At 43.1% G+C, this 67,269-nt stretch overlaps 1 protein-coding gene across 1 annotated transcript; it reads right to left on the bottom strand.

Annotated features, from left to right (window-relative positions):
• Window positions 1-10,654: 10,654 nt before the first annotated feature.
• On the bottom strand, window positions 10,655-35,514 carry MTPN (myotrophin). Its single transcript, XM_075275406.1, has 4 exons — window positions 35,293-35,514; window positions 23,191-23,304; window positions 22,053-22,136; window positions 10,655-14,138 (listed from the first exon to the last, which is right to left on the bottom strand). The coding sequence occupies exons 1-4, from the start codon at window positions 35,362-35,364 to the stop codon at window positions 14,052-14,054; spliced, it is 357 nt and encodes a 118-aa protein (XP_075131507.1). The 5' UTR covers window positions 35,365-35,514; the 3' UTR covers window positions 10,655-14,051.
• Window positions 35,515-67,269: the final 31,755 nt, after the last annotated feature.

Below are 67,269 nucleotides of genomic sequence, written 5' to 3'. Positions count from 1 at the left end.
GAATTTCTCCATCCAGTTACAGAGAGAACTGTGCAGCCCTACAGTCCCAGCTGCACAGTTCTCTCTAGTCCCACCCTGCAGGATGGAAACAGGAAGCTGGACCGTTAGAGTTTAGACTAATGTTACAACCAGGACAGCACTGGATCTCGGAGAGGTGAGTAACCACTGGACTCCGGAAAGGTAAACATTAACCCTTTTACTACTCCCTGTCTTACAGGTCATTGAGATTCCTTACAGTAAATCCTTTCCTGCCCTAGACCACTTAGGATACTGATATTGACCCCTTCACTTTCCTTGACCACCAGGGATTCTGACTTACACCTTTTCACAACCCTAGATCACAAGGCTGACACCAAGGCGTTTATACAGGTATACAGCTGCCATCGTCTACCTGGGATAATGCCATTAACCGCTTCACTCACCCGGTCCTCCAAGAATACTTAAATTGACCTCTCTGTTACCCTAGACCAGCAGGAATATTGATATTAACCTTTTTGTAACCCTGGAGATGCTGACATTTGGTTTACCGCCTTAGACCACAGACATACAGCTGTACTAGCTTACATTGATCTCTACACTGCCCTAGACCACTAGGAATACTAACATTGACCACTTCTTTGCCCTAGGCCACCGAGGTTAACATTGACATTAACCTCTTCACATCCCTACATCACCAGAAATGCTAACTGTAACACGCTTACTGTCATAGATCACCAGGCATACAACTATCCTAGCTCACCAGGGATGCTGCCTCTAACTCCTTCACTGACCCATGCCAACCTGCTTACGGGACCTTGACTACCTGGAATAATAAAGTAGACCTCTTCACTGCCCTAGACCATCAGGAACATTTATATATTATTAACCTTTTCACAACCCTAGATCATCAGAGATACTGACACTTAACACATTTACTGCCTTAGACCACCAGGTATACAGCTGTACTAGCCCACCAGGGATACTGCTATTAACCTTTTGATAACCATAGATCACCAGTGATCCTGACACTATTAGGTTTACTACCTTAGACCACCAGCCATAAAACTGTACTGTCCTAGCCCACCAGGGACACTGTCATTAACCCCTTCACTGCCCTAGACCACCAGGAACATTGAAATCCATTTCTTTACATCCTGGATTGCTACGATTCTAACGAGTTTACTTCCATTGATAGCTAGGTATAGAGACATTAACCTCCTTTACCACCCTAGATCACCAGGGACGCAAACACTGACACCTTTACTGCCCTAGACCACCAGGGATGCAGACAATAACCTTGATGCTGTTTAATAAGTTTTGCACATGGTATGCCATTGCTAGAATGAACAAACTGTTCACATCTAAGGCAGAGATAGATCTTTACCCTCCATCACCACCACCCAGCTTTCCCAGATCTCTGACATCTTCCTTCATATGCAAATATACAATGCAGTGCAATACTGCGGCATAACTAGGCCGATTTGCCATTCATGACTTGAGGCAGCAGAAACAGTACCCCCCCCTCCCAATTTAACAAATCTGCCATCATTATTTGCAGGCTGGGCAGCGCCACCTTGTGGGTGACTGTGATAGGCGCAGGTGTTATTACCAGGGAGAAAAGGAACACAAGACCCAATTTTCTAGCCATTAGGCATCTATTGTATCGAGGTCTCTGAGTGAAGCAAATACATTTTCCCTTTTTAGGAGGAGAAACGAAAACACATTTATCTTTACAAGCGCTTCCCCTGCAGCCGGCATACTAATAGGACTCCTTATTACGGCTCGCAGAATCATTGTATTGCGGTATTATTTATTTCGTACATCTTAATGCATTCGCCTTGTCACTAGCCCCCGTATCTGAGTGTCCGTAAATATATGTACATATGAAAGATGTGACTCCATTTCCTCCCCGGATGGAATGTTAAATAACGAGGCCTCGAAATCCGATAAGCGCGAGGACGCCATCTGCAAGTCGATAAACGAGAGAGACAGTTTTGACGGCGGTTTTGCAGGGCTGCGTCGCATTTTCTAATTTTCTTCCACTTTTCTAACAATAAACAATGCCGCCGGTGAGTTTTATCTGTCTGCGGGCGTAGGGCGGTGTTATGGATGTTACAGGGATGGGTTTACCTACTGCCCCGTGGAACGACGTTGTGCTGGATGATAAATCTGGCTCTGCTGCGTCTAGGGCTGGATTACGGCACGGGCAATAGAGCAATAACATCTGTTACTGTGACTGATCATATTGAGTACTGTATGGCGGTATTCTATGGGCAGTATATGTAGTATTATTTGGCTCTATAGGACGGTATTATCTGGGCAGTGTATAGTATCTTTTTTTGGCTGCACTTTATGATACTGTTATTTTGTGGTATAGGTATTATTTCTGCACTGCATTTGGCGGTATTCATAGTTCTGTATGATATATGTTTTGTGGCTTTAATGCTCTTTTGTATTTTTATGTGGTGGTATGTTTTACTGTAGTATGTGGGCACTATATGGTACTATTACTTGGCTATAAGTCTAATGTGGACATTTTACGGTCCTATTACTTGTTCCTTGATGGTGGCATTACACGGGCATTGTCTATGCATGGTCTATTACTTCAGCACTGTATGGGAAAATAAAGTTGACATTGTACGGTTTTACTACTTGGCACTTTATGGTGGTATTACGTGGACACTATATGATACTGTTGCTTGGCTCTGTATGGTGCTGTTATTTGAACAACATACGGTAGTGCTAGTGTTACTTGGCTCTCTTTGGTGGTATTATGTGGGTGCTGTACGATTCTATTACTTGAACTATATGGTACTATTAATGTATCATGAACATTGTACAACATTATTTTTTGACACTATATAGTACTACTATTACTTGGCTTTTTATTCTCGTAGGTTAACACTATACGGTACTATTACTTACCTCTTTATGATCGTATGTGGGCACTATAGAGTACTATTTGGCTCTTTATGATGGTATATTGGCATTATATAGCACTAATTTTACTTGGCTCTTTATGATAGTATGTGGGCACTATTACTTGGCTCTTTATGATGGTATGTGTTAAAAATTTCCAGTACTGTGCACTATATGGCAGTATAATGTAGACGTAATGCAGTAAACTTACTTGGCTCTTTAGGACGGTATTATTTAGGCACAATCTGCATGGTATTATGACAGAATTCTCTAATTTTGCAAAGTAACCGCCACAGACTTTCTTCCAGCCCGGACTCCATCAGTAGTCACCGGAGATAAATCGGGGGAAGTGTAAAATGACTTTCATTTTCAAATTCATTTCTTCATTCCCCTGGTATAAGAGAAGAAAAAAAAAAAGACTAAGATTCCAGAGATAAAGACGCGCGGTTATTACTACGGTGTAGGGTCTGGTCTATTGCCTCCATATATCACTGCCATTACAGCCTCTGCCCTACATACTACCGTTTAGACACGAGGCAGCTATCTTACATCTTGTTTAATAGGAAGAGGTCGGGGGGCCCCGCGTGGCCGACACCAGTGACCTCTCGTATTTTCCAACCTTGCAGAATTTGATAAGATCAGAACTTTATCTATATTACATACATTATACCGCTCTGGCTTTAATTTCCTATTGGTCCGAGCCGCCCGCCATCTTATTGTAGGGTATTTCTAGAATTGTCTCTCATTGTGTACTGGTTTATTGACCCACATTAGTGACTTACATCATCGATCAGCTGTAATCTATGTGATGATCTGGCTGCCAAGGGTTTCATTTCCCTGCAGCACCACCACTGGAGAAATCAAGTATTACACATTCCCAGTTTTACTAAAAATGACCCTTTAAGACATTCTCAAACTCCAGCTCTTTTTATCCTTTTATAGCCGCCCTTCCACTGATTCTGGCGCAGTTGGAATTTTTTCTCTAGCCCCCAGCGTTCCCGAGCAATCGGTGCAGTTAGTTTAGGCTAACTAGACTCCCTAATGTCCAGTGGGTGGAAAGGGGGCGTCGACACTGCCAGCCTCTGATTGGAGCAATGAGTCACACCCTCCTTCCTTCTACCTCGCACCACCCACTGGACATTAGGGAGTTTAGTTAGGATACCAGACACCAAAACTATCAGCGCTGATTTCTCAGGAACAGTAGGGGCTAGAGAAAAAATTCCAACTGTGCTGGAATCAGTGAAGCAGCGCCTATTAAAGGGTAAAACGACCTGGAAGTGGTGAAAGGTCTTCTTTAATTTGTGCAATCCATAGAGAGACCAGGCCCTCCAGAGTGAGACATATTTGGTGCCCCTCTGTCACTAATAGATGTCACTAATGGTTTTCTAAACCCGGTTGCGATAGTCCAGGCATCACCAAATGTAAACCTAGCCATACAGGATTCTAACCCCCATTTTATACCTGTCAGTATGAGTAGACGTCAGACAGGCTGTATACACAGCTCGTGATGTATCGTCTATGCTCCGCTTGTAATGGCTGCCAATTCTGTCATTTACTTAAGTGGTTAACGGGTGATCAATAGGGACTCCGCCTGTTCTCAGATGTGTTTCTGGCTCTTTGAGTCATTGATGAGATGTCAGTCAAGAGACCGTAAAAAGCCACGGTGTGCATCTCTGACAGGTGAGATCCATTGCATCTGAAGGCTCGAGCGGCGGGGTGGAAAGCAGATTCATTGTACACATCAGGCTCCTGCCGAGGTAAACGTTCACTATTAAAGCCATAGATGATTAGAATATTTCATTCTTGGCTACACAGTGGAACGTTAGAACTTACCGTGAGATTGTTGCTTAAGGAATAGAATGCTAGAGAGACAGTGAAGACTGACACTTGTAAGGGAATAGAAGGAGGGGTTAAGTATAACAATGCGGGGTTAATTTACTCATACAAGGCATACTTTAATTAACCCAATGACCACCAGGAAGGTTTTCATTAACCCTTTACATGCCACAAACGAACCCATTCATCATCCATGGCTACCAAGGTGGTCTCCATTAACTCCCTCACTATTCTAGATCATCAGGGACACTCACATTAACCCTTTCACTGCCCCAAAACTCAACAGATGACCCCGCGTTACACCCGACACCATACTAGAACACCAAGAATGTCAGTATTTGGTAGCACTATTTGTACACGGCAGGGTTATATGAAGATGCTTTACAGTACTATTATTCAGATACTGAATGGAGGTATTATATGGACTATGGGAACATCATGGGCATAGGCACTATATGGCAGTATAATCTGGATAGTTTATGGATGTACGTATTACATACTGACATGTAGTGTAAATTGAATATTATAAGTCCTGTAAGCACTATATGGTAGTATAACATTTGGATAGTGCTATGGTAGCACCATATGGTAGTATAATTTTGGACAATGTATAGCAGTATTATGTTGTAGTAACATATACTTCCTTACAGCATTTAAGTTATAGTAATATTTAGATATTAACAAGCGAGCACTATATGGTGGTATAATTTTAGACACAGTATGGAAGTTTTACATTATGGTGGTAGAATATAAGTACTGTAAAGAAGAGTTACATAGGTGCTGTATGTATAGAATTGGTGTTTGGGTATTAACATGTGAGCACTATATGGTAGTATAGTAGGATATTACCATGTGAGCACTATACGGTAGTATAATAGGGTATTAACATGTGAGCACTCTGTGGTAGTATAGTAGGATATTACCATGTGAGCACTATATGGTAGTATAGTAAGATATTACCATGTGAGCACTATATGGTAGTATAATAGGGTATTAACATGTGAGCACTCTGTGGTAGTATAATAATGGAATATTCTCATGTGAGCACTATATAGTGGTATAATTTTAGACACTATATGACAGATCTATTCAGTAGCCATTATGTTACATATGGCCATATGCACAGATGCAGCATTTCTAGGGATTTAAAGGGCCACACCCGCCATTCCCGCTAATTGCCCCAGACAGTTCCATTGTATCTTCTATGACTTCTTATGACTCATTGCGCTTATTTTGCCGTCGTCCCGTTCCTGCAGTGACATTAATCCCGCAGTCGGTCTCGCAGTGTTTGTGCACCCAGTATATTACACGGTAGCTTGCGGTAATAAAGGCGACGTACCACATACCGCTCCGCTCTTTCTCTGCTCCACTAAAACCATTAATCATTTTCACACAGCACCGGCAGCAATCTCCGGCTGGTCTCTTCCCGCGCTCCCCTGTGCCTCGCCGTAAGAATGAGCGCGGTGTTTGGTATGCACCCGACGTTGGCGCTCTCTCTCTCTCTCTCACGAGGCCGGGGAAGTGTTTCAGTGATCTGCTACCAGCCGACCACCGCGTACTGCCGGAGAAGAGGAACTCTACACGTTGTTTGCAGAACAAGACGAGGGGCCAAGGGATGAGGCGAACGTTACAGCGCGGCACATCTCCGGAATATCACTCCTCATTGATATGCCGCCTGCAGATGGCAAATCCCGCTATAATGTAACGCACAAGTAATCGGTCGCCCTAAATCCGGAGCTAGTCCTGGTCTACAACATAATCCGACATCTTTCTCCCTCCATTTTCACGACATATGAACAATTCTAGGATATCTTTTCTTAGAACATTGTTGTCCCTCTGTTGCTCCTCTTGGAAATATAGAGATAAATTGACAACCCTGTGTCACAAGTGGATGGGTCAATACACAAACCACAGTGATTGGACAGTATTATAGTGTGTGGCTATTGACAATGGGGATGGTAACGCTCTTTCCAGGGAGAGTACCAGAGGAATGACTATTTTCAGGAGGGATAACAGAGGAATATTCCATGTAGATTGTGTTTGGACTCAGCGCTGGGGTTGAGCCGATCTTGAGATTTCAGGATCGATTTTAAAATCCGATTTCCGATCATTTTCCAGCCGATCCCGATTTCCAGGAGGAATAAACAGATATATTAACTATTTGCAAGAAGAGCAACAGAGGAACACCTAACTCTCCAACCAGTGCTACAGTGTAGGGAGTCAACACTGTTTGGACAGTGTTAGCGTGTAGTGACATAACCCATGCACAAGTAACATAGCACCTCTAGTTCCAGGAGAAATGTCTATTTGCAGGAGGAATAACAGAGGGTTAGCTAATGCTATCCAAATATTACTGCTTGGATAGGGAGCCAGCTCTGTTTAAACACCATTAGAATTCCCATTGACAAGGGGAAAAGTAACGCTATTTCCAGGAGGAAAAACAGAAGCATTACTATTTCCAGGAGTAATAACAGAGGGATACCTAATACTATCCAAACAGTGACAGAGTACAAATCCTGCATTGCTTGGATAGTGTTGGAGGGATACATCCCGTTTACAAGAGGAATGTGATGAAAGAGAGAGATGACTATTTCCAGGAGGGATAACAGAGGAATATCATCCATCTATAATCAGAGCTGAGGGTCTGCTACAACTGTATCCAGTCTAGAGGAAAATTCAGCACTATTGTATTGTGGGACTACAACCCCCAGCATCCACATTTGGTCCATTTTTCGCACCGCAGGGCCCCACTCTATGCAATTGGATTCACTCTAACACTTGTGTCCGTACGCCGAAGAAAATGACAGCGCGTGAATAGCCCCCCCAACACAACAGACACGCAGCTATCCGCCCCGGGCCCCTTATCTCATCAGTCCTGGGAGTGGCGACTGCCCCTTTAACACCCAGATCTCCAGATACGCTGTCTATCCAAGCGACCGCAATTTACACCTTCTATTCAGGGACCCCGAGGTTTCGCCAGCGAGACGGACGCCTGACACGTCAATTGTATGTAGACAAATATGAAGAAAAAGGATTTTCACTGCGGGCTCGGCCAAGATAAAGGAAATCTCCGGATTCGCATCAATCCCGCAACACGGAAACAAAATGCAATTACCACGTTAGCGTTCTTCATGTCAGATTCCAGGAAATCCTCCGGAGGGGGGAGGGGAGATATATGGCGGGTTATACAGCTACGATAATCCTTATAGGGTAACAATGGGGCTTAAAGAGCCCTGTAACATAATACGGTATATACACCTACCTTGGATGTAGGTCCCTCCTGTGTTCCCTAAGACCTCCGCAGGTTCCTGTGGTCTCTGACAACAGTCCTGTCCATTGCTCAGTGCAGCCCACCTGGATCAAACTTATTCCTGCATACAGTATATACACCTCCATAATGTGTAGGCCCCTCCTGTGCTTTCTGGCGGCAGATCCTTGGTGCAGACCACCTGGATCAAACTTATTCCTGCGTACGGTATATACACCTCCATAATGTGTAGGCTCCTCTTGTACTGACTCTTGAATTCTGGAGTCCACAAGATCTCTGCAGGCTCCTGTGCTTTTCTGGCGGCAGATCCTTGGTGCAGACCCCCTGGATCAAAGCACATGGCAGATACATTGGCCTCGTATGACATAGTTCCCCCTCGTGCTCAGATCCGAAGCACGGACTATGCAAGACCTCTGCTGGTTCCTGTGGTATCTAGCAACAGATCCTTGAAGTCCTGTACATTGCTCGGTGCAGCCCACATGGATCAAACGTATTCCTGCGTACGGTATATACACCGCCATAATATGTAGGTCCCTCTTGTACTGACGTTTGAATTCTGGAGTCTACAAGATCTCTGCGGGCTCCTGTGCTTTTCTGGCGGCAGATCCTTGGTGCAGACCCCCTGGATCAAACTTTCTCCAGCACATGGCATATACATTAGCCTCGTATTACATATCCGAGGCACGGACTATGGAAGACCTCTGCTGGTTACTGTAGAATCTAGCAACAGATCCTTCAAGTCCTGTACATTGCTCGGTGCAGCCCACATGGATCAAACTTATTCCTGCGTACGGTATATACACCTGCATAATATGTAGGCCACTCTTGTACTCTGACTTTTGAGTTCTGGAGTCCACAAGATCTCCATGGGCTCCTGGGCTTTCTGGCAGCAGATAAGCGGCTTGGTGCAGACCACATGGATCAAATTTCCTCCATGACATCCCAGCATACAGTATATACCAGCCTAATATTATGTAGGTCCCTCTCATGGTCGGACCCAGAGCATGGACTACCCAAGACCTCTGCAGGCATCAGATCCTTTAAAAAGGGGTTGTCCAGGAAATTTAAATTGCCTTACCTGATCCGGTGGTGGATGATGGACTTAGGGGTTCCAGCTTAGTCACGACCACCTACTTGCTCTACCACCTCCTTCCTCAATCTGCTATGGGGGCACACTTTACTATAGTAATTATTTGTAAGATCAGGGACCAGTGGTCATCACGAGTTTGTCACACAGAGTTCATCATCTGCTGGATCAGGTAAGAAGTCAACTCACTGGACAACCCCTTTAAGTTGCTCGGAGCAGCCCACATGGATCAAATGTCTTCCAGTACATACCAACAATGAGAAATTGGATTTGTAGAATTTGGGAAAGTCACACTCTTGATCTCTTTCTCATGTTCCTCAAACCATTTCAAGTGGTTGGCACTAACCACTACCTACCAAGGACACCCAACAAGGCCGGCCATATTGGAGATCCCAGTCATCATCACATTTTGCCTTGATATGTAGGACATGTTTATCATGTTCTAAGGCTTCTTAAAGAGTCGATCTTTGACTTTCCACCTTGACCCCTAGAATCTACGATACAAGGAGCGTCTGTGCCATCCCGTAGCTCTACTGTCCCAAAACATGACTACAGCACCAAACCCACCTGTGCGAATCGACCCAAAGTCAAAGCCTTAGAACATTAAAAGTTCAGGGGGAAAAAAAAAAAATAAAAAAATAAATTATAATATATATATATGCGCCATCTAGGATCACAAAAACAGCGCCCCCAAGGTTGTGTGTGGTATTGCAGTTCAGTCTCATTCACAGCGGCCGAGCTGCAGTGCCAAACACAACCATCAACCAACAGGTGTGGAACGTTCTGGAAATAAAAGTGTTTTTTCTAATAATGGACTATCCCTCTAAATTGTTACCATAACCAAAATAGGAATCTGGTAAATTAAAAAATATCCAATGTGTAGAGGACAATATTCCAATCTTATAGGAGATATTTTTCTTTCAAAAACAGCACCAACGTTCCATAAGGCCAAGTCTGGTATTGCACTAAGGGTTACTCAAATCAATGAAGCCAAGCTGCAATCCGGGATATGACCACATGGACTTGAATGGCGCCATTCCAGCTTGTATATATGGAATTGGAATGCTTGTCAACCCTTTAACAAACCGCCAGGATGCAGCCATTGTACCCAAGTGGCAGAGCCCGGTATTGCAGCTCAGTTTCATGAGGTCGAGTTGCAATACTGGAAACAACCACATGCACAAGAGCGGCGCCATTTCAACTTGATTGTGAAAAATGAAATGAGGTCAAGCTGAAATACCAAAAGCCACCACATTGACAAGAGGGGCATTATTTCAACTTGATTGTTAAAAAAAAAATAAGTTTTAGGAACTCCTGTCACATCTTTGACTACGGAAATCTACTGAACGGACAAAACCACCTATAAATTAAGAGTCATTGTAGCCATGTGGCCGAATTTGGTATTGCAGCTCAGCCAAAAAACAAAAATGAGATCAAGCTGCAATACCAAAAGCTGCCACATGGACAAGAGGGGCGTTATTTCAACTTTAAAAAAAAAAAAAAATCATATCAGATCTTCCCGCCTATAAGTCAGGACGCCGCACTGTACGGACAAGACCACCAGGTAGAGTTATTAACATTTATTGTATTTTTTTTTCCTTTGGAGTGAACTTCAAGATGAAAGTAAAAGTTTTACAAACAGAATAAAATGAAAAAGTATAAAGCGTCGGCAGAGAAGATTTAATTTATTGGAAAAAAAAAAAAAAAGAAAAATAAAAACCTAAAAAGTTATCGACTTAAAGCAAGCAAAGCAAAAAGTTGGGGTCAAGTAATAGACTGGATTCAAGAGTTCCATCTTCTTACTATGGAGCTTCTCCTGGGGTCTGACTTTGTAAGGCCTCGGATAGGAATGACCCTGGGTGCCGGGTAAATCCAGCAACACACTGACGACGGGCCCCCCCAAGCGCCCATAGGGGCCCCCATGCACATGATACATTCATCACTTGTAAGCAACATCCAACAAACGTCGGAAATCATAGAAGAGAACTGAGCGTCATTCGCGGGGTACGGGGGAAGGGTTCGAGCGGAGGGACGTGCCTCGGAGTGATGGGAATGGTCAAAAACAAAAAAGTTGCAGCTTTTGGGAAATCTGGAAAAGTGGTGGTGGGGGGAGGGTGAGAGTAGGGCGTCTGAAAACTTGCAAAAATTCAAGAGGAGCTGTGACCGTGTCAAAGAGAAAAAAGAATGGAATTGAAAAGGGGACTGGTCGCCATTTTAAGATGAAAGTGAATTTTTTTAAAAAATTTTCAAAAAGTTTTGGGGTCGGACCAAGTGCCTATAAATCTAAACTCACAGCCTACAGCCTATACAGATGCCGCCATTACCATAAGTTACCAGCCTTTTCGGGAAGTGTGTCGGTGCCACAACTAAGAATTTTTGAAAAATTTTTTTTAATGTATGGTTGGAACAAGGGCCCACTAAATCCACAACCTGGAGCACAACATGTAAGCCGCCATCCCAAAGACTCTTCCCCGACAACTTAAGGTGCGCAGAAAGGATATGCCAACCCCAAAGACCAAAAAGATCTGCCCTCTCCAGTAGGCTAATCGTATGGAAGACAACAGCAACGTCTGGCCCCCAACTGGGACGGCCTATTATAACTCTGCCAACTGGTTTGCCCTTGGAGGACCATTTGAAGCATGGAGGAACGGTTGAGGAACCGGAACCAGTGCCTATAACGTAACGGCCCACTAAACCTACAGCCCGCAGCATAGAATGATGTAGTCAAGGCCAAGACACCAATGTGGTCATCTCAAGCTTCTTCCCTATCATCTTAATGTGCATTGGTGGCACAAAGGATATGTCGCCCAAAGGACCTACTGGATGAAAGGACCTAAAAACTTCTCAGGCTACAGACTGCAACAATAAAGTCAGAAAGAGGTGCAGGTACAAACCAAATTTTTTAGGGGCAAAAAAGTGGAAGCCCACTAAGCCTAGAGCCTGAAGAATATATTGGCGTGAGTAAGCAGTCAACTTAATGTGCATGGGTGGCAAAAAGGTTATCTTGTTCCAGTCAGACCGGTAGGTCCTAAACTCTAAGAAAATGGCGTCAGGTCCTCTTCAAAACTAAAGGCCCACTCAACCTACGGCCTGCCGCATAGAAAGAGGCAATCAATTATAAGACAAGGCAGTGGCCACCTCAAGATTTCAATTGTGCCAACAAGGTCATCGCTAAGGTGCAATACCAAAGTCTAGGGTAGCAGATGGTGCCCATAAATGGGCAAAAAGTAAAGGCCCACTAAACCTACAACCAAGAACGATTCAGTCAATTACAAGACAAGGCAGCGGCCATCTCAAGACTCTGCCTAACCCATTCGCCATATGTGGTAGAAGAGAGATTTTGCTCCCAGAAACAAAAATTACAGGCTCTGGACGCCCACTATGGGAAACAAAATGTTGACAGGCCCCCCTTTACAACTTTCACTAATTCTCAATTGGATCTGCCAACTAAAACGGAGAGTGGGTATAGCAAGTTATAAAATTCCTCTATAGGTTAAGCCGGTATAAAAATGGTACAGTCCATGAATTTTAAGGGTCAACGAAAACGGCCGACCGCACGGAAGTGTGAAATTTTTGCGTTATTTGTCCCTAAGACACAGTCCTAGCGCCCCCCAAACCAGAAATACAAAAAGACGCTATGAAACGCGCTCAACAAAGCCTCACCGCAAAGGACTTAATGCACAGAATAATAGGTCAATGGGAGAGGAGGGGGGGGGGGGGGGAAATCCAACCAAACGCAGAAGGGGAGTCACTTAAAGGAAGACTCCACTTACAGATAAGATTTTACATGGCGTCTACATAGAACGACGAGTCACTTCACAAATACTTTGCTGGCTTTACACTGTAGAGATCTTGTGCTATATCAGGTTTTCTTCTCCAGTCACATCCAGAGTACAAAAATATATCTGCCCCGGGAGGTCTTTGTATAGTCTGTACACTGTATAGTCACCCAGCTTGGACACTCCCTACCTGGCTCTGCTTGCCATTAGAAGGCTGGATGCAGCTTTAGGTGATACTTTGGATGAGTCAAGGTGAGGTGACTAGACAAAAAAAAAAGAACAAACAAAAAAAACTTTTTTGGTGGGTAAAATGTAATTAAAGGGGACCTTTCACCACCTCAAGCGCTAAGCAGCCTTTAATAGGCGCTCTTCCATGGACTCCAGTGCAGTTGGAATTTTTTCCCTAGCCCATACTGTTCCCGAGCAATCATTTGTTAGTTTTAGAACCCAATATTTTATTTTGCCTCTCTATTGTTAGGTGGGCGGTCCTAGACTACCACGTAGATGCTGAAACTAATAGCACCAATTGCTCAGGAACGGTGAGGGCTAGAAAAAAAATTCCAACTGCGCCAGAATCAGTGGAGCAAGATCTATTGACTGATGCAAATAGTTGGAGGTAGTGAGAGGTCCCCTTTAAAGCAAAGTATTTGAAAAGTTACTCAGCACTGTATGTGGACTTTTCCTGTAAGGAGGGCTAAAGCATTTTGTATTTTGCCCAATTTGGGGCATAAAGTCGCCCACAGCACAGAGCATGGTTTATGGCTTTGGGTTATATCACCTAAATATACAAAACCGCGTTGGGTGAAACTTTTTATTTAACAGTATCGATCATGCTTGAAAAGCCAAAAATGGTTTTACCCCATTCGTTATCCTAAGAGAACCGCGGGCCGTGCGTACACCATCCCTACGGATGTGGAATTTGTAACTGTACTAGATTTAACCAGAGAGGGTCCCCAAACACCCATCACCGCTCACGGCAGAGGTACACTCGCCAATCTTCGAAAGTTTAACCAGGTGCGTGGGCATTTGGTGTAACGGAGGCGGCCGCTGCTCTCGGTCGTGACTTTGCGTCTTTGGATTTTAAAAAGATGGTTGAATCAATTGGTAAGAAAAAACAAAAGGAGCAGAAAAAAAAAATAAGACAGCAGTGAGAGGCAAATGCTGCAGACAAGCTCTAGTCCCATCAATGAAGCAGATCCCTAATAGACTGGTTGTCTGTGGATTCCAAGGCACTCAGTCCGTCCGGTCCTTTTACGTTCTTGTCAGCGCCCTGCCGAAACAGAATAATAAAAAAAAAAAAAAAAAAAAATTAGTAAGACCGGTGGCGAGCGGGAACAAATTGGATCGTGTAACAGGAAAGCGATAGGGAAGTTTTAGCTAAAAATGTCTAAAAAATAAAATCCCCCTCCCCCCAAAACAACCAGTCCATGAAGAAAAACTAAAAAACCTTAAAAAAAAAAAACCCAAAAAAACAAAAAACACACCACCACCATGTGTAGAAGTTTGAACCCAGCACCGAAAGAAAACGCGGAGAGAGGCCGTTCCAGAAGAAGATGGAGTTGGTGCTGGAGACTTCTCTCACAGCATTGGTGACGCCCCCGGTGCTGTTTGAGCTCTGGGGACTGCCCCCAGTGCTGCGAGAGAACTCATTTGTATACTGAAGAAAACCAGGATTTCTACCAAATAGTGGTGCGGAGAAGACGTTTAAAAGGTAGGAGAAAAATAGACTCTTAAGGCTATTTCTAGGTGTTAGTGAGAGAAATAATAAGAAAAAAAAAAAAAAAAAAAAAATGTCATTTTAAATGATACAATCCCTTTAAAGAAACAAAATTAAAATGAAATAAAAATTGCAAACAGAAAAAAATATTAAAAGTTAAATGAAAAAAAAAAAAAATCTGTAAAAATACAAAAAAGGCTCAATTTCTGACTGTACCCCCTTTAAAATGAACTTCTGTAGACCTCAAAAGAAAACCCAAAAAGTTAGCCAGTCCAACCGGGCTGTGGCCACCACTAGGGGACGCTATAAATGAAATATTACAATGTTCCTTTATCCTACAAACCCTTGGTCACGTCGGTAACGTTCGGCACAAGTATCAGACTACTAAAAATTTTCCCGCGTCGAGGGGTGTGCTTCGCAACCTGGGGAGGAGTTTCCTAGTAAAGCGCTTTATGACATGCTGTGAAAGAAATCAGCGCGAGTAAAACAATCGTGACTCTCTTGATCCCTTATGGTCATAGAGGAAAAGATCAGCTAATTTGCATACTCTCCCATGAGGCATTGCTTGTAAGACTCTCCTCAATAAGAGCCGGTGCCCCAGTCAAGAGCACCCTAAAATTTTGGTAATGGTGCAGAAAATTGTATTTTTTAGAGTCAAATCACGACAACAATCCTTGACGTATTCAGCACTTACATGGGGGGGGGGTTGGGAGAAAACAAAACCACACAAAAAGAACATACAATAGAGGCTCGACCTGGGATTTGTTACACGCGCCCGCTGCTGTATACAATATCTGTAAATGAAGCCACAGATTTGTTTTTTATGACTTACAGGAAATATCTTCGAGCAAAAATAAATAAATAAAAAAAAAAAAAACACAATATTAAATAAAACCCATGGTTAATACCGCTGCTATTTTCTGGTGCCTGCGCCGGGACCGGGGAGTTTTATTGCTTTTAAAGAACAGTAATTAGTTTGGGCAGTATTTTACACGGTGGTGGGAAATTGGTTTTCGTGGTGGAGTGTTGCGTGTTTATCAGTGAGGAGACCTCAAAGGGTTTGGATTGTGCTCGTAGATCTAACGTTGGCTCTAGGATGTAATAAACGGGAACACGTGAAATCCTGCTGGTACGGGGGAGGAGTCTGCGGATTTCATTAGGCTTTACAGCAGCAGACTGACATTGGGCATGACATTTTCCTAAATTTTATATAAAAAGTTGAATATTTTTGTAAACACTATTTACTTTGTGCTGATTTTAAAAGGTGGGGACAGGTTTAGGGCTCGTTCACACGGGGCAAGAGGGGGTGGATTCTGATGCCGACTCCACCCCCTCACGATAGAGGTCTAGGTAGACCGCTAGCTTCCTTTTTTTCCGTGAGTGGTATGTTCCGGCTCACGGTAAGAAGAAGTGAGCTTCCCTTTCTTCAATCGGTTCCCCGACTGAGTCAGCCCCGGCGTCCGCCTCGCGATGGCTCCCTCCGGACTAGGCCCATTCAATTAGGCCTACTCCGGAGCGGGAAGCCGCGACAGTCGCATTTTGGTCCTATTCTGACACAGCATCAGAATCAGGACCAAAATACGCAGTCCCGTGTCTCGTCTGAACAAGGCCTTAGAATACCCATTTTTTTGACACTGTGCCAAAAGTAGAGTCTGGTTCATAAGGAGACCCCCTTCCACTGTATGGATGTTACATATGTGACCCCCCCAGGGTGCAGTATAAAATCCAGAGACACGTTTACCATGGATCAGAGTCAACGTGAATCCACGTTCAATGGGAAAATCCAATGATCGCAACGATTTAGGCCTAGACTAGCCAGGACTTTATACACTGCCACCTAATGGAGTTTCCCCCCGTTCCGAAAATGCGTGATCAATGGAAAATATCCAGCAAGAGGTGACAAACAGAAGGAGACGCCAGTGGGCTAGAAAGACAAAAAATGTTATCCCCTCGGGGTGGAAAACGGTGCTGGAATCCAGATTCCTGTGGTGCCAGGAGGGTCAGGATTCGGCACAAATAGCATGAACCGGTGAGAATCTTTCCCATCAGGCCCGGGGAGAGTAATGGTGTAGAACCGACGTCTGGATAAACAGATTCCTGTGGATTTCGGGATGAATTGCTACGATTCTCTCAAAAGGAAGCCTCTCCTACTAGATGGGCGTCACTAACAGAAGTAGGCATTCGGGTAGGGCACTTCACATTTGGGCCCAGGAGACTGCACCCCATGCATCATGTCACAGGCACTGTGCAACCTCCAGCCCAGTACAGAGACGGAGACAGCCGATTGGCCGAAATCATCTACAAGCAATTTCCTGTTTCCTCGTCGAGAATCCTACACGATTTGTATACATCGCAGTACAACACATAAAAAAGTAAATTAAAGCTAAAAACCTACTCCATTCTTATCGCACTCCTCGGGCGCCCGGTTTGATAAGCCGCACACAGAGCTGAAGGGCTTCTTACAAGATCTGAGCCAGATTTCCAGCCTCCACATCTTGATCTTTGAAGGAGGGATCGACTCTCGGAAAATCTGAAGCTTTTACCACTTTGTAAATATTTCGACTGGCAACTAATTACAAATAAGAAAAATAAAAAACAAAAACAAAAAAAAAAAAACCCGCAGCTTTGAAGGGAGAAGAAACACAAGCGGAACGGGGTTTCTACACACTTGAAGGACATTGGTGATAAAACTACAGACAAGCTGGAGTAAGATTGACAGCGACGCGTCCCGAACGCCACGAGATTAATCGCAGAATCAAAAAAAAGAGAGCGATGAAAGACATTAATTATTTCTAGGATTTCATTAGTTTATTCTGGAGGAGGCGACGGGGGATGTCAGTCACAATCCTGACGCTTCTAGAATTAACTCCAAACAACCTTCGGTAAACAAGAGCGCTACCTCGCTCGCGCACCCTCCAAAGACCTGACCCTAGAACGTTTTCAGCCTTGTAACAGATAGAGAGCTCCTCGGGGGCGTGACCTACACTTTTGCTTTGCCACGCCCACTGCTTGGCTTGAGTAGATGCCGTTTTGAACCCTAATACTCCGGCAACAGCAAATATTGGAGGTCAATAGAAATGAGGATATGACAAACTTGAGTCTTGTGTTGGATCAGAGGACTGCTTAGCCCAAATCTCACAGGGTCACATGGATCATACCAATTGGGACACTGGAGGGGGGAGAATTATTCAGGGTAAGTTGGTTGATCGTATATAAAATAAATCTGGCTAATTGTTTGGAGAGACAGTGGAATCAATCCTCCGGTCAGTGACCACTTGTCACGTATCCATGACGGACATTAGGATTTGCCTCACGCTCCCGCTTTCCGCAGTCTTCTCCTTATCTGCCGCGCTGCAGCTCTCCGAGCCTCAACCTTCATCTTCTGCAAAGTAAGATCTGCCAATCAGACGATTTCCAAGAAACGCCGGTCAAGTAATGCAGGGGGGCTCACACCGCTCCGGGCCCATCGCTGTCTCCCTCCTGGAAAGATGAACAGCTCCGTGCGTGTTGTGATCTTATCGCGGCCCGCAGCATCTCCACCGCCAGACACGTCGTTTGTAATGTGCTGCTGAAATCAACGGAGGCAACTGTATTGACCGCCACGCCGGAGGAGATAAAGAGGCTTCATCCAGGTGTAACCTCTTAATAGCCGATCATTGGTTTTCCAATATGTCTCAAGCATCTGGTCTGACCATAGATACAACTATGAATAGTGAGCGCAGCTCTGAAGTATAATAAGGATGTAACTCAGGATCAGTACAGGATAAGTAATGTAATGTATGTACACAGTGACTGCACCAGCAGAATAGTGAGCGCAGCTCTGGAGTATAATACAGGATAAGTAATGTAATGTATGTACACAGTGACTGCACCAGCAGAATAGTGAGCGCAGCTCTGGAGTATAATACAGGATAAGTAATGTAATGTATGTACACAGTGACTGCACCAGCAGAATAGTGAGCGCAGCTCTGGAGTATAATACAGGATAAGTAATGTAATGTATGTACACAGTGACTGTACCAGCAGAATAGTGAGCGCAGCTCTGGAGTATAATACAGGATAAGTAATGTAATGTATGTACACAGTGACTGTACCAGCAGAATAGTGAGCGCAGCTCTGGAGTATAATAGAGGATAAGTAATGTATGTACACAGTGACTGTACCAGCAGAATAGTGAGCGCAGCTCTGGAGTATAATACAGGATATGTAATGTAATGTATGTACACAGTGACTGCACCAGCAGAATAGTGAGCGCAGCTCTGAAGTATAATACAGGATAAGTAATGTAATGTATGTACACAGTGACTGTACCAGCAGAATAGTGAGCGCAGCTCTGGAGTATAATACAGGATAAGTAATGTAATGTATGTACACAGTGACTGTACCAGCAGAATAGTGAGCGCAGCTCTGGAGTATAATACAGGATATGTAATGTAATGTATGTACACAGTGACTGCACCAGCAGAATAGTGAGCGCAGCTCTGGAGTATAATACAGGATAAGTAATGTAATGTATGTACACAGTGACTGCACCAGCAGACTAGTGAGCGCAGCTCTGGAGTATAATACAGGATAAGTAATGTATGTACACAGTGACTGTACCAGCAGAATAGTGAGCGCAGCTCTGGAGTATAATACAGGATAAGTAATGTAATGTATGTACACAGTGACTGTACCAGCAGAATAGTGAGCGCAGCTCTGGAGTATAATAGAGGATAAGTAATGTATGTACACAGTGACTGTACCAGCAGAATAGTGAGCGCAGCTCTGGAGTATAATACAGGATATGTAATGTAATGTATGTACACAGTGACTGCACCAGCAGAATAGTGAGCGCAGCTCTGAAGTATAATACAGGATAAGTAATGTAATGTATGTACACAGTGACTGTACCAGCAGAATAGTGAGCGCAGCTCTGGAGTATAATACAGGATAAGTAATGTAATGTATGTACACAGTGACTGTACCAGCAGAATAGTGAGCGCAGCTCTGGAGTATAATACAGGATAAGTAATGTAATGTATGTACATAGTGACTGTACCAGCAGAATAGTGAGCGCAGCTCTGGAGTATAATACAGGATAAGTAATGTAATGTATGTACACAGTGACTGCACCAGCAGAATAGTGAGCGCAGCTCTGGAGTATAATACAGGATAAGTAATGTAATGTAATGTATGTACACAGTGACTGCACCAGCAGAATAGTGAGTGCAGCTCTGGAGTATAATACAGGATAAGTAATGTAATGTCTGTACACAGTGACTGTACCAGCAGAATAGTGAGCGCAGCTCTGGAGTATAATACAGGATAAGTAATGTAATGTCTGTACACAGTGACTGTACCAGCAGAATAGTGAGTGCAGCTCTGGAGTATAATACACGATGTAACTCAGGACCATAGGTAGGGGGTCAGCAGATATTGGCCTATGGATCCTGCTGAGATGTGACCACAGCAATGCCAGTGCCAGGCATGATTCTACGAGCAGATGAATGACGGGAGTTCTTGCAGTTAGGACGGTCTGCACTTTACTTATAGGCCAATGCTAAACCATCAGCAGAGTCTCTGGAGCCATAACAGTTTTTTATCCTACTCTTGGGCGATGCCATAATGTTTCTTCTCCTGAGCAGATTGAGTCAAGCAGCTCCCCAAGTGCGACTCTGTAAACAGATCTGTGTGTGGGCGGGCGGGCAGCGAGGAGACGTCGTCAGAACCAGACATGAGGAATGAATTACTGTATAATATGTCCTGGTAGAGAAATAGGAGGCCGAGATTTATACACCGGGCTACGAAGCCTGAGGTCATAACAGTACAGGAGGGGCGGCTGATATCGATCACCCCCATAGCTCTGAACGCAACGGGACTCCAAGGTCTGACAAGTTGAGGTGTCTGGTTTGAGGTCAGGAAAGTGAATGGAGCGCCGGTCACACCAGCAGGCTTTTATCCAAGCATACATGGATGAGAAACTAGGCAGGACAGGGGCCACACGGTGGCTCAGTGGTTAGCACTGCAGCCTTGCAGCACTGGAGTCCTGGTGTTCAAATCCCGCTAAGGGCAGAAAACCATCTGTAAGGAGTTTGTATGTTCTTCCCGTGTTTGCATGGATTTCCATCCCATATTCCAAAGACATACTGATAGGGAAAAATGTACATTGTGAGCTCTATGTGGGGCTCACAATCTACATAAAAAAAAAAAAAAAAAAAAAATAGGCAGGACAGATGCCAGGCTGCGCGCGGTAAGATCCCAGAATATGCTAAGCCCCTAATTCCAGCAGAGCCATTTGGAAATTAAAGACATAGCGGTAGAGCGGCGGCGGTGGCGAGATAAGTGGCGGAGGAGGCTGGCACCCCAGGCGCATTATCACTTGTAGGATACAAAGGAGCAGAGAGAATTATAACAAGGGTCATGTCATGCTCCACTGGCCCGCACAGAACAGACGCTACGTACGTGGGGTAAAAAAGACACAGCCCCCGACGCCGCCGTTCTGCGCCAAGTAAACATTTAATTAGATTTAGAAGCGAGCGGCGCACAAAGAATACAGAGGAGGCAACACAAAAGTACGGCGGTGGGGGGGGGGGATATTGTTTGGTAGCGGCGGAGACAAAAACTCCGGTATCAGAAAACTTTGTGAATTTAATCGAGATTCTCTGTACACGGTGAGAAGGGAATACAGATGGGGAGAGATTGGACCACAGGTGGCGCTATTCAGCTTACGTGACCTGCTTGTGCATGCTATACTGCCTCCTGGTGAAGACGTCAGTATGGACAGATGTCTTCTCTGCGCCGCCTTTCAGTAGAAATCCGGGTTTGCTTCGGTATGCAAATGAGTTCTCTCGCAGCACTGGGGGCGGGCCCCAGCGCTCAAACAGCACTGGGGGCGTCCCCAATGATGCGAGAGAACTCTCCAGCGCCGCCTCCATCTTCTTCAGGAACGTCCTCTGCCTGTGTCTTCTTCCGTCCCGGGTTTCAATCTTGTAGGCCTTGGGCAGAGCCGACTGCACATGTCAGGCCACAAGAAAATGGCTGCTTGCACCAAGGCCTACAAGATTGAAACCCAGGATGGATGAAGACACGGAGAGAGCGTTCCACAAGATGATTGAGGCGTTGCTGGAGATTTCTCTCGCAGCATTGGGCCCGCCCCCAGTGCTGCGAGAGAACTCATTTGCATACCAAAGAAAACCGGCATTTCTACTGAATGGCGGAGCGGAGAAGACATCTAAAGGTAGAAGAAGAATAGACTTTAAGTCTATTGCTATGTGTTAGGATGATAGGATCCCTTTAAACAGGTACGGCACCAGCTCAGTCCTATTCAAGCGAATGGGGCTGAGCTGCAATACCAAGTACAGCCACTATACCATGCAAGGTGCTGTGCTTGGTACGCAGAGATGAGGGATGTTACAGTCTATATAGTCACCCGCATACATAGTATATACACTGTCCAATATCAGCAAGTACTGTAGATAGCCTCACCCTCTCCAGAAGCAGCTTCACCGTAGTCAAGTGACCCTCGTAGCAGGCAGACAGAAGCGGGGTGATGCCGTGTTTATCTGCAGCCTAAACACCAGAAAGAAGAAACCTCATTAGCAATGTAGGGGTCACCATCGTGCAGGGAGACGGGTCTACAGACTAAGTTTGGCCCCAGAAATTCAGCCCATGTGTGGACTCTTTATTCTGTGACAGAGCCTTACAGGACACGCAACGCTCCTCTGAGATACAGGAATGCAAATTAAAGGGGTTGTCCAAGACATAGAAAAGATGGATAGTGATGACCCGCCACAGGACAGCCCGGCCATGCGGAAGCTGTATACTAGGTAAGTAAATGTGAGCGGCAGTATACAGATTGGAGGCTGTATACAGTGTACAGAGCTGTGCATTCTAGTGGTGGCCCCTGGAACTGCAGTTCTGATCCCATTCACTTGAACAGGAGCAGGGCTGCTTCTAAGCATATACCTCGTATACAGCTTCTGATCGGGATGGGGGCCGGTGTCAGACCCGAACAATCCGATACTGATGAGCCAACCTGCGGATAGGATATCAGTATTTGTTTTTTTTCTTCTCTTGGACAACCCCTTTAACTCACGGTTAGGATGGATACTCCTCCGTTCCAACAAGCGGCACTGAGGTTTTTGGAAAGGAAACCAAATTGTAGGCCTTTGGTTTCTCAGAGAAGCATGGTCAAACTTCTAGGCTTCAGGCCTAAGGCAGAGCCGACTGCACATGCCCACAGGCCACAAGAAAATGGCCGCTCGCTTACTGTCTAAGCGGCCATTTTTCTTGTGGCCGCGGGCATGCACAGTTGGCTCTGTCCAAGGACTAGAAGTTTGACTGCCCGCGCCGGAAGACAATGCGTGAAGAGGCCAATCCTGAAGAAGAAGTAGGCGGAGCTGGAGAGTTCTCTTGCAGCATTAGGGACCGCCCCCAGTGCTGCGAGAGAGCTCATTTGCATACCGCCGAAAACCGGGATTTCTACCGAACGGTGGTGCGGAGAAGACATTTAAAGGTAGGAGAAGAATAGACTTTAAGGCTATTCTGACATGTCAATGAGAAAAAAAAAAATTCGATATCAATCGTAGAATCCCTTTACGTTTACATGATACGTGACACCTACATTTATATCGGCTCCCTTCGCCAACAGATACTCCAGGATCTCGTCCTGCCCGCAGTCGGCGGCGTAATGTAGAGGCCTTCGCCCTCCCTCCAGCATCCGGTTGACATCCACGCCCTGTGTACAAGAAATAAAATACAGAAAATGAGCACAAAAAAGGTAAAAACGGAAAAGCAAAAAACTAATTACTACAAGAGCAGAATTCACACGGCAGGTGACCCGGCGGCCATTTGTTTTACGTGCTCCTTATCGCCCCGGGTCCACACAGGCCTCCCGGACGAACAAAGGGCGCTCACCCATTCACAACGCAGGGCGTGCGGCTGTGCGAACAGAGATAAACACCGAGTCGTGCAAATATGGAACGGCAAACGAGGTCTCAAAGCGTCGTGACCGCGACTACTCCATGTAGAAGGAAACAAGGGGGGGGGGGGGGATTCTTGCCATTCAGAGCTGTAGGAAAGCTGGGTGATGGCCAAATAACAGCTACAACAGCATCATTGGTCAGTCTGAACGCCCGGCGGCCATGACACTCTGGTACCTGCGGATGCCGCCTCAAAGCTCCGACTTCACACAGACGACTCCGAAATTTTACGTTGAGTAAATAAAAATGGCCTCTTTTTTGCCGACACATCATAACTAGGAGGTCGCGGATCTGGATCCAACTGCTGAATACGCAGAATGAAGCTGCGCCAAAGGAGGCATTAAACGGAGTTACATATATAGAAGAGCTGTGCAGGAGGAGAGCGGCGCGGCGCAGTACGGTGGACGAGGCGGCGGCAGACAATCACATAATAAAGGGACCGCGCTCCCCAAGCTCATTATATGGGAATTCCTCTATAATTTATCTTCTGTCCTCCGAAGCCCCCCCCCCCTCCTATTTTACTCCATAATAAGAGCCGCATCAATAGATTAAAAGACATAGAAATCATCCGGAATTTCACCATCCGCTCTGCACTGCAGTACTGGAATTATATTCATGAGCCAGGAGGCGATGGGTGAACAGTGCTATAGCTGCAGCCTGACACAGGATATATAGTGTATAGTATACAGTGTATGAGCTCACCTACAGGGAGAGATGGAGCTGGTGATAGGTTACTAGTGCTGGGCGGTATATACAGTGTATGAGCTCACCTATATATAGAGATGGAGCTGGTGATCGGTTACTAGTGCTGGGCGGTATATACAGTGTATGAGCTCACCTACAGGTAGAGATGGGGCTGGTGATAGGTTACTAGTGCTGGGCGGTATATACAGTGTATGAGCTCACCTATATATAGAGATGGAGCTGGTGATAGGTTACTAGTGCTGGGCGGTATATACAGTGTATGAGCTCACCTACAGGGAGAGATGGAGCTGGTGATAGGTTACTAGTGCTGGGCGGTATATACAGTGTATGAGCTCACCTATATATAGAGATGGAGCTGGTGATAGGTTACTAGTGCTGGGCGGTATATACAGTGTATGAGCTCACCTATATATAGAGATGGGGCTGGTGATAGGTTACTAGTGCTGGGCGGTATATACAGTGTATGAGCTCACCTACAGGTAGATGGGGCTGGTGATAGGTTACTAGTGCTGGGCGGTATATACAGTGTATGAGCTCACCTACAGGTAGAGATGGAGCTGGTGATAGGTTACTAGTGCTGGGCGGTATATACAGTGTATGAGCTCACCTACAGGTAGAGATGGAGCTGGTGATAGGTTACTAGTGCTGGGCGGTATATACAGTGTATGAGCTCACCTACAGGTAGAGATGGGGCTGGTGATAGGTTACTAGTGCTGGGCGGTATATACAGTGTATGAGCTCACCTATATATAGAGATGGGGCTGGTGATAGGTTACTAGTGCTGGGCGGTATATACAGTGTATGAGCTCACCTATATATAGAGATGGGGCTGGTGATAGGTTACTAGTGCTGGGTGGTATATACAGTGTATGAGCTCACCTACAGGTAGAGATGGGGCTGGTGATAGGTTACTAGTGCTGGGCGGTATATACAGTGTATGAGCTCACCTACAGGTAGAGATGGGGCTGGTGATAGGTTACTAGTGCTGGGCGGTATATACAGTGTATGAGCTCACCTACAGGTAGAGATGGGGCTGGTGATAGGTTACTAGTGCTGGGCGGTATATACAGTGTATGAGCTCACCTATATATAGAGATGGGGCTGGTGATAGGTTACTAGTGCTGGGCGGTATATACAGTGTATGAGCTCACCTACAGGTAGAGATGGGGCTGGTGATAGGTTACTAGTGCTGGGCGGTATATACAGTGTATGAGCTCACCTACAGGTAGAGATGGGGCTGGTGATAGGTTACTAGTGCTGGGCGGTATATACAGTGTATGAGCTCACCTACAGGTAGAGATGGGGCTGGTGATAGGTTACTAGTGCTGGGCGGTATATACAGTGTATGAGCTCACCTATATATAGAGATGGGGCTGGTGATAGGTTACTAGTGCTGGGCAGTATATACAGTGTATGAGCTCACCTACAGGTAGAGATGGAGCTGGTGATAGGTTACTAGTGCTGGGCGGTATATACAGTGTATGAGCTCACCTACAGGTAGAGATGGGGCTGGTGATAGGTTACTAGTGTTGGGCAGTATATACAGTGTATGAGCTCACCTACAGGGAGAGATGGAGCTGGTGATGGGTTACTAGTGCTGGGCGGTATATACAGTGTATGAGCTCACCTACAGGTAGATGGAGCTGGTGATAGGTTACTAGTGCTGGGCAGTATATACAGTGTATGAGCTCACCTACAGGTAGAGATGGGGCTGGTGATAGGTTACTAGTGCTGGGCGGTATATACAGTGTATGAGCTCACCTACAGGGAGAGATGGAGCTGGTGATGGGTTACTAGTGCTGGGCGGTATATACAGTGTATGAGCTCACCTACAGGTAGATGGAGCTGGTGATAGGTTACTAGTGCTGGGCAGTATATACAGTGTATGAGCTCACCTATATATAGAGATGGAGCTGGTGATAGGTTACTAGTGCTGGGCGGTATATACAGTGTATGAGCTCAACTATATATAGAGATGGAGCTGGTTATAGGTTACTAGTGCTGGGCAGTATATACAGTGTATGAGCTCAACTATATATAGAGATGGAGCTGGTGATAGGTTACTAGTGCTGGGCGGTATATACAGTGTATGAGCTCACCTACAGGTAGAGATGGGGCTGGTGATAGGTTACTAGTGTTGGGCAGTATATACAGTGTATGAGCTCACCTACAGGGAGAGATGGAGCTGGTGATAGGTTACTAGTGCTGGGCGGTATATACAGTGTATGAGCTCACCTACAGGTAGATGGGGCTGGTGATAGGTTACTAGTGCTGGGCGGTATATACAGTGTATGAGCTCACCTACAGGGAGAGATGGGGCTGGTTATAGGTTACTAGTGCTGGGCGGTATATACAGTGTATGAGCTCACCTACAGGGAGAGATGGGGCTGGTGATAGGTTACTAGTGCTGGGCGGTATATACAGTGTATGAGCTCACCTACAGGGAGAGATGGGGCTGGTGATAGGTTACTAGTGCTGGGCGGTATATACAGTGTATGAGCTCACCTACAGGTAGAGATGGGGCTGGTGATAGGTTACTAGTGCTGGGCGGTATATACAGTGTATGAGCTCACCTATATATAGAGATGGGGCTGGTGATAGGTTACTAGTGCTGGGCGGTATATACAGTGTATGAGCTCACCTACAGGTAGAGATGGGGCTGGTGATAGGTTACTAGTGTTGGGCAGTATATACAGTGTATGAGCTCACCTACAGGGAGAGATGGAGCTGGTGATAGGTTACTAGTGCTGGGCGGTATATACAGTGTATGAGCTCACCTACAGGTAGATGGGGCTGGTGATAGGTTACTAGTGCTGGGCGGTATATACAGTGTATGAGCTCACCTACAGGGAGAGATGGGGCTGGTTATAGGTTACTAGTGCTGGGCGGTATATACAGTGTATGAGCTCACCTACAGGGAGAGATGGGGCTGGTGATAGGTTACTAGTGCTGGGCGGTATATACAGTGTATGAGCTCACCTACAGGGAGAGATGGAGCTGGTGATGGGTTACTAGTGCTGGGCGGTATATACAGTGTATGAGCTCACCTACAGGGAGAGATGGAGCTGGTGATAGGTTACTAGTGCTGGGCAGTATATACAGTGTATGAGCTCACCTATATATAGAGATGGAGCTGGTGATAGGTTACTAGTGCTGGGCGGTATATACAGTGTATGAGCTCAACTATATATAGAGATGGAGCTGGTTATAGGTTACTAGTGCTGGGCAGTATATACAGTGTATGAGCTCACCTACAGGGAGAGATGGAGCTGGGGATAGGTTACTAGTGCTGGGCGGTATATACAGTGTATGAGCTCACCTACAGGTAGAGATGGAGCTGGGGATAGGTTACTAGTGCTGGGCGGTATATACAGTGTATGAGCTCAACTATATATAGAGATGGAGCTGGTGATGGGTTACTAGTGCTGGGCGGTATATACAGTGTATGAGCTCACCTACAGGGAGAGATGGGGCTGGTGATAGGTTACTAGTGCTGGGCGGTATATACAGTGTATGAGCTCACCTACAGGTAGAGATGGGGCTGGTGATAGGTTACTAGTGTTGGGCAGTATATACAGTGTATGAGCTCACCTACAGGTAGAGATGGAGCTGGTGATAGGTTACTAGTGCTGGGCGGTATATACAGTGTATGAGCTCACCTACAGGTAGAGATGGGGCTGGGGATAGGTTACTAGTGCTGGGCGGTATATACAGTGTATGAGCTCAACTATATATAGAGATGGAGCTGGTGATGGGTTACTAGTGCTGGGCGGTATATACAGTGTATGAGCTCACCTACAGGTAGATGGGGCTGGTGATAGGTTACTAGTGCTGGGCGGTATATACAGTGTATGAGCTCACCTATATATAGAGATGGGGCTGGTGATAGGTTACTAGTGCTGGGCGGTATATACAGTGTATGAGCTCACCTATATATAGAGATGGAGCTGGTGATAGGTTACTAGTGCTGGGCAGTATATACAGTGTATGAGCTCACCTACAGGTAGATGGGGCTGGTGATAGGTTACTAGTGCTGGGCGGTATATACAGTGTATGAGCTCACCTATATATAGAGATGGGGCTGGTGATAGGTTACTAGTGCTGGGCGGTATATACAGTGTATGAGCTCACCTATATATAGAGATGGAGCTGGTGATAGGTTACTAGTGCTGGGCAGTATATACAGTGTATGAGCTCACCTATATATAGAGATGGAGCTGGTGATAGGTTACTAGTGCTGGGCGGTATATACAGTGTATGAGCTCAACTATATATAGAGATGGAGCTGGTTATAGGTTACTAGTGCTGGGCAGTATATACAGTGTATGAGCTCAACTATATATAGAGATGGAGCTGGTGATAGGTTACTAGTGCTGGGCGGTATATACAGTGTATGAGCTCAACTATATATAGAGATGGAGCTGGTTATAGGTTACTAGTGCTGGGCAGTATATACAGTGTATGAGCTCACCTACAGGTAGAGATGGAGCTGGTGATAGGTTACTAGTGCTGGGCAGTATATACAGTGTATGAGCTCACCTACAGGTAGAGATGGGGCTGGTGATAGGTTACTAGTGCTGGGCAGTATATACAGTGTATGAGCTCACCTACAGGTAGAGATGGGGCTGGTGATGGGTTACTAGTGCTGGGCGGTATATACAGTGTATGAGCTCACCTACAGGTAGAGATGGAGCTGGTGATAGGTTACTAGTGCTGGGCGGTATATACAGTGTATGAGCTCACCTACAGGTAGAGATGGGGCTGGTGATGGGTTACTAGTGCTGGGCGGTATATACAGTGTATGAGCTCACCTACAGGTAGAGATGGGGCTGGTGATAGGTTACTAGTGCTGGGCGGTATATACAGTGTATGAGCTCACCTATATATAGAGATGGGGCTGGTGATAGGTTACTAGTGCTGGGCGGTATATACAGTGTATGAGCTCACCTACAGGTAGAGATGGGGCTGGTGATGGGTTACTAGTGCTGGGCGGTATATACAGTGTATGAGCTCACCTACAGGGAGAGATGGAGCTGGTGATAGGTATACGGTATATACAGTGTATGACGGCTTCTGCGAGGAGAGATCAGGTTGCCGTTGCCCGTGAGACTCTCCAGCTGTCATAACACGACTATGTCCGTCCGTCTCAGGGTTAGACATAACCCGGTCAGCATTCGGCTCCATCTCTTCCCACAGATCGGTCACAGACTACTACTGATGGGCAGCGCAGCCACTTCTATTCCTGTCCTGGAGCTTTAGGAAGTGCTATTGTTGGGATTGTGCCCCCTATGTGTCAGTGGTGGTGCTGCGGCACTGTAAGGAGAGATGACAGAGGGGAGGTGTGCAAAAGAAACCTCTGACTAAGACAAAAGTGCCCGATCATCTCAAGATTTATTACCATCATGTATGCAACAGAACCCAGGAATAGCGAGGAGTCACCACATGACGGCCATAAACCCGACACGCTGCGCTCTGTGCTCTCCTGTCCCCCACTCTCTTCTGTTGCTCCTCTTGTCACTGCGCCCTGACATTTTGTCATAGTGAAGACGTGTCAGGTGCTCATTCCTGGCCGGTGAGGTCACGTTGTCACTATAGAGGAATATCAGGCAGCGGGGATGTCTGCAAATCCCCCCCTGCCCCCCATAGCCTATGATGGCCGACAACAGGGAGCAAAAGCATTCAACTGCACAGCAGGCACATTGTCCTGCAATACCAAGCACAGCCACTATACAAAGTAGGGCGCTGTGCTTGGCAAGTAGTGAAAAGGCCACAGCAAACTATAGAAGAGGGATCCTAAACTGGCCGAATTTCACTACATCTAAGAAAGGGGCGAGCGTCAGACGCAACACGAAACCCGCAGACCAGGACGGAGGCGAGAAATGGCGGCGGCAGGTGAAAGATGGCAACAAGTTACAAGGGCGATTCTGAGAAACGCATCCCCTGTCCGTGCTAGTGATAGAAACACAAAGTCTTTGCCTGAAATACTCTGTGCTGCTGAGGGCCATGCTCATAAGGTCTCCTGCGTAACCGTTTCTCCACACATGCGACTATCCAAGTCCCCCCCCCCTCACAAAGTCAACAAACTTCTGAAATACTCTGTGCTGCTCTTTCCATGACCCCCTACCCAGTCAGTCACAGGAAGCCCTTTCCTCCCTTCCATGAGTGGACGGGTCACTGACCCCCGCAAGGTTATAATTATGGTAATTACATTTTGTCTTCGCCCACCTTGAAACGAAAAATAGGAAGACGCGGATAAAGTTTTCGAAGAAAGTCTCGACCACATGAACCCCAAAACCACCAAAAACACGCCCCAAGAGGAAGCGATACTGGTGAAAGTCATGGGAAAGGAACTGATAAAGAGCGAGGACTTTGTGCTGTAAATCATTTAAAGGGGCGGCGGTGAAGGTCCAACATCTCGCTTGGCTTTGGTCACATGGCTCATTCTATGATGTCATCGGTCAGCAGGCACAACACCGCGTAAGCAAAGCGCAGGCAAATGATATGCAAATAGTCTAGAAGCTGCACGTTCAGCCGCTGCGTCAGCACTTCGGACGCCTACGGGCGGCACAGGCAGCGCTGAGTGACAGCACGGGCCAATAACAATCCATGGGAAAGCTCAGAACGCTGCTGAGGTCGGGGGAATCTGACAACCAGGACAGGTGCTGGGGCCAGACATGGCTGCGGGGTCATGATGCTTAGATGTCCTCCCTAGCACTCATGGACTGCTCAGCCTGAGCTTCCTGGTTCATGCACTGAACCCCCAGTGATTGGGAGCGGGTCATAAAGATGGTAATCGTCCAGCCCTACAGGTCACTGAAGATAGAAGGAAGCGCCTGCTGTGACCCCGCCATGATCTGACCGGTTATCTCCACTGTCCAAGGTCCAACAGTCACGGATTCATCTACAGAGCGGTCCAAGGTTACTCCTCCTGGCAGGAAGACTCAAGGTGTAATCCTCCTGTTATCACCTGGTTCCCCAGATCTCTTACTGCTCTATAAGAAGCTCTGCCTCTGTATTGTAGGCTGCCATTCACACACAGAGATCTTAGACACAAGCACAGAGAATGAGAATGAAGGGACCAGAGAACATTGGGGTCTGGAGAAGGCGACAGAGAAACTAGGCCGTGTCCTTAAAGGGTTAATGAGATTAGCTACTAAAGCAGGGGACAGGCTGGAGTCATGGCAGTACAGAGACGTGACCTGCGGAGGGAGCCACTCCCATATACACACACATTACCTATATCAGGTGTCCAGCTATATAATGTATACAGGGGAGGGGGAGCCGAACAATCACCAGCACAATGTTACTCAATCTGCCTCCTGTCACACTGTATGATGTAACCAGGAGGAGTAACGCAAGACTAGAGAACTGCACTTATGTGTACTGACCCTGTATATACTCCAGAGCAGCGCTCACTATTCTGCTGGTACAGTCACTGTGCACATACATTACATTATCCTGTATTATACTCCAGAGCAGCGCTCACTATTCTGCTGGTACAGTCACTGTGTACATACATTACATTACTTATCCTGTATTATACTCCAGAGCTGCACTCACTATTCTGCTGGTACAGTCACTGTGTACATACATTACATTACTTATCCTGTATTATACTCCAGAGCTGCGCTCACTATTCTGCTGGTGCAGCTCTGGAGTATAATACAGGATAAGTAATGTAACGTATGTACACAGTGACTGCACCAGCAGAATAGTGAGCGCAGCTCTGGAGTATAATACAGGATAAGTAATGTAATGTATGTACACAGTGACTGTACCAGCAGAATAGTGAGCGCAGCTCTGGAGTATAATACAGGATAAGTAATGTAATGTATGTACACAGTGACTGCACCAGCAGAATAGTGAGCGCAGCTCTGGAGTATAATACAGGATAAGTAATGTAATGTATGTACACAGTGACTGCACCAGCAGAATAGTGAGCGCAGCTCTGGAGTATAATACAGGATAAGTAATGTAATGTATGTACACAGTGACTGCACCAGCAGAATAGTGAGCGCAGCTCTGGAGTATAATACAGGATAAGTAATGTAATGTATGTACACAGTGACTGTACCAGCAGAATAGTGAGCGCAGCTCTGGGGTATAATACAGGATAAGTAATGTAATGTATGTACACAGGACTGTACCAGCAGAATAGTGAGCGCAGCTCTGGAGTATAATACAGGATAAGTAATGTAATGTATGTACACAGTGACTGTACCAGCAGAATAGTGAGCGCAGCTCTGGAGTATAATACAGGATAAGTAATGTAATGTATGTACACAGTGACTGCACCAGCAGAATAGTGAGCGCAGCTCTGGAGTATAATACAGGAGAAGTAATGTAATGTATGTACACAGTGACTGTACCAGCAGAATAGTGAGTGCAGCTCTGGAGTATAATACAGGATAAGTAATGTAATGTATGTACACAGTGACTGCACCAGCAGAATAGTGAGCGCAGCTCTGGGGTATAATACAGGATAAGTAATGTAATGTATGTACACAGTGACTGCACCAGCAGAATAGTGAGTGCAGCTCTGGAGTATAATACAGGATAAGTAATGTAATGTATGTACACAGTGACTGCACCAGCAGAATAGTGAGCGCAGCTCTGGAGTATAATACAGGATAAGTAATGTAATGTATGTACACAGTGACTGTACCAGCAGAATAGTGAGCGCAGCTCTGGAGTATAATACAGGATAAGTAATGTAATGTATGTACACAGTGACTACACCAGCAGAATAGTGAGCGCAGCTCTGGAGTATAATACAGGATAAGTAATGTAATGTATGTACACAGTGACTGCACCAGCAGAATAGTGAGCGCAGCTCTGGAGTATAATACAGGATAAGTAATGTAATGTATGAACACAGTGACTGCACCAGCAGAATAGTGAGCGCAGCTCTGGAGTATAATACAGGATAAGTAATGTAATGTATGTACACAGTGACTGCAGCAGCAGAACAGTGAGCGCAGCTCTGGAGTATACAGCGTTTCCCTGAAAATAAGACAGTGTCTTAGCGGGACATGTCTTATGGAGCGGGACAACCCACTCCATAAGACACGCAGGAGGTTAGGCGAGGGGAGGTTGGCTACTTACCTTCCCCATCTTCATAGCTGCGCTGGTGCTGCTGTTGATCGCGGCGGCGGAAGTGGTGGGCGGGGCTTAGCGAGGCTGCCGGCAGTTGCCAGGGAGCCTGACTTTGTGGGCATTGCAGCCAGCTGAATGCTGTGCACGGTGTTCCATGTGCACAGGAAAGCCGGCTGCTGCGGTATGAGCTGACTCCTCGCAGCATGTGCACAGCGGCATCTCCCAGCTCATCCTACAGCAGGGACAGTGGATATAACCTGCGGTATCACAGCAGACGGCTTTCCTGTGAACACAGAACATCACGTACAGTGTTCAACAGGCTGCAATGGTTTTTGGGGGATGCCTTATTTTCGGTGGGTGCCAATTAAACAGAAACCTCCGTCATGCCTTATTTTCGGGGGATGACCTATTTTCAGGGAAACACAGTAATAGAGGATAAGTAATGTCTGTATTCTTTATATGGAATAATAAGATATAATTTCCTTCCCGTTTACGATCTCGAGTCAGAAATGGTAAAACCTGTTCCCCTGTATAATTATTTGAGTATCGGCCTTGTCCTTATGATGTCAGTCCTCGGACACCTCTCGCCCCTGGGTCAGTCCCTTATAATGTGCAGTTCGCTCTTAGGAGCGACTTCCAGATCTCGCCCAGATCAGTCCCACGAGTGTCCCGGCTGGCAGAGCATGCTGGGAGTTGTAGTTTCGCAACAGAAGGAAAGTCACTGGGAGGTCAAAGTCTTGTGTCTTACACCAGGAAGAAATCTTGTAATCCGCAGCGACATGCACAACTGCACAGGCTTCAGAGCTGAAATCCTCCTGTACTTAGAAGGTGTAATGTATACCCCGGACTGCAGGGGGCACCAATGTTTAGTGATGTATGGACACTGATCACACAGGTGTAGGAGCGGATTTCTGCTCTGAAGCCTGCACAATTGTAAACGCTACTCGTCACTGAAAGACAGGTCATGACTTAAAGGAATTTTCCAGCCTTAGGAGCCCTTCTGTCCTGTGGATCGGGCCTCAGTGTCATGATAAGAGTATCTGATCTGTGGAGGTCCAACACCCAGACCCCTCAGAGATCAGCTGTTTTGGCAGCTTCAAGTAGCCGTCAGTGATACGACGGTGACACCAGGAACCGCAACGCCCGGTCTATTGCTTGAGTAGTAGCAGATACTGATGGTCCATCCAGCATCAAAAGCACGGAGAGGCTGGAAAACCCCTTTAAGAGTTGAGTGCCTTAAAGGGAAACTCTTTACCCTGAGACGCGGCTGGGGCACCGGTCACACACAACCCTCATTTCTGTGACCACTAGAGGTCCCTGTGCTCAGACCTAAGCAATCCCTTTCCCATCCTGAAGGCTAACAGAGGACCCCTTTAAGTTAACCCGCCATTTTGCTGATATTTCACCTCCCCCCCCCCATATTTCGTACTCTACCCCGGCCGTTACTTTTTGCAAGGAAAGATGGCTGCCGAACCCAATAGTGTTAAAGGGGGACACTAGACCGTTGAGGACACAGCACAATAACAAATGGCCCTCCTTTAAACCAGTTTTCCAGTGATCTGCTCACTGCCAGGAGGAGTTACCCTTATTAAAGGTGGTCACCCTACATGGACAATCCCTTTAAGTAAGGCTATTTTAGAAGAGGGGACATCCAATAGGCATCATCCCCTAAACAGGAAGTCATCCAATAGCCGATAAGTGATGTTATTCCCCCTGACCTGCCATTGCCTCAGGACCACCGACCACCACAGAGGTAAGTGGGGGGGGAGGTGGGTGTGGTCAGGACAGTCACGTGACCGGCCAATGCCTTATATGGAAGAAGAGAAGAAGTGCATAGAAGTTGCGTCACGTGACTTGGTCCACTTTTCCACAGCCACCATAGGGTTAACCCGTACCAGACCCCCCCCCCGCTGTATACAGTGACAGGGCAGAGCGCCACTCACCCCGGGCACGAACTCCTTCACCACGTCCATGTCTCCGTTCTTCAGCGCCCACGTCAGTTGTTTGTCACACATGGCTGCCGGTGAAGGCTGTGGCGGCGTCGCAGGCAGGAGGAGAAGAGACAGAGCGCGGCCTGGCACTGACAGCAGCCTCCGGGGCCTCTATCTATCCACTTCCCACACACAGGAGCGCTCAGCCCCGCCCTTCCCGACGCGTCATGACGTCACAGGCGCGCACGGCTCACGTGACCGGCCGCCGAGAACGCGTCTACTAGCACCAGAGCCGCCAGCTGGGAGATGCCTGACAACTCGGCTTTTCCAATGCCAGGCCGCATCTGCCGACTTAGATCGGTTGCCAACACATTTCTTGGCAGATTGGAGAGTTTTGCGACATTATTAGAGCTAGACAACGACGCAACATCTTCTTCTGCAACCTAGGAGACGTTGCGACTTCCAGGCACAAATAAATTCAACGTCGCGCGTTTTTTTTTCCGCAAAGATCGCGATATCCTGCGACTCCTGCACCAATGTCAGCGAATGGCGACACCCCCGTCGCAAAAAATTCCAGCGGCGTCCGATATTTATGAGACGAAAAGTTGCGGCACCCTCAACGACGCATTTACGTATATTAGTGAACGCGTTTCAGGGTGAGACAACCATCTTAAGTCGCCGCGTTTCCTAGCCTTAATAGAACCAAGCTAAGTCCACTCACCAGGACCGGAGGCGGCGATTTGTCAGGTTACGAAGGGCAAGCGAACGCGTGAAGGATAACATGGCGAAATTCGAGCCGCGTAAATTTTAACATGTTACATAATGCCGATCTATTGGATTATGGTGACTTTTTTACCGAAAATTGCAACGGAAGTCACATGATAATCGCAGCGAACACGTCTACGACAAATTTCGTTTTCTTCTGGTATGCTAATGAGGATCACAAAGCGCTGGGAGCGCCGCACGCGTCATACATGTCCACCGCCTCTTTCACGGTTGTGCTCCGTCCCCTCGTCTTCTCCAGAACTTGGGCCTTTCACAGGCCGTCAGTGCATGCGCGAACAGCCAATACGGAGACACAGTACACTTGTGTAGCAGACCGCGACAAAATGGACATGCGTGCAGCTCTGCTTGAACCTGGAGTGGCAGAGCCAATTACGCATGTGCGAGATTTTAGATAGGTACAGCGCAGCGTCAGAGTCCTGTACAAGGGTTATAGCTAGTTAGTGAGCGGGATAGCGAGGGAGACGGGTACAGGGTGTCAGAGAGGGGGAGGGGGTTAGTGTGAGTCAGCCTACATGTACCATGGTGTATTGCAGCAGGAAGCTACACCAGGTAAACAAATGCAGAACATGCTAGGAGCTCCCAGAGAAACCCAGAAATCACTCAAAACATGGCTAACGGTATTTGGGTGCACTTATTAACCCATTAATAGCATTAACAGAGATTTAAAGGGATCCTATTATTAGAATCCCTTTTTTTTTCTAACTAACACGTAGGAATAGTCTTAAGAAAGTCTATTTTTCTCCTACCTTTAGATGTCTTCTCCGCGCCGCCGTTCGGTAGATATTCTGTTTTCCGTCTTTATCCAAATGAGTTCTCTAGCAGCACTGGAGGCGGGCCCCAGCGCTTAAACAGAATTGGGGGCGTCCCCAATGCTGCCAGAGAATTCTCCAGCGCTGCTTCCATCTTCTTCAGGAACCGGCCTCTACAGATGCCGATCAATCTTCTACGCATGCGCAATTGGCTCTGCCACCAGGCCTCGGGCAGAGCCGACTGCAGCTGCCATTTTTTTGTGACCGCTTACGCGAGCTCTTATAGTAAGCGGCCACAAAAAAATGGCTGTGTGCAGGTGCAGTCGGTTCTGCCCGAGGCCCACTGGCAGAGCCAATTGCGCATGCGTAGAAGATTGAAAGCCAGGCTGGAAGGCGACGCGTAGAGGCCGGTTCCTGAAGAAGATGGAGGCGGCGCTGGAGAATTCTCTCGCAGCATTGGGGACGCCCTCAGTGCTGTTTAAGCGCTGGGGCCCGCCTCCAGTGCTGCGAGAGAACTCATTTGCATAAAGATGGAAAACGGAATATCTACCGAACGGCAGCGCGGAGAAGACATCTAAAGGTAGGAGAAGAATAGACTTTCTTAAGGCTATTCCTATGTGTTAGTGAGAAAAAAAAAGGATTCTAATGATAGGATCCCTTTAAAAAAAAAAAAATTTACCTGGAAAACCCCTTTAAGGACTACCTTTCTGGCACACTATTATGGGGTGTCCTTGCTGACTATTATGGGTGTTACTAGTTCTTATTAGAATATAGATAGAGACCCAGAAAATGAAAAATAACGTTAGCAAAAATTAGTAAATAATAAATTTAACATAAAAACTTGTTTTCTAAAAAAAAAACAATCAGGTTATTTTGCTGAGCCGTTCCCATTGCCCTTCGGCTTCTCTTATGTTTAGTCTGTGTCTTTACATTTTGCATTGCTACGAGCTATTGCTTTCTGTTATCAGCCGCTTTACGGCAGTGTTACGCTTCGCCGCTTTGTTAACCTCTTTTTCTATCCGTGCGCATTTTCAGCTTCACCCTCCCCTGAATTCGCTCCCAAATCCTGCTCTTTGCTCTCTCCCCATTAAAATGATTGCATTGAGTGCCGGCTCAAACATCTGGCAGCGGCTCGGAGCGAGCAGAGAGCGGCGGCCCCGGTTATCGCAATCCCCTGCATGTAGTTAGGATAACAGGCTCTGCTAAATCCATTTTGCCGGATTATTACTTTGGGTAAACTGTTAGACATTGTGCAAATCTGTCAATTTGTGTAAGAACTTTGTGCGCAGTCACACTCCGTAAAAGAAGGGCTCAATGGGGTTTGATACGCGGAGCGATCGGGACATGCTTCATCGCTAAACTGACTTTTAGTGCGAATATAAAGCAGGTAAAATACAAGAACATTTCACCGGGAATGGCAAGGTTTAATTTGTCAAATCTGGCGGTTCTGCTCATATTGCACATTTACCGGGAAATTCTGCCGTCTTTGGATATCCTGAAATTAGGGTTGAGCGTTCGGGATCGGTAAAGATCGGATTCCCATTGGCGATCGAGCAAATTTCACCATCACGATCGGAATTCCGATCCCAATCTTTTCCGGCGGGATCGAGGTCAGAGGTTATCTCAAGATCGGCTCAACCCTATTCATATATATATCATTAATAGGGTTGAGGGATCAGGATCGGAAAAGATCAGATCCCGATCAGCGATCAAGCAAATTTCATGTATGAAAACTGACCGCCGGGTTTCCGTCTCCTGTCCAGTTTCTCGGGCAGAAGACGGAAACCCGCAAAACCTATAGATAGTAGAGGGAGCAGAATAAAGTGTGTACACGTCTGCAGGATCAGACTACACTAGATGCGAGTATAATGATCGAAGGCCTGGGAGAGGTAAGAGAACTTAAAAAACACAGTTACTTACCTCTCCACGCTCCATACAGGCTTCGGGCCTAATTGTGTGACGTCCCTGATGTCACTTGACCGGGACCTGCGTCCCGGGCAATGTGACATCCTGCCGTCATTGAAGATGGCCGACACCACCAAAGACTGCAGCGGAGCTGGGGATAGGTAAGTGACAGCGTTTTTTATGTTTGTATTCCCCTCGGTTTCCGATTATTATACTCTGGGGCCACTATGGGGTATAATACTGTGTGCAGGGGCCACTATGGGGGATAATACTGTGTGCAGGGGCCACTATGGGGCATAATACTGTGTGCAGGGGCCACTATGGGACATAATACTGTGTGGAGGGGCCACTATGGGGCATAATACTGTGTGCAGGGGCCACTATGGGACATAATACTGTGTGCAGGGAACACTAAGGGACATAATACTGTGTGCAGGGGCCACTATGGGGCATAATACTGTGTGCAGGGGCCACTATGGGGATAATACTGTGTGCAGGGAACACTAAGGGACATAATACTGTGTGCAGGGGCCACTATGGGACATAATACTGTGTGCAGGGGCCACTAATGGGGCATAATACTGTGTGCAGGGGCCACTAATGGGGCATAATACTGTGTGCAGGGGCCACTATGGGGGATAATACTGTGTGCAGGGGCCACTATGGGGCATAATACTGTGTGCAGGGGCCACTATGGGGGATAATACTGTGTGCAGGAGCCACTATGGGGGATAATACTGTGTGCAGGGGCCACTATGAGGCATAATACTGTGTGCAGGGGCCACTATGGGGTATAATACTGTGTGCAGGGGCCACTATGGGGCATAATACTGTGTGGAGGGGCCACTATGGGGGATAATACTGTGTGCAGGGACCACTATGGGGCATAATACTGTGTCTTCGTTGTCAGTCGGGGGGGGGGGCGCATGTCAAAAGTTCCTGGTTACGCCACTGTTTATTATTATTATTATTTTTTACTCCCCATATTTTGTACTAGGCGGCCCCATTACAGTGGGATTTCCTTCTCAGGGACGTGCCCCTTTAAGTGAATACAGTATGTCCTTTCTCAAAGGCAATTTCCTTCCACCGATTACCTTTGATCTCCGGCTCCGTGTACAGTATTGCAGGACTCATAGATAAATTAGAGAAGTAAAATGGAAGCAGGGAGTCTATAGCGACAAGTCAATTACCGCGCTTTCTCCGTTTTGGTATAAAAGTGGGCAGAATACAGTCATTTAGACGTGAAGGCTTCAGCTGTGACCTTGAATCGTGCGTACTCGCCAAGACAAAGATTGCGGCGATAGGCTCCCCGTGTCAGAGGAACCCTGGTAATGATGAATGCTGACTGCAGATTTCTCCGAATACAAACTAGTTCACATTCAAGACGTTCGGCCTTTTTGTTCTCCCTGTGACAAGTATCAAAAAGAGGCCGCTCCTGGCAGCTGAAATCACTTATCTCAGCCGCCGTTCAGAAGAGTACGTGAAGGAGCGCAACGACGAGGGACATACTGATGCCGCTGGTATAAAAGGACGTTCAGATTATGAGGCGCTTACAGGCCAATGGTAATTGAAAAACCACAAGAAAATCAAAACGAAAGGCAGAAAAAAAAAGAAAAACTGGAGGGAAAAATACCGTTGTGCTAAGACTTCTTTAATCTGTGTGGACTGCTATGGTGTCATTTAAAGGGATTGTCCAGAAATGTCTTTATCTAAGGATACGTCATAAATGTAAGACTGCAGAGGGGCGTCAGGTAGCCCCTCTACTGATCAGCTGTATACAGCCCAGGGTGGAGGTAGTTGGCTCCAATCCTCATACAGAGGCCGGGCACCATTATAGCTTTACTCCCATTGGTTTAATTAGGAGATTAGCTGTAGTGTCAGCGTCTGCCCACTATACAGGCCAAGGAGCTAACTGCATAATACAGGCATCAAAAGTGTCTACCTGTCAGCCCCCACATATATGATATTCATGGCCTATCCTATAGATAGATCGTCAAAATAAAATTCCTGCAAACCCCTTTAAGGGTCTGGTCTGGGGTCTGTATTAGTTTAGGGGTCTGGTCTGGGGTCTGTATTAGTTTAGGGGTCTGGTCTGGGGTCTGTATTAGTTTAGGGGTCTGGTCTGGGGTCTGTATTAGTTTAGGGGTCTGGTCTGGGGTCTGTATTAGTTTAGGGCTCTGGTCTGGGGTCTGTATTAGTTTAGGGGTCTGGTCTGGGGTCTGTATTAGTTTAGGGGTCTGGTCTGGGGTCTGTATTAGTTTAGGGGTCTGGTCTGGGGTCTGTATTAGTTTAGGGCTCTGGTCTGGGGTCTGTATTAGTTTAGGGGTCTGGTCTGGGGTCTGTATTAGTTTAGGGGTCTGGTCTGGGGTCTGTATTAGTTTAGGGCTCTGGTCTGGGGTCTGTATTAGTTTAGGGGTCTGGTCTGGGGTCTGTATTAGTTTAGGGGTCTGGTCTGGGGTCTGTATTAGTTTAGGGGTCTGGTCTGGGGTCTGTATTAGTTTAGGGCTCTGGTCTGGGGTCTGTATTAGTTTAGGGGTCTGGTCTGGGGACTGTATTAGTTTAGAGGTCTGGTCTGGGGTCTGTATTAGTTTAGGGGTCTGGTCTGGGGTCTGTATTAGTTTAGGGGTCTGGTCTGGGGTCTGTATTAGTTTAGGGCTCTGGTCTGGGGTCTGTATTAGTTTAGGGGTCCGGTCTGGGGTCTGTATTAGTTTAGGGGTCTGGTCTGGGGTCTGTATTAGTTTAGGGGTCTGGTCTGGGGTCTGTATTAGTTTAGGGGTCTGGTCTGGGGTCTGTATTAGTTTAAGGATATGACCTGGGGTCTGAATGAATTCAGCGTCTGGTCTGGGCCCCCCCTCGTATACGGGCCTGGTGTAGGGTCTGACTTCATTGAGGAATCTAAGTTCTGAAATAATTGTTTGATGTCTGGCGTGTGAATTCGTTTTGCTGTATCTAGTCTGAGTTAATTTTAAGGTTTGGGGTCTGAATTTTGGGATTTGACACCTTGGCTCTAAATTAATTTTAAAAAAATGTTTTTATGGCATAATACTTGTTTTTGGTCTTTTCTTCGGAAAAAGAAAAAAAGTTGTAGAACCCTGTAATAGGCATGAGATAACTGTTGGGATTTCGTATAAGTTGCGGCATAGCGAGGGCGCTAGGAGTGAGGGCACTCGGGGGGATTTTCTTCCTGACAGAGTTTATTACAAGTGTTTTTTTTTTACTTGACTTTTTTCTTGGATATTAAACAGATGAGAGAGATTAGAAAACACGTTCTTGGATCTGAACTACCTTCTGAAATTGCAGATTACTTTAAAGATCACAACAAGTCTTTAGAGAATGAAAAAGCGGGAATAAAAAAAAAAGATTATACGAAATAGATGAAATTTCTATCGGCTCTCATGAGATGTGAGGACAGGTGAGAGCGAACTTAGAAAACTGAAGATGAACTTTGTAGATAACCAAACTCTGAAGCCTAAATCTGTCTCCAGGCCTAGTGACATCACCATAAGGTGGAGCTCTAACTAAAGGGAGTGTCACTGGAACCCGGCATATCAACCCAACCCACCGATAGATTGGTTCTGTCACCGGAATCAAACCATGTTTTCCCATTGTGATTGCCGAAATGGCCCGGTTTTTGTCATATGCAAATGGACATGTTGCCAGTTTACTAGTTCTCCTTCCTTGGACCATTTTTGGTGTGTACTCCCCACTGCATTCTGGGAACACCCCATCTCCTATTGTGGTTATGCTTTGACCCAGTTATCTAGTCATCACATTTTTGGCTTCAGACCCCTACCCTCGCCTGTTTTTCCTCTTTCCAACCCATCAACGTCAAAAATTGATTGTCAAGAACTGCCTTCAAAATTGCCCTAGAGATTGGCAAAGTGATTTGTTCTGAACTGAATATTCGAAATCTAAGGAAACGGAACAATTGCGGATTCATCGTGGATAAACTAAAATGGCCACCATGCTTTCCCAAAGTGTAACAGATGGAGGCCCAGTGGAGGTAAAAAACCAAAAAACATTCAAACTCACCTCTTTTGGGTCTCCTTGGAACGTATGGTGCTCTCCTGGTGACATCATGGGCCAAGGATCACTGCTGAGGCCTGTAATTGGGCCATGGCAGTCACATGGGGAGACCCCGAGCGCATGAAATTATCGAGGAGACAGAGAACGTGCACCAACGATGCTTCGAGGAGGCCCACAAGAGGTGCGGGAAGGTGAGTATACTTGGTTTTTATTTATGTTACCTCCCCTCAGCCTCCACCTATTATACAATGAGGTCTAAAGAGAATAAAAATTTCACTTCCGGGTCTATCTGAACTTGTTTGACCTAAAATGAATCAGGGATCTGAGCCACCCAAACCCGAAACGAATCATGGGATGTTCTCCCATGTCTAATGCCAGACCAGACAGGCACCATTGTATCCAAGTAATCACCCATAAGTGGTTTGTCGCCGCTTTGTCCAGTTCCAGGGTTTCTCTAATATTCAGTTTCTTTTCTACCACATTTTTTCGAGTAAATGGGTGGCACAGAATACATAATGGCAGCCATCTTGGCGATAGATGAGCGCCATTCAGGGCTGCAGAAATAAGCCAAGAACCCGGAATAGACACATTTCCTCTTTCCTTAAATTTACCTTAATTTGAAACCTCGACGTGATGATAATTCAACCGGATTGACCAGAAATCTAATCTTTTTTTCCTTCCACCGGAGACGTCTCCAGCCAATCCCGGGATTACGGCATGTTGGTTTAGATTCCAGGCTTTGATTGCGGTATAAAACATTTACATACGAGGTCACGTACCCTCATTTGCTACATATTATACAGAATTGTCCCTGGCATTTCACCGTATGATCCGTGTGATGACTCAGTCCGCGGAACAAATGGAATTTCCAATGACTTTCCTTTGGTTTATACAAACCACAACGTTGGTGGAGAAATGGAATAGAAAAGGGGTCGTCGTCAATTCCCAGTATAAATCTACTTCACTGCCATATCTAGTTGTGATATATGGATTGACACTGCAGCAAGATGTCTGTACGCGGAGCGCTCCTAGTCCTGTTCGATGCCACAGGGATGGTGTGACCATGGGGTCTGAGGAATGGGATACCCTAACTGAAGTTTTTTCTTGGGTGACCCTGTGTCTACTGGACACCAACAGTCCATGGTCATATGACGTTGGCTGCACCCGTGGGGACATCTGTTATGTCACATGACTTGGGTGACTACTGAGATCTTTGATTGGGTTTCTAAAGAGTAGAAATACATGGATGGTGAAACCCAAAAAATTCGAACCCAAAAATTTGTGACAAATCCAAATAATTCCAAAACGGTTAGTTCATTGCAATTGGGGAGAGACTTATTGGGAGTGTTATAGGGGCGCACACTGACAATGTCGTAGAGCGCCGGTAACTGGGAGCTCTAGTCTCTATGGTTCAGTGTACAGACTGTGGTAATAATGAGTGCGGTCACGTAGAGCTCTAATCCACCGCACACAGGCCATTCATTTATGTGTAGTTGGGGGACAACAGGATTAATGCCGATCTCTTAAAACTGAAATGAAATTTTGCCCCTCTTCATGATAGATCGTCCACAGTCACAATATATCATTCATGGATCCTATAAGGTTAGTGCTGGGTACGGGGTGAGAAATATACAGAACTAATTCACCAAAAAGTAATCACTTCATAATGAGCAATATATAAATGTAATTGAAAGTGAGAGAAAACGATTCTGGTAATTACTACGGAAACCATTCCTAAATGTACAGCGAAGGGAGTCACAAAGAAAAACGATTTTACTAATTACTAAATACATAAATATTTTCTTCTTATTACCATCCTCTTATATATTATGTACTTTATACAGTCACCTGGTGGTAGTGACCTGTTACTATGTATAACTACTATAATACTGCCCCTATGTACAAGAATATAACTACTATAATACTGCCCCTATGTACAAGAATATAACTACTATAATACTACTCCTATGTACAAGAATATAACTACTATAATACTGCTCCTATGTACAAGAATATAACTACTATAATACTGCCCCTATGTACAAGAATATAACTACTATAATACTGCCCCTATGTACAAGAATATAACTACTATAATACTGCCCCTATGTACAAGAATATAACTACTATAATACTACTCCTATGTACAAGAATATAACTACTATAATACTGCTCCTATATACAAGAATATAACTACAATAATACTAGCCCCTATGTACAAGAATATAACTACTATAATACTACTCCTATGTACAAGAATATAACTACTATAATACTAGCCCCTATGTACAAGAATATAACTACTATAATACTACCTCCTATGTACAAGAATATAACTACAATAATACTAGCCCCTATGTACAAGAATATAACTACTATAATACTGCTCCTATGTACAAGAATATAACTACTATAATACTGCCTTCTATGTACAAGAATATAACTACTATAATACTACTCCAATGTACAAGAATATAACTACTATAATACTGCTCCTATGTACAAGAATATAACTACTATAATACTGCCCCTATGTACAAGAATATAACTACTATAATACTGCTCCTATGTACAAGAATATAACTATTATAATACTGCCCTATGTACAAGAATATAACTACTATAATACTGCTCCTATGTACAAGAATATAACTACTATAATACTGCCCCTATGTACAAGAATATAACTACTATAATACTGCCCCTATGTACAAGAATATAACTACTATAATACTGCTCCTATGTACAAGAATATAACTACTATAATACTACCTCCTATGTACAAGACTATAACTACTATAATACTGCACCTATGTACAAGAATATAACTATTATAATACTGCCCTATGTACAAGAATATAACTACTATAATACTGCTCCTATGTACAAGAATATAACTATTATAATACTGCCCTATGTACAAGAATATAACTACTATAATACTGCTCCTATGTACAAGAATATAACTACTATAATACTGCTCCTATGTACAAGAATATAACTACTATAATACTGCCCCTATGTACAAGAATATAACTACTATAATACTGCCCCTATGTACAAGAATATAACTACTATAATACTGCTCCTATGTACAAGAATATAACTACTATAATACTGCTCCTACGTACAAGAATATAACTACTATAATACTACTCCTATGTACAAGAATATAACTACTATAATACTAGCCCCTATGTACAAGAATATAACTACTATAATACTACCTCCTATGTACAAGAATATAACTACAATAATACTAGCCCCTATGTACAAGAATATAACTACTATAATACTACTCCTATGTACAAGAATATAACTACTATAATACTAGCCCCTATGTACAAGAATATAACTACTATAATACTGCCCCCTATGTACAAGAATATAACTACTATAATACTACCTCCTATGTACAAGAATATAACTACAATAATACTAGCCCCTATGTACAAGAATGTAACTACTATAATACTACTCCTATGTACAAGAATATAACTACTATAATACTGCTCCTATGTACAAGAATATAACTACTATAATACTACCTTCTATGTACAAGAATATAACTACTATAATACTGCTCCTATGTACAAGAATATAACTACTATAATACTGCTCCTATGTACAAGAATATAACTACTATAATACTGCTCCTATGTACAAGAATATAACTACTATAATACTGCCTTCTATGTACAAGAATATAACTACTATAATACTACTCCTATGTACAAGAATATAACTACTATAATACTGCTCCTATGTACAAGAATATAACTACTATTATACTGCCCCTATGTACAAGAATATAACTACTATAATACTGCTCCTATGTACAAGAATATAACTACTATAATACTGCCCTATGTACAAGAATATAACTACTATAATACTGCTCCTATGTACAAGAATATAACTACTATAATACTGCTCCTATGTACAAGAATATAACTACTATAATACTGCTCCTATGTACAAGAATATAACTACTATAATACTGCCCCTATGTACAAGAATATAACTACTATAATACTGCTCCTATGTACAAGAATATAACTACTATAATACTACTCCTATGTACAGAATATAACTACTATAATACTGCTCCTATGTACAAGAATATAACTACTATAATACTGCCCCTATGTACAAGAATATAACTACTATAATACTGCTCCTATGTACAAGAATATAACTACTATAATACTACTCCTATGTACAAGAATATAACTACTATAATACTGCTCCTATGTACAAGAATATAACTACTATAATACTGCTCCTATGTACAAGAATATAACTACTATAATACTACTCCTATGTACAAGAATATAACTACTATAATACTGCTCCTATGTACAAGAATATAACTACTATAATACTGCTCCTATGTACAAGAATATAACTACTATAATACTACTCCTATGTACAAGAATGTAACTACTATAATACTGCTCCTATGTACAAGAATATAACTACTATAATACTACTCCTATGTACAAGAATATAACTACTATAATACTACTCCTATGTACAAGAATGTAACTACTATAATACTGCTCCTATGTACAAGAATATAACTACTATAATACTACTCCTATGTACAAGAATATAACTACTATAATACTGCTCCTATGTACAAGAATATAACTACTATAATACTACTCCTATGTACAAGAATATAACTACTATAATACTGCTCCTATGTACAAGAATATAACTACTATAATACTACTCCTATGTACAAGAATATAACTACTATAATACTACTCCTATGTACAAGAATATAACTACTATAATACTGCTCCTATGTACAAGAATATAACTACTATAATACTACCTCCTATGTACAAGAATATAACTACTATAATACTGCCCCCTATGTACAAGAATATAACTACTATAATACTACTCCTATGTACAAGAATATAACTACTATAATACTGCTCCTATGTACTAGAATATAACTCCTATAATACTGCCCCCTAGGCTCCACAATATGGCTCTGCACCAGTACTTGGCTGTAATTACTTTGTGTTCTCTCTTCACTATTCCCAGAATAGATCCTACAAGTAGATGAGATTTCTCGGGCTTGCAGTGTCGCCTATAGACAATCCTCTGTCCTCTATCACTGCTCTTCTTTCCTTGTCACATTTGTTTTCCTAGAACTTCTTTCTTCAAGTTTTGATCCTAATCGATTTTATGTTTATGATCTCGGTCACTATGATGATGCGGTGTCATGTATAGTATATGAAGCAGAGGCGAGCGGCGTTCTCATCTCCTTGTCCCTTCATCCCCTCCCCCGTCCATTTTACCTGTCATTGTTTTAGTAATGTTGTAACAGCCGGGAGCCCCAGGTGCTGCTTCCAAATATATTAAGGCTTTGCATCATGGCCGCCGCAATCTGCTGAACACATTGTAGCCCGGGAATTCAATTTAAATATCATTACATTGGGAGAAACACTGAGAAGGAAAAAATTAAAAATGAAAAGATATTAACGTGAACTGTAATGAAACCTAGGAAAGAGATGAGGCGTGAACGAGGCACACATGTCAGAACGCCTCGTGTCTTAAAAATAGATGGAAGGATAAGATGGCATGTTCATCCGTGACAACTTGTCTTGTGATCATAATTTCTTCAGTCCTCCGTCTTTTTATATGGCTGGTGACGTTGTACATGTAATCCCTTACCGTGATGTCTCCTGGAATAGATGAATCTACCGTGACAATGGAAGAGGGTGTCACTATGGAGTCAGATATCCGAAAAATCGTCTGACGGGGGTTTATATGTAATGTATGTACACAGTGACTGTACCAGCAGAATAGTGAGCGCAGCTCTGGAGTATAATACAGGATAAGTAATGTAATGTATGTACACAGTGACTGTACCAGCAGAATAGTGAGCGCAGCTCTGGAGTATAATACAGGATAAGTAATGTAATGTATGTACACAGTGACTGCACCAGCAGAATAGTGAGCGCAGCTCTGGAGTATAATACAGGATAAGTAATGTAATGTATGTACACAGTGACTGCACCAGCAGAATAGTGAGCGCAGCTCTGGAGTATAATACAGGATAAGTAATGTAATGTACGTACACAGTGACTGTACCAGCAGAATAGTGAGCACAGCTCTGGAGTATAATACAGGATAAGTAATGTAATGTATGTATACAGTGACTGCACCAGCAGAATAGTGAGCGCAGCTCTGGAGTATAATACAGGATAAGTAATGTAATGTATGTACACAGTGACTGCACCAGCAGAATAGTGAGCGCAGCTCTGGAGTATAATACAGGATAAGTAATGTAATGTATGTACACAGTGACTGCACCAGCAGAATAGTGAGCGCAGCTCTGGAGTATAATACAGGATAAGTAATGTAATGTATGTACACAGTGACTGCACCAGCAGAATAGTGAGCGCAGCTCTGGAGTATAATACAGGATAAGTAATGTAATGTATGTACACAGTGACTGCACCAGCAGAATAGTGAGCGCAGCTCTGGAGTATAATACAGGATAAGTAATGTAATGTATGTACACAGTGACTGCACCAGCAGAATAGTGAGCGCAGCTCTGGAGTATAATACAGGATAAGTAATGTAATGTATGTACACAGTGACTGCACCAGCAGAATAGTGAGCGCAGCTCTGGAGTATAATACAGGATAAGTAATGTAATGTACGTACACAGTGACTGTACCAGCAGAATAGTGAGCGCAGCTCTGGAGTATAATACAGGATAAGTAATGTAATGTATGTATACAGTGACTGCACCAGCAGAATAGTGAGCGCAGCTCTGGAGTATAATACAGGATAAGTAATGTAATGTATGTATACAGTGACTGTACCAGCAGAATAGTGAGTGCAGCTCTGGAGTATAATACAGGATAAGTAATGTAATGTATGTACACAGTGACTGTACTAGCAGAATAGTGAGCGCAGCTCTGGAGTATAATACAGGATAAGTAATGTAATGTATGTACACAGTGACTGTACCAGCAGAATAGTGAGCGCAGCTCTGGAGTATAATACAGGATAAGTAATGTAATGTATGTACACAGTGACTACATCAGCAGAATACTGAGTACAGCTCCTGGGTGCAATAAATGCTTTAGTTCAGGATCAGAACAAGATATGTAATATTATGTATCATACAAAGTCTTCTTATGTAGAGTAGATCTATGTCTGTGCTGTAATATGCAGTTCAGTGGTAAACATGCCCTTTTAAAGGGAATCTGTCACCAAATCCCAACATACTAACCGAGCTCTGCAGATAGATAGGTTAGCGTCACCTGAATATAACACTATTTTCCCGCCTGTGTCGCTGAGATCTGACTATTTTTATCAATATGGAAATGTGCTCTTTAATGGAACATGGGCGCTACCATTGCTCCAAAGAGCTCATTTGCATATTGACAGAAACAGCAATTTCTCAGCAATGGAGGCAGCGATTCACCAGGGAATTTTTGTTTCGTTCAGGTGATTCTAACCTATCTATCTGCGTGGCTGGGTTGTTGTGCTGGTTCTGCTGACAGACTCCCTTTATGAAGGACAGAGCTCGGTATGATAAGTGTTCCGAGAATTTCGCAGCACCGATCATTTATATCACAATTTTCTTGTGCAATTTTTTTTTTTATTTCTTAAATCTCTATCAAATAACAGAAAGTGAAACATCTGGGTTCATCGAAAGCCAAAAACTGTAGTGGGCGAGGAACATCTTTTCACATTATGTATGGAAAAAAATACGAAAACGAAACATTAATTTGGCACCTCGGCAATTATCACATTTGCATAGATTTTATTTCCAGTCTAATATTTTGCATCTGCGCTTTAATAAATGCTGATCAGATATCATGAATTTCAAAACATCTGATTTCGATTTTTAACGTCGGGAAAAACCTGATTTTCAAAATAAATTATCATATTTTCCTGTTTACAATAAGACTGCGCAGAAGGGAAGACCGCCGTGTGAATCACGACAAGTACGCCCTCCCGTCGCAAACACGGCTTATTACATTTACATAAGCCGAACAATTTCTGGATGCAACGTGGTGAAAAACATAAACACCGGTAAGGTTAAGTGTTCGATGGTCGGAAATTTCACGGAATTTAACGTTCGAAGATTCATTTTAGACTCAATTTTTTTACAAATATTTCGTATGGTGTTGACTTCTGCCACGGAATAAGAATTTCAAGCCAGATTTTATTTCGTGATTGGATAGGATCAGCAAAAGTTTTTGGCAAGATTCAAAAGGTCAAAGTTTATGGATTGCCACATTCAGATGTCTTCGAACGGCTGCTGATTTTGACGAAGATTTTGAAAATTTGGAGATTCTTTTTTTGAAAGTTAATCAACATGTAGCAGAAAAATTCTGGCCAGAAATCAGATTTTCCATTCCATGTTAAATCTGGTGTACAGTCCGTCGCATGGAAGACAGATTTGCCACCAAAATCATGGTAGATATCTCTACTGCTTAGGACCACCAAGAAGAAGTTGATGGCTATTTTTTACCGATTTCACCATAAATGTTTCCTTGGCCATGAGAGAGGAGTAAGCCAATGCCAGCTATTTACCTAGACTGGTCATGTTGAAATCCAACATGACCAATCATACTTACGCTTGATATCTGATCTTTGGTGGCCATTATCTACATTAGGTTGTCCTCTCATCGAATCTCAATATAGTCAAGTTTTGTCTGGTACGTGTGGAAACCTGAATGGGTTATGTAATTTCACCCTTAACTCTATGACAAGGTTTTACTTCACTGCAGACAAATTCTGAAGACAATGTTCTCTGAGGAACTTCTGACCAAACATCCTGATGCGTGGTGGCCATTATCTACATTAGATTGTCTTCACATTGTGTCCAAATGTAGTCAAGTATTGTCACGGGAACCTAAGGAGACTATTAAAATTCACCCTTGACCCTATCACAGGGTTAGAATTCTGCTACAGGCCAACTCTGAGGTCAAAATTCTCTGAGGAACTTCTGACCAATCATCCTTACCCTGACACCCGATGTGTGGTGGACATTACATACATTAGATTGTCTCTCCATCACATCTAAACTTGGTCAAGTTTTGTTTAGTTCATATGGGCACCTAAGAAAATTTTGTAAACTTCACCGTTGAACCTATGGGCTTGGACTCGAATTCGATGGTCAAAGTTCTTCAAGGAACTTGTAAAGTAAGATGACCATGGACATTGTCAGATGAGAATCGATGTTGGTCCAAGAGATGGAACTGAGAAATTGAGACCAACTGTAGGAACCAAAGACAAAGTGAGTCAAGAACCGGCAATATTGGTCATGATTGACCATGGACAATGAAGCAATGGTGACCTCCTCAACCAGTTGAGGTCTTCATACCTTGTGTTGTGGTAACAGTGAGACATGACCATCACATTCTCAAGTACTCAGCAGCGTATACAAGCCTTGAGAGGATGGAACGACATGGTGTAGCCTTGCTTGGTCAGAAAGAGCAGTCTGGAAGGGTTTCTGATATAGCAAGTTGACTCTCAAAGTCTTACAACATGTTGACGCTTTACCAGAATTTTCATCCTTGGGTTCCTACCGAGAAAAGATCCCCCAACGACCCTACAAGAAGAAGACAACAATACAAGGCTTCCTTGTAGACCACAAGGAGCTTCCATGATGGCTTTTTCTCGGGAACGACAACAATAAGTAGACCCCAAAGGTCTTCTCGGATGTCAGAGCCACCAAGATTTTCAGTCGAATTTTCCTGTAACTTAACCCGGCAGAAGTAAGCTATGTAAACTTTAGCAAAAAAACTTTGCCCGATTAAATATTGATGCCTCGCGTTCGGCATTTCATTCTTTGGCAGATTGGTCACAGCTGGCGCCGCAAAGTTCCCGTTGGTTTGTATAGCAAGAATCTTAAAGTCTAGATAATTGCCTGTTCCCTATAGTACACCTGAGGCGAAGAAAATCCACAAGGTGTACAATAAAGTTTTCAATCACTGCACAGAAATAACACGGAAAGATGGCAACCGCTGTGGGTTTATGAGATCCTTCGAAAGGAACCAGCCAAGGAAAAAAAAAGACAAATCACTGAGGTGTGAATGGATGGAGTTAAGTCTGGTGAGTTGTATCTGACTCCACGGTGACCTTGTCAAATTGAGTTAATGGCAGATATATTCCTGCAACCATCGGTGTGTTAAAGCTGGCACTCCAGCTGAGGACGTCTCGCAACGTGGCAGATCATTTGATGCTAAATCACATTTTCGGTATCTTTATTATTGGGAGATGCGGCTCCAGATCAACGGCCTAGAAAACCTATTCTGGATATCTTTGGTTTTTTCTCTAAGGGAGGAATAGCGGAAATGGCAGAAAAGTAAAATGAGAGATGAAGTTTATGGAAATGAGAGGTAAGTAGGAAAGATAGAAAGTATATGGGCGAGGAGATAGATAGAAAGAAAGATGGATGGATGGAGAGATATGATATAGATAGATAGATAGATAGATAGATAGATAGATAGATAGGAGATAGAGAGATATAGATAGATAGATAGATAGATAGATAGATAGATAGATAGATAGATAGATAGATAGGAGATAGATAGATAGATAGATAGATAGATAGATAGATAGGAGATAGAGAGAGAGATATAGATAGATAGATAGATAGATAGATAGATAGATAGATAGATAGATATAAGGTAGAGATAGATAGATAGATAGATAGATAGATAGATAGATAGATAGATAGATAGGAGATAGAGAGATATAGATAGATAGATAGATAGATAGATAGATAGATAGGAGATAGATAGATAGATAGATAGATAGATAGATAGGAGATAGATAGATAGATAGATAGATATAAGGTAGAGATAGATAGATAGATAGATAGATAGATAGATAGATAGATAGATAGATAGATAGATAGATAGATAGGAGATAGAGAGAGATAGATAGATAGATAGATAGGAGATAGATAGATAGATAGATAGATAGGAGATAGATAGATAGATAGATAGATAGAAGATAGATAGATAGATAGATAGATAGAAGGTAGAGATAGATAGATAGATAGATAGATAGATAGATAGATAGATAGATAGATAGATAGATAGATGATAGATAGGAGATAGATATATAGAGAGATGGATAGATAGGAGATAGATAGATAGATAGATAGATAGATAGATAGATAGATAGGAGATAGATAGATACATAGATAGATAGATGATAGATAGGAGATAGATATATAGAGAGATAGATAGATAGGAGATAGATAGATAGATAGATAGATTGTCTGACATTTAATATTTACTTTTTATCTTTCAGGAACAAGGACACGTTTTCTTCTCCTTCTTCTCCTTTTTGTGAACATTCTGTATTCATGAAACTTCGGACTGTGACTTATGACTGAGGTAACCGTTCGGCCCTGTCGGGCTCTTTCCTTCAGATTTTTTGTCTGAGCGCATTGAAGTTTTTGCGACTCCCTACGGTAATTTTAACCGACTCTGACATAACACATATTTAACAGGAAGCAATAAAACCGCCATTCATATTTAATCCGCAGTTAATAATTCTTTAATAATGTGTAATACAGGCAAATTTACACTGTAGTTTTGCAACCAGAAGCATTAAAAATTTAGAGGAGAAGATGGAAAGCAGATAAAAGAATTTTGGAGGGAGCAAAATTAAAAAATATGTTATGGGCGGCAGTGATGTGACTGGTGACTGAGAGGTTTGTCATCCGTCTCCTGCACTGCCTTACTGAGAAAATTCTCTAAATTCATTGACCGAAAATACTGCTAAACTGTGAGCTATAAATAGTACCGGAAAACAGTGATGAAATAATACCAATGACACTTTAGTCACAGTGGTAGAAGGCATACCTGAGCCCTGGTGTTGGAAGGACCCATAGCTCTCATATTTACATGAGAAAAATGCTGCCAAACTGTAAACTGTTAATAGTACTGCAAAGTACTGAAATAATACCAGTAATACTACAGCCATAGGGGCACTGCAGAAAATGTCACACCTGAGCCCTGGTATCAGGAGTCCAAAGGCCTCATTGTTATTCAAGAAAAATAGTGCTACACTCTGAACTATAAATAATACTGCCATACAGTGCTGAAAAAATACCATTGATACTACAACCACAGTGATAGAAGGAACACCTGAGCCCGGGTGCCAGGAGGTCCCATAGACCTCATTGCTACACAAGAAAAGTACCGCCAAACTGTGAACTATAAATAATACTGCCACACAGTGATGAAATAATACCACTGATACCACAGACACAGCAGTAGAAGGCTCATCTGAGACCTGCTGCCAGGAGGTCCCATAGGCCTCATTGCTACATATGAAAATACCGCCAAACTGTGAACTATAAATAATACTGCCATACAGTGATGGAATAATACCACTGATACTACAGACACAGCAGTAAAAGGCTCACCTGAGACCTGCTGCCAGGAGGTCCCATAGGCCTCATTGCTACACAAGAAAATGCAGCCAAACTGGGAACTATAAATAATACTGCCAAACAGTGATGAAATAATACCACTGATGGACTCTAAGTACTGCAGTAGAAGGCATACCTGAGCCGTGCTGCCAGGAGGTCCCATAGGTAACTGAACACTACTGCTATACTGGTAACTGAATAAAGCTGCCATACTATGAATGAGTAATACCGCCATACTAGGACTGATTTGGTAGGTAAACAGAAGATTTGTCTTTTTTACTCAAAAATAGCAAAAACTCTAAAAAACCCCCCCCGCAAAGTATAATAATAGCACTTCTGTCTAGGCCAAACTTGCGAATCAAACAAATCTTGCGATGTTGGCTCCTCTCTAGTTACAGGGCTCAGGTGCGTACCGCCATCCTCCTTGTGGGGCTCCTCAAACCCATCGGGCCAGAATTAGAGCCTAATCGGCTGTCGTGAAGATGGAAATGTCTCTTCTTTTCAATTTTCTAGCGTATTAATCACAGCTGTAAGCAAGGCGGCCGCACAAATCAAGCATCGGATTGTTTTACTTTGCAACGCCGCCGCAGCGAACGCGCAGTCACCTTGTGCAATCAGCGGTAAAATGATGCGCCAGATTCGCCCGTGATTTATGTGCCCGGAACTTGTAGAGTTGCATTTTTTTCTGAGTCTAATGAACAACTTTAAAAGCAAATGGGATGAATCTGACAAAGTGGTGAAAATCTGCAACAGAAATGAGTTCTCAAAAAAGCTTGACCGACCGCCTGCGTGTCAGCGGGGGACAGAATTCAGCAGCGCGCTCCGACTTAAGATGGCAGATGGATACGTTCTCCGCTTCCTTTTGTTCTGCACCAACCCTGAATTACAGTGTTCAGTGAAGCTATGGGGAGTCGGCGTCACATCACAGCGCGAGCGAGCGAGTCACACGGTATATACTTGTACATAGGAGCAGTATTATAGTAGTTATATTCTTGTACATAGGAGCAGTATTATAGTAGTTATATTCTTGTACATAGTAGCAGTATTATAGTAGTTATATTCTTGTACATAGGAGGTAGTATTATAGTAGTTATATTCTTATACATAGGAGCAGTATTATAGTAGTTATATTCTTGTACATAGGGGGCAGTATTATAGTAGTTATATTCTTGTACATAGGGGGCAGTATTATAGTAGTTATATTCTTGTACATAGGGGGCAGTATTATAGTAGTTATATTCTTATACATAGGAGGTAGTATTATAGTAGTTATATTCTTGTACATAGGGGGCAGTATTATAGTAGTTATATTCTTGTACATAGGAGCAGTGTTATAGTAGTTATATTCTTGTATATAGGGGGCAGTATTATAGTAGTTATATTCTTGTACATAGGAGTAGTATTATAGTAGTTATATTCTTGTACATAGGGGGCAGTATTATAGTAGTTATATTCTTGTACATAGGGGGCAGTATTATAGTAGTTATATTCTTGTACATAGGAGCAGTGTTATAGTAGTTATATTCTTGTATATAGGAGCAGTATTATAGTAGTTATATTCTTGTACATGGGAGCAGTATTATAGTAGTTATATTCTTGTACATAGGAGCAGTATTATAGTAGTTACATTCTTGTACATAGGAGCAGTATTATAGTAGTTATATTCTTGTACATAGGAGCAGTATTATAGTAGTTATATTCTTGTACATAGGGGGCAGTATTATAGTAGTTATATTCTTGTACATAGGGGGCAGTATTATAGTAGTTATATTCTTGTACATAGGGGGCAGTATTATAGTAGTTATATTCTTGTACATAGGAGCAGTGTTATAGTAGTTATATTCTTGTATATAGGGGGCAGTATTATAGTAGTTATATTCTTGTACATAGGAGCAGTGTTATAGTAGTTATATTCTTGTATATAGGAGCAGTATTATAGTAGTTATATTCTTGTACATAGGAGCAGTATTATAGTAGTTATATTCTTGTACATAGGGGGCAGTATTATAGTAGTTATATTCTTGTACATAGGAGCAGTGTTATAGTAGTTATATTCTTGTATATAGGAGCAGTATTATAGTAGTTATATTCTTGTACATGGGAGCAGTATTATAGTAGTTATATTCTTGTACATAGGAGCAGTATTATAGTAGTTACATTCTTGTACATAGGAGCAGTATTATAGTAGTTATATTCTTGTACATAGGAGTAGTATTATAGTAGTTATATTCTTGTACATAGGAGCAGTATTATAGTAGTTATATTCTTGTACATAGGAGTAGTATTATAGTAGTTATATTCTTGTACATACGGGCAGTATTATAGTAGTTATATTCTTGTACATAGGAGTAGTATTATAGTAGTTATATTCTTGTATATAGGAGGTAGTATTATAGTAGTTATATTCTTGTACATAGGAGCAGTGTTATAGTAGTTATATTCTTGTACATAGGGGGCAGTATTATAGTAGTTATATTCTTGTACATAGGAGGTAGTATTATAGTAGTTATATTCTTGTACATAGGAATAATATTAAAGTAGTTATATTCTTGTACATAGGAGCAGTATTATAGTAGTTATATTCTTGTACATAGGAGCAGTATTATAGTAGTTATATTCTTGTACATAGGAGCAGTATTATAGTAGTTATATTCTTGTACATAGGAGTAGTATTATAGTAGTTATATTCTTGTACATAGGAGTAGTATTATAGTAGTTATATTCTTGTACATAGGAGTAGTATTATAGTAGTTATATTCTTGTACATAGGAGCAGTATTATAGTAGTTATATTCTTGTACATAGGAGCAGTATTATAGTAGTTATATTCTTGTACATAGGAGCAGTATTATAGTAGTTATATTCTTGTACATAGGAGTAGTATTATAGTAGTTATATTCTTGTATATAGGAGGTAGTATTATAGTAGTTATATTCTTGTACATAGGAGCAGTGTTATAGTAGTTATATTCTTGTACATAGGGGGCAGTATTATAGTAGTTATATTCTTGTACATAGGAGGTAGTATTATAGTAGTTATATTCTTGTACATAGGAATAATATTAAAGTAGTTATATTCTTGTACATAGGAGCAGTATTATAGTAGTTATATTCTTGTACATAGGAGCAGTATTATAGTAGTTATATTCTTGTACATAGGAGCAGTATTATAGTAGTTATATTCTTGTACATAGGAGTAGTATTATAGTAGTTATATTCTTGTACTTAGGAGTAGTATTATAGTAGTTATATTCTTGTACATAGGAGTAGTATTATAGTAGTTATATTCTTGTACATAGGAGCAGTATTATAGTAGTTATATTCTTGTACATAGGAGCAGTATTATAGTAGTTTTATTCTTGTATATAGGAGGTAGTATTATAGTAGTTATATTCTTGTACATAGGAGCAGTGTTATAGTAGTTATATTCTTGTATATAGGAGGTAGTATTATAGTAGTTTTATTCTTGTATATAGGAGGTAGTATTATAGTAGTTATATTCTTGTACATAGGAGCAGTATTATAGTAGTTTTATTCTTGTATATAGGAGGTAGTATTATAGTAGTTATATTCTTGTACATAGGAGCAGTATTATAGTAGTTATTTTCTTGTACATAGGAGTAGTATTATAGTAGTTATATTCTTGTACATAGAGGGCCGTATTATAGTAGTTATATTCTTGTACATAGGAGCAGTATTATAGTAGTTATATTCTTGTATATAGTAGGCAGTATTATAGTAGTTATATTCTTGTACATAGGAGGAGTATTATAGTAGTTATATTCTTGTACATAGGAGTAGTATTATAGTAGTTATATTCTTGTACTTAGGAGTAGTATTATAGTAGTTATATTCTTGTACATAGGAGTAGTATTATAGTAGTTATATTCTTGTACATAGGAGCAGTATTATAGTAGTTATATTCTTGTACATAGGAGCAGTATTATAGTAGTTTTATTCTTGTATATAGGAGGTAGTATTATAGTAGTTATATTCTTGTACATAGGAGCAGTGTTATAGTAGTTATATTCTTGTATATAGGAGGTAGTATTATAGTAGTTTTATTCTTGTATATAGGAGGTAGTATTATAGTAGTTATATTCTTGTACATAGGAGCAGTATTATAGTAGTTTTATTCTTGTATATAGGAGGTAGTATTATAGTAGTTATATTCTTGTACATAGGAGCAGTATTATAGTAGTTATTTTCTTGTACATAGGAGTAGTATTATAGTAGTTATATTCTTGTACATAGAGGGCCGTATTATAGTAGTTATATTCTTGTACATAGGAGTAGTATTATAGTAGTTATATTCTTGTACATAGGAGTAGTATTATAGTAGTTATATTCTTGTACATAGGAGTAGTATTATAGTAGTTATATTCTTGTACACAGGAGCAGTATTATAGTAGTTATATTCTTGTATATAGTAGGCAGTATTATAGTAGTTATATTCTTGTACATAGGAGGAGTATTATAGTAGTTATATTCTTGTACATAGGAGTAGTATTATAGTAGTTATATTCTTGAGAAAAAATTCCATAAAAGGATTCAAACAAAGTTTGAAGGATCTGCAGCTCAGAGGAGGTTAAAACTCAAAAAAAAACTTTATTTCATACTTTTAAAAGGACTCACCCCATATGGGTAAATACATTCAGAGGTTTAACAACAGAACATAGTGAGAAAAAGATAGAAAAATGTGAAAATAAAACCAAAAACCGCTGACGCGTTTCGGGACAGATTTTTAGTGTCCCTTAATCATAGCGGAATACAGCCACTGTATTATAGTAGTTATATTCTTGTACATAGGAGTAGTATTATAGTAGTTATATTCTTGTACATAGGAGTAGTATTATAGTAGTTATATTCTTGTACATAGGAGTAGTATTATAGTAGTTATATTCTTGTATATAGGAGCAGTATTATAGTAGTTATATTCTTGTACATAGGGGGCAGTAATATAGTAGTTATATTCTTGTACATAGGAGTAGTATTATAGTAGTTATATTCTTGTACATAGGAGTAGTATTATAGTAGTTATATTCTTGTACATAGGGGGCAGTAATATAGTAGTTATATTCTTGTACATAGGAGTAGTATTATAGTAGTTATATTCTTGTACATAGGAGTAGTATTATAGTAGTTATATTCTTGTACATAGGAGTAGTATTATAGTAGTTATATTCTTGTACATAAGAGTAGTATTATAGTAGTTATATTCTTGTACATAAGAGTAGTATTATAGTAGTTATATTCTTGTACATAGGAGCAGTATTATAGTAGTTATATTCTTGTACATAGGAGCAGTATTATAGTAGTTATATTCTTGTACATAGGGGGCAGTAATATAGTAGTTATATTCTTGTACATAGGAGTAGTATTATAGTAGTTATATTCTTGTACATAGGAGTAGTATTATAGTAGTTATATTCTTGTACATAGGAGCAGTATTATAGTAGTTATATTCTTGTACATAGGCGCAGTATTATAGTATTAGCTGAATATTTGTGTTATTGAACACCATATATCTCCATGGTTGCCTCCATGATCTGCTGACGTCAGTAGCCACAGTGGCTACAATACACTGTTCGCTGCCCACACATCTGTATTTGCTGACTGAGTGATATACAGATATATTTGTCACTGTGTTATCTCTTCTCTTCCTATCAATTTGCAGTAGACAGGACTGTATCTGTAATATGTTATAATACAATACGTTCACTTGTCATATTAAATAGACTCACTTGCATTGTTCCTGACAAATGGCCCCACTGGCTCCTTATTTCAGAATACATATTATCTTCTGGATTACGGTATACAGCAGTGTTGTGTTTCTGCCCTGGGGGGTATTTCACACCCACTGCCATCATTCTACATTACAGTTTTTCCATCACTCTCCCCCGTGCTGTGCGGTGTTATTAGTGGTTGGATATAAGGAGGGCAGGCTAATTGTCACTTTATTACTGAGACTTCTTATATGAAAAATATCCAAAATTTACCTGTTGTTACTTTTAGTTCGAAGGACCGATTGTAGCTGATCATAGGGTGTTTAATTTCCCTGTAGCGCCTCCACAGGGGAATTGAAGCATTACGCATCACGCATCACCATTTTTAGTTTTTTATTTTCGCCATTAATGGCACTAATTCAGGACTTGTTTTTTGTGGGATGAGCTGCACTTTTCTTTACTTGTACCATTCTTGGATGCACATGACTATAAATGATGCTTTTTGTTTTATTGTACAGCTTGTTAATGACAGTGCACTGGGTTGGTTAACAGATGTGGTCATCTATAAAAAAAACTGGCTTGTTTTTTGTGGGATGAGCTGTACTTTTCATTTGTACCATTCTAGGGTAGATATGACTATTAATGATGCTTTTGTTTTATGGAACAGACAGTTAGGGACAGTGTACTGTATTAGTTAGCAGATACAGTCACAATCACTGTAAAAACTGACTTGTTTTTTGTGGGATGAGCTGTACTTTTCATTTGTACCATTCTAGGGTAGACATGACTATTAATGATGCCTTTGTTTTATGGAACAGATTGTTAGGGACAGTGTACTGTATTAGTTAGTAGATACAGTCACAATCACTGTAAAAATTGACTTGTTTTTTTGTGAGATGAGCTGTACTTTCCATTTGTACCATTCTGGGGTACATGACTGTAAATGATACTTTTGTTTTATTGTACGCTCTTGAGGACAGTGCGGTGTATTGGGTAGTGGATGCAGTCACAATCACTGGTAAAAAAACTGACTTGTTTTTTTGTAGGATGAGCTATACTTTTCACCTGTACCATTCTGGGATAGATTTGACAATTAGAGATGCTTTTGTTTTATTGGTTTTATTGAAGAGATTGTTAAGGACAGTGCACTAAATTGGTCAGTAGATGCGATCACAATAACTGTAAAAAACAGACTTGTTTTTTGTAGGATGAGCTATACTTATCACCTGTACCATTCTGGGGCAGATATGACAATTACAGAAGTTTTTGTGTTACTGAACAGATTGTTAGAGACAGTGCATTGTTTTTGGTAGTAGATGCGATCACAATCACTGTAAAAAACTGACTTGTTTTTTTGGGATGAACTCTACTTATCACTTGTACCATTCTTGAGTATATATGACTATTGATTTTGTTTTTGTTTTATTTTACAGGTTGTTATTTTTTGTTTGTATTTTTACATAATAACGATTTTTTAAAATCGTTTTACTTTCTTTTTCCTTCCCCCTGTTGGAGTAGACTATGTAATCTTGTGATCGCTGGTATAATCCACCGCAGTACTGATGTAGTGCATTGTATTTTGCCTGTCAGCCTGACAATCCCTTTGGTCGCTGCAGTCTCAATTGATTATCTAGTTATCTCTGATCGCAGATGTTGCAGCAAGTTGTCAGCCCTATGATACAGCTGACACCCACTCCTATGCCATATATTTGCCCTTTGTTTCGGTTATCAGTGGGGGTCTCTGCACTCCTACTGATCAAATCTTGGGACACGTCACCATGACATGCCCAAAATGTAAAGACATGATAGGTACCCTATAATCAGCACTTCTCCATATGTCGTGTTTAGTTCCTCACAAATTGCTATATATGTATCTGCTTACTGTCAGTGCATGGAAATTTCCACGTTGACATCCGAACCCATTGTGACGCAGTCTGGCTCACACGCTCTGCCGATAGCTCTGATATTTGGTACAAGTCATGCACCTCTGTGAGGACAGGCTATGTGTCGGCAATGGTATGTCCATTCAATGACAGCAAGTAGAGATCTTGGCAATGATGAGAAGCTGATATGGGAATATAACCCATTGGAATCTGAGAAAGGTCACGTTTTTCACCTTTGGATGTTTCTAATCATAGGCACCGCTGAGGATCTGGTCACAGTCACTGTACTAGTTAGTGGATGAGGTCACAGTCACTATATCAGTCAAGAGATGATGTCATAGATCCCAATACTGGCCACAGTCACTTAACTGGTTAGTAGATGGGTCACAGGCACTACATCAGTGATCAGGTACGGTCACGGTCACTGTACTGGTTACAGTTACATCACATCTGGTCACAGTTACGGTATCAATGAGCAGATGATGTCACAGTTCCCTCTACTGGTCACAAGCACTTTGCTGGTTAGTAGATTTAGTCACAGGCATTGTATTTTTTTTTAGTTTATGTGGTTACAGTCACTGTGCTTTTTTGTCTATGTAGTCATCGGCACTGTACTGGTTAGCCGTTGAGGTCACAGTCACTGTATCAGATGAGGTCACTGTATGGTTTATTGGATGATGTTACAGTCAATGTACTGATTAGCTGATGAGGTTAGAGTCACTGTATCAGATGAGGTCACAGTTACTGTATCGGATGAGGTCACAGTCACTGTGTCAGATGAGGTCACGGTCACTGTATCGGATGATGTCACAGTCACTGTATCAGATGAGGTCACTGTATCGGTTTTCAGATGAGATCACAGTCACTGCATCGGATGAGGTCACTGTATCAGGTTTTGGATGATGTCGCAGTCACTGTATCGAATGAGGTTACTATCAGTTATCAGATGAGGTCACAGTCACTGTATCAGATGAGGTCACAGTCACTGTATCGGATGAGGTCACTGTATCGGTTTTCAGATGAGATCACAGTCACTGCATCGGATGAGGTCACTGTATCAGGTTTTGGATGATGTCGCAGTCACTGTATTGAATGAGGTTACTATCAGTTATCAGATGAGGTCACAGTCACTGTATCAGATGAGGTCACAGTCACTGTATCGGATGAGGTCACTGTATCGGTTATCAGATGAGATCACAGTCACTGTATCGGATGAGGTCACTGTATCGGGTTTTGGATGTATCGAATTAGGTTACTATCAGTTATCAGATGAGGTCACAGTCACTGTATCGGATGAGGTCACTGTATCGGTTATCAGATGAGGTCACAGTCACTGTATCGGATGAGGTCACTGTATCGGGTTTTGGATGTATCGAATGAGGTTACTATCAGTTATCAGATGAGGTCACAGTCACTGTATTGGATGAGGTTACTATCAGTTATCAGATAAGGTCACAGGCACTGTATCAGATGAGGTTACTATCAGTTATCAGATGAGGTCACAGGCACTGTATCAGATGAGGTTACTATCAGTTATCAGATGAGGTCACAGTCACTGTATCGGATGAGGTTACTATCAGTTATCAGATGAGGTCACAGGCACTGTATCAGATGAGGTTACTATCAGTTATCAGATGAGGTCACAGTCACTGTATCGGATGAGGTTACTATCAGTTATCAGATGAGGTCACAGGCACTGTATCAGATGAGGTTACTATCAGTTATCAGATGAGGTCACAGGCACTGTATCAGATGAGGTTACTATCAGTTATCAGATGAGGTCACAGGCACTGTATCAGATGAGGTTACTATCAGTTATCAGATGAGGTCACAGGCACTGTATCAGATGAGGTTACTATCAGTTATCAGATGAGGTCACAGTCACTGTATCGGATGAGGTTACTATCAGTTATCAGATGAGGTCACAGGCACTGTATCAGATGAGGTTACTATCGGTTATCGGATGATGTCACAGTCTTGATTACCGCTGCAGATACTGACTAACAATTCTGCGTTGTGCTCTCCATACGTAATGACATTTCTGTCCAGTGATTTAACTTCCCCCATACGTCAGTCCTCAAATTCATGGCACAGTAAATGAAGCGATGAAGTGTCGGCCATATTTAACCCGAAGTATTTGTTTGACAGAAGGCAGCAGGACGAAAACTGCCGGCTCTGGCCAGGATCCGACTCCCGCCCGTGAATCACTTTTATAGGGGACGTTGCTTTGTTGCAGCTGTCAGGAAATTCATTTTCGTCTTATAATAATTTGTCAGCCGGCAATGAAGGTCTTAGCGTATCTGGCGCGCTCATCTCTTGGACTCCGATGTCCGGCGATTTATTGGCTCTTGTAATAATAATGAACCGACAATGTAATATTCTGTGATTCACCGCTCGACTGTGGGAATTTAAAGGGGCACTTCGGGATTTCCCATTTTAAAGGGATTGTGAAGGATTTATAAAAAAAACCCCCATCTTGACCAGTGTTTTTTGTACTGTTCATGCACGTACTCTACCTGCCTTGACCCTGGACTGTTCCCGACCACTGTCTTGTCTGATCTCTTCCCTTAGACCGACTGCCACCTATAAGAAGACCACTTAGAGGTAGTTGCCACTGCGTCACCTAACTGGTTTGCCCTTGGACTATTTCTAAGGGCGTTGTCTAAGTGGACCACTTAGGTGCCGCAGTGGCTACTACCTCTAACTGGTTTGCCTTTGGACTATTTCTAAGGACGTTGTCTAAGTGGACCACTTAGGTGCCGCAGTGGCTACTACCTCTAACTGGTTTGCCCTTGGACTATTTCTAAGGGCATTGTCTAAGTGGTCACCTTGTAACGAATACCAGGGAGACAGAATCCTTAGAAGTAGTCCCAAGACAATCCAGTTAGGTGCCGCAGTGGGTCCCGGACCCACTGTACGTTACAATCACTCATGTCTTTCTTTCTTCAGCTCAAGGTGCTGTCAGTAAGTATTGGGGTTATAGAAGTCGCAGCTAAGTTTTGGGTGCCGTAAGAAGCCCAAAGTTCCTTCTGCTGTATAAGTAGATAGGTCCTGCCCAGTTCTCTTTTTGTCAATATGCAGGTGAGATCCTCGAAGGAACAAGGGCGCCGCCATTCCTCCAAGGACCGTATTTGTATGAAGGCAAAATGCTGATATCTCGGCAACGGAGGCTCCGATTCACAAGGGGAATACACTGTTTGATTCAGGTGACCCTAACCTATCTATCTGCAGAGTCGGCTTGATATACTAAGGTCTGGTGACATATCCTTTAACCTATCTATCTGTAGGGCTGGTTCCTGGTGATGACTTCCATTAAAGATATGAGCAGGAAACAGTACAGTACTCACTTCTGATGATCTGCCGCTTCAGCGCCACCATTTCCATCTCAGTCCAGATATCCTAAAAGTCACAAAATCATAGATAAACTGTAACACCCCCCCACCACAAAAATCTCCTCTTCCCTTAAAGCGTCTAAGCCATGTTGTCTTGGGTCTCCGATCCACCTCTAAGCCATGTTGTCTTGGGTCTCCTTTCCGCCTCTAAGCCATGTTGTCTTGGGTCTCCATTCCGCCTCTAAGCCATGTTGTCTTGGGTCTCTATTCCGCCTCTAAGACATGTTGTCTTGGGTCTCCTTTCTACCTCTAAGCCATGTTGTCTTGGGTCTCCGTTCTACCTCTAAGCCATGTTGTCTTGGGTCTCCTTTCCGCCTCTAAGCCATGTTGTCTTGAGTCTCCATTCCGCCTCTAAGCCATGTTGTCTTGGGTCTCCATTCCACCTCTAAGCCATGTTGTCTTGGGTCTTCGTTCTGCCTCTAAGCCATGTTGTCTTGGGTCTCCATTCCGCCTCTAAGCCATGTTGTCTTGGGTCTCTGTTCTGCCTCTAAGCCATGTTGTCTTGGGTCTCCATTCCACCTCTAAGCCATGTTGTCTTGGGTCTTCGTTCTGCCTCTAAGCCATGTTGTCTTGGGTCTCCATTCCGGCTCTAAGCCATGTTGTCTTGGGTCTCCATTCCGCCTCTAAGCCATGTTGTCTTGGGTCTCTGTTCTGCCTCTAAGCCATGTTGTCTTGGGTCTCCATTCCACCTCTAAGCCATGTTGTCTTGGGTCTTCGTTCTGCCTCTAAGCCATGTTGTCTTGGGTCTCCATTCCGCCTCTAAGCCATGTTGTCTTGGGTCTCTGTTCTGCCTCTAAGCCATGTTGTCTTGGGTCTCCATTCCGCCTCTAAGCCATGTTGTCTTGGGTCTCCGTTCCGCCTCTAAGCCATGTTGTCTTGGGTCTCCGTTCCGCCTCTAAGCCATGTTGTCTTGGGTCTCCGTTCCGCCTCTAAGCCATGTTGTCTTGGGTCTCCGTTCTGCCTCTAAGCCATGTTGTCTTGGTTCTCCGTTTCGCCTCTAAGCCATGTTGTCTTGGGTCTCCGTTCAGACTCTAAGCCATGTTGTCTTGGGTCTCCATTCCACCTCTAAGCCATGTTGTCTT

The sequence above is a fragment of the Leptodactylus fuscus genome, chromosome 5 (genome assembly GCF_031893055.1).
Source record: "Leptodactylus fuscus isolate aLepFus1 chromosome 5, aLepFus1.hap2, whole genome shotgun sequence".
Taxonomy (NCBI): domain Eukaryota; kingdom Metazoa; phylum Chordata; class Amphibia; order Anura; family Leptodactylidae; genus Leptodactylus; species Leptodactylus fuscus.
Note: the sequence above shows the minus strand (reverse complement) of the source record. Positions and strands in the feature narration are given on the sequence as shown.

What these genes read in the sequence shown, in the direction of transcription:
- MTPN (XM_075275406.1), bottom strand. Translation starts at nt 35,364, where the DNA reads ATGTGTGACAAACAACTGACGTGGGCGCTGAAGAACGGAGACATGGAC. An exon ending in TGAAGGAGTTCGTGCCCGGG is followed by an intron (nt 23,305 to 35,292) that starts GTGAGTGGCGCT and finishes TCTTGTACACAG; the next exon opens with GGCGTGGATGTCAACCGGAT. An exon ending in TGAAGCTGCTTCTGGAGAGG is followed by an intron (nt 14,139 to 22,052) that starts GTGAGGCTATCT and finishes CTGTTTCGGCAG; the next exon opens with GGCGCTGACAAGAACGTAAA.